This window comes from Salarias fasciatus, chromosome 14 (genome assembly GCF_902148845.1).
Source record: "Salarias fasciatus chromosome 14, fSalaFa1.1, whole genome shotgun sequence".
Classification (NCBI taxonomy): Eukaryota; Metazoa; Chordata; class Actinopteri; order Blenniiformes; family Blenniidae; genus Salarias; species Salarias fasciatus.
The window spans coordinates 14,075,362-14,138,176 of NC_043758.1; the positions used below are offsets into that span (position 1 = coordinate 14,075,362).

General features: G+C 40.7%; 3 protein-coding genes across 3 annotated transcripts in view; 2 read left to right on the top strand and 1 right to left on the bottom strand.

Moving 5' to 3' along the window:
• Positions 1-15,576: 15,576 nt before the first annotated feature.
• aadac (arylacetamide deacetylase) lies at positions 15,577-23,048 on the top strand. The gene is made up of 5 exons (XM_030109304.1): positions 15,577-15,965; positions 17,137-17,365; positions 17,925-17,994; positions 19,254-19,425; positions 21,343-23,048. Exons 1-5 carry the CDS (start codon positions 15,825-15,827, stop codon positions 21,967-21,969), a joined length of 1,239 nt encoding a protein of 412 aa, XP_029965164.1. The 5' UTR covers positions 15,577-15,824; the 3' UTR covers positions 21,970-23,048.
• A 3,282-nt stretch (positions 23,049-26,330) lies between these two features.
• Positions 26,331-29,294, bottom strand: LOC115401127 (succinate receptor 1-like). Its single transcript, XM_030109315.1, has 2 exons — positions 29,205-29,294; positions 26,331-28,965 (listed from the first exon to the last, which is right to left on the bottom strand). Exons 1-2 carry the CDS (start codon positions 29,205-29,207, stop codon positions 28,012-28,014), a joined length of 957 nt encoding a protein of 318 aa, XP_029965175.1. The 5' UTR covers positions 29,208-29,294; the 3' UTR covers positions 26,331-28,011.
• A 19,718-nt stretch (positions 29,295-49,012) lies between these two features.
• The window catches only part of LOC115401126 (muscleblind-like protein 1), an 85,636-nt gene continuing 71,833 nt past the window's right edge, over positions 49,013-62,815 (top strand). The window contains exon 1 of the mRNA XM_030109309.1: positions 49,013-49,033. The gene's annotated coding sequence lies outside the window, so the exon portion shown is untranslated. The remainder of the gene's footprint in view (positions 49,034-62,815) is intronic.

Genomic DNA, 62,815 nt, shown 5'->3' on the forward strand with positions numbered 1-62,815 from the left:
AATAAATTATAGCTAATGTAATGAAGACAAGTTCAAATCTAAAAGATCAGCAGAAGTTGATTGATGTCACATCCTGTGTTTTTCTGAGAAGGTTATCTCGTGTACAGTCTGCGGTTAACGCGCCTTACAGATCGCAAGGAGTAGAGAGTACAGATAAATATCTCTGTATACAGGAAATAGATGTGATTAAAATACTCAAGTAAATCATAGACTATTCAGGGATTGTAACAACGACTTTAACATTTTACAACGTTGACTAAACACAACGGAATTGATAACCGATTATATTGACGGTTGACAAGAGTTAGATCTTGCTGCAAAAACTAAAGCACAAGTTTCCACCTGTCTGAAATAAAGGAACTCTGTCCGCTTTAATGAAAAAGAAAAAAAAGGAAGATTTACTCATCACCTCCGTGCTTGTCATGGAAAAATTGGCTCACATGAGAGATAATATCAGCAGCTGCTGGTGATCTGGCAGGTGAGGCAGGTTCTAATGCAGTGTGTCACCTGCCTCTTTTTAAAGCTGAGTCATTCTGATGTCCAGGCAGAGAAATCCCACCGCGGCGCTGCAGGCGTCGGCGGCCCGTCGCGTTCAGCTCCTGTGACTTTCAGTCAGTCCAGGCGTTTCGGCCGTGGGTTTCAGTGACTGAACATGAAAGAGCCATGATAACGTGTTTCCAATCTGATACCAAGGAGCATGTGCTGGGTGACCTAAGACTGAAAACGAGTGTTTTCTGCTACTTTTTCCTTTCCATCCGTCTATATTTCCATCCCTCACGGTCCTTCGGGCTCCAGTGGCCCCAATAAAAACAGTGAATTCCATTATAGCTGTTAAAAGTCATCAACTTCCTGCTGTTTGTCCTGCATAACCCCCTCCTCTTTATTTAGCATGGCTCTCTTTGATCTACACATGCAGGGAAAAAAAAAAAAAACATCATTCATAACACATGCGAGTTAATTCAGTGAAAGAGATTATCATTAATGAAAAACAGTCGCTGCTCAATCTGCTGCGTATAAACAAAACCATGACCGAAACGTCAAAGCATAAATGAGGAAACTAACAGTACAGAGCTCTCAGAAGTGCAGCCGTCTGCACACTGGCTTGAAAAGATGTGCACGATGTTGCTTGATATTTCCACAGGATTTTACTGCAAGGTGAATCACATGATTGATGCTCACTTCAGGAACTGCATAAATCACAGGTTTTAGCGGCGGAGGTTCAGCCCCTGATCTCTGCTCTGACTCAACGCTCCAAACACAGGAAGGAATCAGCCTTCTGCACAGATGGTGGACAGGGGTATGGTTTCATTATGTGGGATGTTACTCTTTAATATTTCGACTTCATAAAATCTGACTGTTGCATTATTGCTTTGGTTTGTGCATTTCTCTGCTCTTTTAGTTTCATTTACCACATTGCAACACCTGCAGAAAAGTCGCAACTGATATACTTTATTGATTATGAAATGTACTTTTGTAGGCTCTGTGTCACGAATATTAATTACTTATGTTAATATTTTGTACTGGTAGACGTCTGTCAATACTTTTCAGTCAAATAAATGAGTATTTTTCCCTTTTCTCCTTGAAAGCAGATTGAACTTGAAATCAATGAAATTAAAAGCAACAGTTTTCCAATTGCATCAGATGTGATAAATGCTTAGGGAACGATCAGGGGTGGTAACAAAGCTGAAAAGTTAAATAGAAAAATGACTTGAAGGAGATCAAAAATGAGCGTGAAGACACACTGTAAAAAACGAAATTACAACTCTCTTCAGAATGAATGGAAAAGTGCACTAAAACAGACCATGGAGAAGAAAATGACTCAAAATGAAGGATAAATACAATCATTTGAGCAAAAGATTGACGAAAGCCTGCCAAGTCCAGCACACTTCCAATCAAGAGCACAACATGTCATTTTTATTGAGCTACTTTTCCTGAGTGACACCTAATCAGTCGAAGACACTCTGTAGCTTATTTCTGAAGTGTGTCCACAATAAATCTCTTGACTTCATGCTCCCTTTTTATTGGGGCTCAGTGAATTCACAATGAGCCATTTGCAAAATAAATTAAGTAAAAAAACAAGCAAATAACAAACCAAAAACATTCAGCTTCAAGTCAAATAATCAACACTGTTCCTCCGCGCTCTATAATTACGTTCCCAACCCACCTTCATCAAACAACAACCCACCAACATCCCAGACCATTCATTAGCAAACCATGAAATACTGGTTTTCCACAAAAAATTATATCCACAAAAAGATTGAATCCATTAATCTGGAGGCTCGAGAGGCTTTGGAGTCAGTTCAGTCACAGACACACCTTGATAGTATCTCCAAGTAATTTATGGTCACCAGGTGAGCTCCGATCATTTCATAATGCCAGAGGAAACTTGAAGACTTACTTTGAACCCACTCATGCACAGGGAGAAGAGAGAAACCCTGCAGATCCCGAAGCTGAAGACGCCTTTGTGACCCTCCGCACCTCTTGTGTTCTGAAATGACAATTTGCAGCCTCCACACTAAAAATATTGACTGTTACCAGCAGACCAGAGTTTTTCAGCACTATTCGCTGAAGTCAGGAAGAAAGCAGGGACTGAACCCTTCTAAACATCTTCAACTCTCTTCATGACTTTTTACCATTTTTGTTAAGTTACACTTTAAATTTTTACACTTGAGACTTTAGCAAACATAAAAACATTAAAACTATAAACCAACGCCACACCTGGGTGTGTTCTATCAGCATCAAGATGGATCAGTCCTCCCTTCCAGAGATATTCACCTGATCAGTTTGTGTGACAAGGCAGTTAGAATATTTTCCCATCAGGTGATTCATGATTTGTGTATTTTCAGTGGCTGAAGTCTTCAATGACCTACATAGAAGCTCCATCCTTTAAAACCATTAGCTGTGATGTTATTGTCAAATCCAGCCATAAAACACAGCTGCATTGATGTGGCAACCCGATGAACCCTGAACCACGGACTAGCGTGATTAATGAACATGAAATAAAAATAAGAAACATGTGTATAATGATTGGTTCCTGCTTAATCAGAGTTTTAACACAGTTTATACTATAAAACAATGCCGTGATGATAATTTATTGCTCAGGTCTTGCAAAACGCCCAAAACACAGAGCTGAGATACTTTCTCTGTACGTGGGACTTGTGAATTAAATCATCCCTCCACAGTTACTGATCTTATGACGTCTCAGGAGATGCCAGAAGGCCATCAAACATGTGGCTTTGCGATCGCATTCAGTCCAAGTATGTCTTCCAGTTTCTCTCTCTCTCCTCTGCACCGGCCAAGTTTCTCTGTCGCAGGAGCAAATCTGAGTGCTTCACATGTCCAGAAATCTTTTAACCTTCGACCAAAGTCTGAAGTGGGAGGAGATGAGTCAGTCATTTGGCCTCACATTTCACCCAACAGAACAGTGTCTGTTCAGATTTTCACTTTACGCGTTGGCTCACAGTAAATCACAGGGCCGACCTGTTAAAGCCAGGAAGCAATGAAATGACAGGGTTGAACATGAATGGAAAACATTTATGCTTTTCTCGTGGATAAGAAAATAACAAAACCTCCACCTTGCAGATTTATTGTCAGTTTGAGAGTCATTTAAAATAACAGAAGCTGCTGGTGATGTGATATAAGAAGAACAAGAAAACAAAAGCCTGCACAGATTTCTTGAGAGATAAAGGCACACGTTCAATTGTGAGAAATCTGAAGGTCCATGCTTCTTTAAAATTAAGACGCATATCTTATATTGCAGCCAGACTGCCGTCCAGGACCAGGAAGAGAAAAGACATTTCACCTTTTTTTTTAAGTTCCTATTAGCCACTAGTCAGTTTTGGATCACTGGATCACTTAATGATTGACGAAATGTTAAGAGAATTGGAGATAAGAACACCTGCACATGCGGTATACTGTATATGTACGAGTGTACATGCACACACGCACACCAAACACTCACATACACACACAAATATTGAATTGAATCCACAGTGGCGAACCAAACCGGTTAGATCTAACAGGCCAGTGAAAAATAAGGAAAATGTCATATATGACAGTTTCTCATGTCAAATCAATTAAAGGGATAGAAAAAATGTAAACTAAATTGAAAAGTAAAACATACAGATGTGTATACATATTAACTTGTGAAAATCCAATTCGAAAGCATGAAATACAATAAAACTGTTGATTGAAATGTGTGATTTAAATAGACTTAAAAGTCGATGAAAAAGAAATGAATGAATAGACGTAAAACATTTATTAAATGAGAACTAAAATATAAACAGAGAACATTTTCAAGGCAGACGATAGGTTAATGTGAGCTGCAGTATTATCAACCTTATGTAAGGTTGTTCAAAGTCATTCCTTCAGTTTTTTGATTGGTTTTGCTTTTTTAAATTAGTATTTCATTATTTTATCTGCTCTTGTCCTCTTGAATTTTCCTTTTTTTTTATTCACATCACTTGTACGATATCTCCTGGATGCTTTTTGTTCATTTTCTCCATGTATGTATTTTCTGTGTGCTCGTCCTGCCTCCTCATTACTCTGTCACTCTGTGAGACATTCTGTCGAGTGCCAATTACAATGAAGAATATAAAAATTATTTGATTGATTTACAAAAGATTCCTCATAGAGATCTCCCACATAAAAATGTTTCTTCTTGATTGCTGATTCACTTTGAAAGAACACACTTTATTAATCCCAGAGGGAAAGGTTTATAGTGCTGCTCCTCACAGAATGATGAATAAATGTCTGTATTCAGTTAAGAGTGGAGAGAACGTCCCGAGACTGAATGTACAGCTCTGTTTTTCCATCATACCTTAAAAAAGGAAGGATAGTAACTTATCCCAGAGGGACGATCAATCAGGCTGCTCTGAATCACTTTGTTAGAAAGCCCTGCTATTGTATCCCTTAAATGACAAAAACAGTCATCAGCCTGTTTATTCTTCACAGTAATACAATCATTTCTCTTCAGTGTTTTATTGAAGTCATGAAGCGCTCAAGAGGTGATGCTGCCAGCTGCCATCATGTTTACGCATGCAGTCTGATCCGATCATTTCCAGCCTTCCAGAGTCATGACTCTGGTTTTTCCATCTGCTCTCAGAGAGTCAGACTGTGGGTGTCGAGCCACTGAAAGTGAAGATTCAAAGGTGAACATGTCAAGTAGGGAAAGTATTGTACAGCTTTTACACAGTTCCACATGTTATCGCCATTAACAGTGGACGAGCTGTTTCGCAATGTCTAACTCCTTTTTTCTTTGAGAGGATGAATGCGTCACAGACGGTGAGGAAAGGTCTGGTGGGAGAAGCAGAGCAGGAAAAGAGAAACTGGCTTTAATTTATTGGTTAGTGTTTTGGTAATTGTGGCTGTTTCACATCCCTGGACTTTCACCTCTAGGGGTCAGTAGAGCAGCATGGTGACCAAAGCTTAACACAGAGGATGTACAGTACATCCATCCATCCATCCATCCATCCAGTTATTTTCTAAGTACACAGGGCTTTAAGATAGATTCATTTAACAAGCAGAACTGTGGTGCAGTGGCGAACACTCTTGGCTCAGTGAAAACATTCCAGATTTAAGTTCATTTCCAAGTGTTTTCTCTTTGTGTACATGTAGGTTTTCGGTAGATGCTCCACTTTCATCCAGTCCATATGGGCTATTTGTATTTGAGTTTCATTGGTGACTCCAATATTTGCCCTCAATGTGAAAAAGCGTGTGAGTCATGGTGTTTGCTGCTCTTTGACCTGTCCAGGGTGTCTTCACCTATAGTCCAGCAGTGCCCTTCATCCTTAAGCTGGATGAACAAGAGGATGGATAGTACAACTTCTAGTTGTGGGAAAGAAGACTGAAGTTTTGTTATAATTTACTTAGGAGAGAACTCCATCTGCTGGACAGGAAGGTTCAGTTACTGGAGTTACACTGATACGTGATGAGAAATCCTCAAGTTCACTTCTGCATGTATTTTTATCTACAAGCACAATACTGCACCAGAAGCATCCATCCATCCACGCATCCATCCATCCATCCATCCATCCATCCATCCATCCATCCATCCATCCATCCCCTGCACCAGGGTTGCAGGAGTTGTGGTGATTAGGATCTCAGCACAGTCTACATGGGCAGAAGACACCAGCAAGTTAACCTCACGTGTTTTAGGACTGTGGGAGGAACCAGGAGTCCCCAGAGGTTACACACACACACACACACACACACACACACACACACACACACACACACACACACACACATTGAGAACATGCAAACTCCATTTAGAAAGGCTCCATCTGGTATTTTAACCTTCACTCTGTTATAATATAGGTTTTACTGTTTTGCAGGTACAAGTGCAGGGAACGCTGTGAAATCTGAGACTTCGTGCATGACTTAGTCATTTAGTCACAAGCACAGACGTGCGCAATACACTTAAACTTATCCGTGTTGTTGTTGGACATGCTTTTTCGTCATCACCACAGCTCTAAAGTTTCATAACTGACCAAACCTCTTCTGACAGCACAAACTGCAATTAAAGCGCCTCCAGCTGTGGATCAGGCATGCACAATGTTCAGGAGGAATTTGTGAGTCTTCTACATTCAGATCTGAGGCTCAGTTCTAACATTTCAGGGTATGCTGTGTTCTTCTTAGTATTGAATTGGTTGCCCCCACAAAAACAATTTTTTTTCTAACATATGATGCTGTCCAACTAGACTATCCAGCTTATTTTGATTCTCGCTTCGCTGTTATTTGTATCATCATGAGGCTCACATTCATGAAATCTTAAACATTAAAAAAAAGTACTATATCAGCATTAGACAAGAATACAAAAGATCTCCAGCTTACACAAAAAGAACAAAGTAAGGAAAAGTGAGAGAACCAAAAATGCTGCTGCTGTGGCGAGGCGCTCCTGGGAAGAGGGTGTCAGATCTCCACACCTCTCCGTTTCACCTCCTGAGTGTTAAACGTTTGTGTAGAACAGGAAGAGGGAGGAGGGGAAAGTAAAGACAGGAAAAAAAAACCCAGGAGCCAACACAAAGCAAGAAGGAATAAGCACGTATAAAAGCCCAGCCCCACCCGAGGATTTGAATTACAGGCCAACAAATTGTTCACAGCTCATTGATCAAAGTGGCAGCAGTTTGATCAAAACATTGTCGTTTTCTTCACCATATCTAACAGCGATATCAGATGTCTACAGGAGAAGGACAAAGTGCATCAGCCTTTGGTGTTTTTCATTGGATTAAAAAAACACGAGAGGATTTTGATGGGCATATAAAACTGTCAGGACCATAACAACAAGGCCAATTGTTCCTTTTCAGTGGTCGATTGCACATGTTGAGGGTGAAAACACCATCATCACTGACATGTAAAGGAACAGAACCTGTCCCCGCATTTACAGACAGCTTAAACAGACGATCGAATGCTGGTGCTTCAAGTATTGGGAAAATAATCAGAACCAGCAAAACTGGGAGGCTCGAAAGATCTATGAATGGAGCCACGACAACTAAAAGCTACAGAAGCTACAACAAATAGGCTTTTTTTTCACATTTTGCAAGTAAGAGTAGTAAGACTCAAAGTTTTAAAAAACACCAAGTTGTGTTCTTCCCAAGTTCTCAAATAAAAAAAACACAGTGTCATCCAAATAAGCTCCACAGACTGGTAACGGAAACAAAGCTGCGTAAAAGGCCGGAAAGTAGCAGGTTCATTGTGCATGTCAAATGGAATTACCGCATCATGTCAACACAGTCCTCAATCCAAGGAAGAGGATAATAATCAGGGTTTGTGACCCCATTAACTTTGTGGAAATCAGTGCAGAAGCAATCAGAATCATCAGACTTCCTGGCAAAGAGATGCAGAGCGCTTCCTCAAGTGAAGACACTCATCAGGATTCTCTCTATGTGTGTGGAGTTTATTAGTGGATAATCCACCAACAGATGATATTGAGTTGAAACAAGCGGTGCGAGTGTCTGAACAGAGAGACAGGTGAGAATTCATCAAACTGACCAGACCCTGCCATTGCGCGTCAATCAAATGTAAGAAACACCCGTTGAGTTTCCTTCAACATTTCGGAATTTGTAAGTTGGCCCTCTGCAACAGTTCTTGACGCCCAAGAGATTTCTTCATCAGAACATGCCGTGTTGAACGGAGGCTTCAGTGGGATCATGCCTCACCTTTCAAGAATCTGTTTTTGGGCAAGTGGTTGAGCCCTGACATATGTTGCATATATGGTGTTGCATGGTTCAAATGAGTCTACAACACCTGACGGAAATTGATTCCACAAGTCCAGGTTGCTTTATCATACAGGGTTTATTCAATAAATCTGAAAAACACAATCAATGTGTGTAGGAACATCAAGCCTACTGTACATACACATCCCCCAGATGAGTGTAATGTACATCCTCAATTTCCTCTAGTTTTACTTGTATGTCATAACCATAACTAATGCACTCACTCTTCCATATACTTCTTTATGAAAAAATATTTTTTGCCAATAATTTTTTTTAATCCAAATCTGAGTTTCTCAGATTAAATGCCTGAAGTTTTTCAAGAAATGTGATTTTTTTTCTGCCCTCTTCTTTCCCTCTTCTGTCAGCATCCTTAATGCCATGTGTTAGCAATAAGAAGATCATGTCCAATATTCTAATTAAAACAGGCCAGGCTCCAGTGAATAAACCAGAAGCATCAGTGAATTTGGTTAAAAGTGAAAGTTGAATGCACGCTTCTCGCTGGAATTCACTCTCTGGCGGGGTGATTTCGGCCCACGAGCCATATGTTTGACACCCCTGCTTTAGAGGATTTGCTTTTACGTTCTGTAATCTCTTGAGTGAAATCGAGGAAAATCATACCTTTTCATCTTTTTAGCATGTTGCCTAATGTTCAAACGTCCGCAAACCATAGCTTTTCGATCATCATGATCAGCGGTGTTTTTTGGATGATCGATTTTACCTGCAAACATGTCAAGACATGACGGTAAACATGGAAAACAAAAGCTGTTACACATCCACATGTTGATGTTGTCATGCTGACTTTAGCGGGACTTAAGCAGTACTTAAGTGCTTAAGTCCGACCTCCCAGGGCTCCTGTTGTGGCTGCAGGGTTGTGTTTAAGTGAATCACACTTAATGAAAATGTTTAAAAGAAAAAAAAAAGGAAATTTACTAATTAAAAACACAATTAAAGCTTTGTAGGCTGTCAGAGCTGGCAGAGGCTGAGATCAGTTAATTTAGCCTGTTTTTCTTGTCGGTTTTATGGCCGTTGTGTTTTTCGACATAAATACCCTTTGGGATTCTTGTGTCTGGTGACAACACACACGAAATTCACGTGGAAACGGGGTGAGAGGCCCACATTCCTTATGACAGAAATGTTACATAGGGAACAACTGATAAAGAGCTTATCCACTGCTGCTTCTTATACTCGGTCCCATGATCATGAGGCATGGAGTGGAAATAATAAACCTCAAGATTCTTACTGCTCCTTTAATCCTCGGGTCATAATAGGGAAGAGCTAATAGTGGAGGAATGTGATTTAAACTGCACAGGCAAAAAAAAAAACAAAAAACAAAAAAAAGAAACATTACATGTACATATTGACTTCACCCATCATAACAGAGGAATTTCATGTGATTTAGAAGTGAACAGGACAGAAAACTCATCATCTGCTCAGTGGAAAAAATAGCAAGACAGTTATTTTTCCATACAGGAAGAGTCAACATTTGGCAATCTTTAAAAAAACAAATACAATTCAGGTGACAATTTACAGAAAGCTGCTGTTTTTATTAAATGGTATTGCTCAGACATGTGCGTCTGTTTTGAAGATTTGAAGAACCGCTGGAGCATGGCATTTAATCTAAACTGTCGTTTGGATTAAATTAAAAACAATTAAAAAAAAGAAAAAGAAAAGAAAAAGAAAAGAAAACCGGTGAACCTTCACAGTTGATTTTGTTTGTTTTTACGTTTTTTTGGGTTTTTTTTTTTTTTTTTTTTGCTTTGTTTGTTTTTCCCTGGAGGGAAATATATCTGCAGTGAGGACATGGTAAGTATCATGTTATCAAGAAAACAAGAGGCATTTATTATCATGTAATTTTTTGACCAAAAAAAAAGTCTATTAGAATGTTCTTTGTCAAGTACCACAGTTCCTTTAAAAATGAATACGAGAATTTTATTGAAATACCAAATCAAGCATAGTGTATAAACACTAGACTCAGTTAACTAATAAAATTTATTAAAAGCATTTCACACTTAACCCAGACAACTGTTTGCAGTTTTAAAATGAATGTAACATTTTTTCCACTCTGGTGACAAGTTGTAAAGCTGTTGACATGAGTAGGTGTGTGTGAGTGTGTACAGAGTGTGTACAGTGTGTGGGACCGCCGGAGGGCCAGGGCCTGCTTCGAAAAGGGCTCACATGCGGTTTGCAGCTTTCAACCAAACATGCAATGAACTTGACTATTAAGGGAATTTACATTCAGTAGATGATCTGTTTTGCTGTTTGACTCAGAGGAGGACTCAAGGTGTTTGACTCTGCTGTAAGTTAAACAGGATTTAATCTTTATTCCAAAAACAAAAACACAAAAGTTAAAATAAAATAAAATTTCCAAAATAAAGTCCTTAAGATTGCAGGCGATAATTACTGAAGCGCTGCATAACAGGACCCAGGAACAAAGACCCATAAACGATCCATAAAGAAACAGAGAAGCCAACAGCCAGAACACACAGAAGACCTCCGATATATAACTCAGCCACCAGGTGAAGACAATCTCACACTCAGCCACAGGTGAAAGATATCAGGTAGCAGCAATCAGACATGAGGAAGGGAAGTCAAGGAGCCTGAAGCCAGACTCTCCAAAAAAAAAACAAAAAAAAAACAATACCTCCTGGCAATACACCTTTTACCATGACAGAATATGTTTATTTCACTTTTCAGTGGGCCATACTTGTAGGGTTGTGTGAGTTATGCCCGCAGGATTTTTTTCCAAATCTTCTCTGCCAATCTTATACAGTTTATATTTTCTTCTCTTGTATGATTGAAGTCTTGTCCATTGAACAAGCAGAAGCCTCAGTCGCCATGGCAGCAGGCCACTATCTTTCTCACTGAGCATCAACATGTGTTTCAGGTGATCAGACCACACGTGGCGAGCCCTGACGCAGATTGTTTACACTTGTCTGTATCATGTTTTGGGCTAACCGCTTGAGCTCAGATTGTAAGTCACTTCCACTAAAAGGTTAAAGGGCGCAACGTGTCAGATAAAGGGGAGGATGGTATCCTCAGCACCGGCCGCTATCGGCCACTGTATCCCTGCAGAACTCCAGGCAATTATGTTATTGTTATTGGGTGTGGCTGGACTCAGGTGCAGGGTGGAGAGATGGTGGAGATGGTGTGAGGAGGGATAATTGAAATCCCCTGTGGATGAGTGTTGATTGTCTCTCCCCCTCTCTGTCCAAGTGCCAGCGGAGGCTTTAAGGGGGAACCGCTCCAGGAGGAGGCGGCAGACCAGAGGGCGTCAGGTAGACTTCTGGAATGACGTTGAACAGATGATGACTGACGACGAACTGCGGGTTGTGTGCTGTCGGGCAGACTGCAAGTTTTTGTGCCGAGCAGAGGGGAGCCGGGGGGGGCGCTCTGGGTTGTGTTTTGTGCTTTTGTGCTGCTGGAGGTAAACCGGGAGGTTTGACATATTTTCCTGCTATTCCATTGTCCCGGAATACATTCGAAACGCATGACTGTTTACACTACCAAGCCTATGTGGTCAGATGTGTCCCAGACCTCCTCGAGAAGTGGTTTGAGTGACAGCGCTTTGATGGCTGTTTACACTTCTCTCTAGGGCTCTCCATATGTGTTCTGATCCCTGGAATCGTATGTTGTGCTGGGGCCCTTAGTTGTCTCCACATGTAAATACAACAAAAATGGTCTGAACCCCGGAGTAGAACTGTGTTTTAGTCTATCAGTGAAACTTCAGTGTTCACACACCCCTGCACAGCCTCCAACATGGATCAAAGGAACCTTTTTTTCTCAAAACAGTAGAAGAAATTTTATTTGATATTGAAGTTGCAGTAATTTGTTGCCAATCTGATTTGAAACAGCACCAAACATTTAACTCTTCACAGATTTTAAAAGGGCTGAATCATTCCCGTAGGCTGTCCTCTGCCCTACCAAGATGCCTTCACAGACTTATCTTTGGAATGCCAGCTTATCTGTTGGCCTCAGACACAATGAAACCAGTGGCTTGCCAAGGAAAACTATGTATCAGAGCTCCACTGATACGGACATCTGTCTGTCATTGAGACCTTTCTCTCTGGTTATGATATTTTGTATCACTCACTGTGGTGGAATTGTAGACAGAAAAACTACATTGGCATAGATTCCGCTCAAAGACCCTGTTCGTTTTCTGCTTTTCATAACTGGTGCTAACATAACAAGCCCTGCCTGTAGGACTGTAGAAGAGTCCACTGGTCACAAACAGGCACGGCAACGTGAGGTAACCTGATATGCACCGTTGTAAATTATTTATGTGGGACAAATGACACAGTGATAACCCACATAAAGCAATCCTTTTAATTACTGATGAACAGAGTGTGGCTCTCTTCCCGGACTACAGTTTGAAATCAAAGCCAGTTGGTGTAACTTGTTCTGCCACCCGGGAATACTGTGAAAAACACAATATGTGAGAAGTTCACAGGTATTCTGTGATTTCTTAAGATACAGAGATAATATGACAAAGAGCCTGTCTCAGATTCATCAATTTTTTGTAGCTTTTATAATGTCAGGACAGTGTAAGAGATATTCAGTGAATTTAGCCTGGCCTGCTGAACCTCAATCCACAGGATTTTTTTGTTGGATACAGACTCCGCTAATGTAGCTGAATAAGCCCTTCAGATACAGTAAATTAGGGCTGCCAGACATCTGCCATCTGCCTTTCCTTCACTAAACCACTAGTTCCTATTGCTACCATACTGTAAACCTACTTCTGTTTCACCTTTCTGGGGTTTTTGTAAAACTTATTTCATTTAAATGTCAAAACCTGTGAGCCTGCTGCAGGGCTTTATTTTTTTTTACCTGATTTTTAAGTTAATTCCATTTACAATTTATGTACTGAAATAAAACATGAAAAATGGTTCTGTCCCATATCCACTGTCTCCAAAGAAACCTCCTGAAAGAAGCTGAAGTTGTTTTTGTACAACTTTTGAATATCTACAGTGTTGTACAATTGGGAGTATCATGACCTTGTGGAGAGATATGTATGCTGAAGTAAGCAAAAATAACTTTTTCATTTTTTTTGCTGAAGATGGGATAATCTCATCATTTTAATTACATTTGACATTAGCCAGCGGGGGTTTGCAATGCCCTCAAACTTATGGTGCTTACATTAAAAAAAAAAAAAAAAAACTTTATTCCAGTCATCTCAGCCTATATTGGAAGCTGAGTGGTTTCAGATGTTTCTCATCGTGCAGCTCAACTGCTTTGTCCCAGCAGGGGCTCAGCAAATTAAAAAGTTAGTGTGGCGCTCGTATTCATCATTGATAGGGGAGTTCAGGACGAAGCTCTTTAGTTTTAAGAATTTTAATGTTCCCTTGTAGATGTGCTGATGTCAAGAACGTGCATGCATAAACAAATGGTATGTTGTCACTCCGTATGTACACGCACACACACACACACACATGCACACACTTATGCATGTATGCATAAGTGTGGGATTACTTGGGGATTAGACTGGTAAGCACACACCTTACAGTATGAACGCATACACACTTCAGCGCCCAGACTGCTTATTTGAATCTTTAGACACTTTCAAATCTGCCTTCAGCCCGTCCCTCCAAACACACCCACACACACAAACACAGCAGGACGTTGTGCATCCACGTGGCTTAGCGCTGCACAGCATGGCTCTATGTAGATGAAGACAACATCCCCACCCACGCATCCTCCGACACCCGTCTTCCCCACTGACAAGATGCAAAGAGTGGGGAGGACTCCATGAAAGATTTACTAGCAAACTGAGGTGGTCTCTCTTAGAAGCTGAGTGGAGGCCAGTGGTTGGAGAGGGAACGGAGGAAGGGGAACTCCAGGGGGAATCCCTGAGTGTCTGAAGTGTGATTTTGTATTCAGAGAAGAGATTTGGTATTCTGCGGCTCAGCACTGAGCGGTCTCGCTGAGGTTTTCACCCTCTGTCACGCCCTGGATCCTGCAGATTGCGTCTCAATTACAGTTTGATGGCTAATGGAAGCAGACACTTGCCGGCTCCCCAACAGCAACCAATTACAAATTCCAGCTTGACTGAGAGAAAGATTTAAAAGACCGTAACACGAACGTTAAGTCAAAGTCACATGGAGGCATGTGGGTCGGGTTTCTGAAATGAAGCTTGCAGTGGAATATGACTACTGTACAACACACAATTTAAACTCACCAGCGTACAAACTTTTGAATTGAAATAACTCCTTTACCTCCTTGAGATTCAGCTAACTTGAATTTCAACTTTCTTCTTTTTGTCGAATCAATTATTCATGAGTTTGAGCAATTTGCACCAAAGAAGTAAATCACTTTGGATACACTGATGTCAACTTGTCTGAGACAACATTTATCTATTTCACTAAGGAAATGTTTCTCGTAATATTCTTAGACTAAGACGTGTACAAGATAAAGGACAAGCTTTTTTTAGCATTAAAATTTCAGTCACAAGTTTAGCATTAAATGCACTTGTCCTCTGTAATCGAGTAGTATTTCGAGAGGTAAATTTGTATTACTTTGCTACTATTGAAATGTCTTCTTTGAGAATGTCAACAACTTCACTTAATATTGCCACATTCTGATTTGCATTTTGCAGTCAAAAATTAGTTCCTGAAATGTATTTATTTATTTAACCAATCTTTTTCTATATGCATCTTCAAGTTTTCCAAAGAACCACGTTTTCAACATATTTCATATCCACCAAACAAATGCATGTAAGAAATACAAAGAATACTTTATAGAAAACGTAATTTTAGTCGTAGTAGTGCTGGAGCACATGCAGTTCATCTCCCTATCATTAACAGAACAAGAACAGAATAATATCCTGTCAGCAGATGAAACAGAACACTCTGCCTCTGTAAACCAATGCATCAGAGACTGGTGTTGCTCAGTTGTACCAGGAACCCAGAAATCTGATCTGACTCTGTCCCCAATCTCAAAATTAGCCTGTGCTGCATTGCACCCATAGCTGTTCAGATACACATTTTGCTGTGAGCCACGGGAGCATTGCGTTACCTGCTGCATAGGTCAGGCTGAGCAGCGACAGTCTGCGGGGACCCAACGCCCCTCTTCGCTGCGAGACCACGCGCTCCCTCACGTTGTAAATAAGAACGCACGAGCGAGTGTTGGTGCATCAGCTGTTGCATCGTGCGGCAAAGTTTGCGTCCCGTGTAAGCCCACGATTAGGAGGCACCTGAGGAATTTGCGTCGCGGGCCAAGGTGGGAAGGTTGTGCCTCGTGAGCTCCCAACGTGTGTGTGTGTGTGTGTGTGTGTGTGTGTGTGTGTGTGTGTGTGTGTGTGTGTGTGTGTGTGTGTGGTTTGTGTGTGTGCGCGCGCGCGTTCCTTTCCCGTATCACTGACACTCCAATTAATTCTCCACGAGACTGACATGCATCACGGAGGGCGCACGAGCGGCCGCGAATCCCTGCCAACATGCACGCAGATAACCATCAAATGACAGCAGCCGGGCGCTGCGGGGTTTAAGCTCGTCCGGATCTCTCTGTCCGCTCGAGGCTCTTCAGCTCGGACGCGCACCGGAGCGACTCGCTCAGCAACTTGGGACTCTCGTGTTCGCAGCGCGCAGCCAGCCGGCGGCCGGGGACGCTCTTTGGAAAATGAGGCTGGGAAGCATCGTTGTGTTTGTGGCTCTTTGCTCTTTGACGGCTTATTATATTTACGAGCCCATCCCGGAGGAGATAGAGGAGAGATGGAAACTCATGCTGACCAACTCTTTCTTCAGGAGTCTCAGCCACCTGGTAAGTTTCTCTGAAAATAAAACCTAAGTTGTTTTTTTTTTGTTTTTTTTTTAAATACATCGGTCATGGTTTATATCTTGAAAAAAATATATATATACAGAATTGCCTTTATTTCACTTCTTCAAGTGTGGCTTTAGTGGCAGGCTGGTTTTTGCTGATGTGGTTATACTGGTTACACCAGATTATGTCAGATGCTAATCCATGTGTTGTATAGTCCTGCTCACCTGGTCTAATAATAGACCATATTAAGGAAACGGGCCTCTGTTTATTCACCTGCGGTTTACTGCAGCGTTTGTACATCAGTGTTTTCATGCTTTTTCAAGCTTATTAGCTCTCTCCTTTTGATTGATGCTTTCTGCCTCTTTCATATTCTTCTAATAAATCATCAGAGATGTATTTATAACATGTCTTTATCATGTTACTTACTGCTTAAAAAACTTTTCACATCCGTCAACAACTCATACCATCTCAAAAAAGTGCAAGTGCAGTCTCCTGCCTCATACATGATCAATCATATTTGTGATGCAGGAATGATGGTGGTATACCTGAAGCCTTTTTGTTTTCCCAAAATAATCTTACTGTAGGGCGAAGAACACGTGAGAGGTCTTTAGTAGATGAAGGACTCTAACACTGGTATTTGACCTTGCTTTGTTTAGTTATCTGTAAGAATCTCTGTCCAGGCTGAACACATCAGAGTGTATTAGTGAATGTTTGTAGATTATATCAGCACCTCTTCATCTTTTTTTTTTTTTTTTTTTTTTTGTCGTTTTAATCCACATTTTCAAACTGACTTTCCCTGCTGTCTCTCCGTGATCTTGATGGCAGTGGAGTGTTCTGAGCAGTTTGATGGGGTCACCATGAAGAAGCATCAGCTGATCAGCCTCATGCTCGCCACCGACTGCCTGCCTCAGCACACAGAGTGGATTACCAGTCTCGCCGCAATAAGTTATTTAGTTTGAACACTTCAGAGGAAGAAGTAGAAAATTACAAGGCAACATTTGAGTCCGTTGCAGACCGCAAAGTTGTACATCTAAAAGCCTCTCATATCTGATCAGTCGGTTATTGTTCAGTTTGGGAGACGTGGTTTGCAGTAGATCCATTGTATGTGGAGTGATACTCCTCGGTGTAGCTATTTGTTCACCTCATGACATCTGTCTGTTTCCATTTCCAGGCAGACTTCAGCGAGCGCCTGGGCCTGAAGGACTACATGGGGGTTATGTACCTCATCACGCTGCTGGAAAACATAGTTCCCGTGTCTGATGAGCACGTCAAGGTGACGATAGAGAAGTTTGATGGAGTGGAGGTGGTGTTGTACCAGCCTAAGCACTCGGGTAACAGCGTGAATCTGAGGAGAGCCGTCATATACCTGCACGGTGGAGGATGGTGTCTGGGGAGTTCCCGTAAGTCGATGGGTCGGCTTGTCTTTTTCTTTTCCCCTCGGAATTACGACTAATGAAGAGTCACTATTCTGTCAAGGCTACATTGTCATAGCAATCAGGAAATCACTGTAAATTCATTACATTATTAATGTGACTCATCGCATTACAACTTCTTATCGACTACCGTTGACCGTTATTGCGATGGGATTATATATTTAAAAAAATGATAAGGTCATAAAATAGTGGTTAAACTGTAAAACACAACAAGCAAAGCTTCCGCAATTTCCGGAGTAAATAATGCGCCGTCTGCTGGAGCGGCGGGATTCTCAGAGGGTGGTAACCCTCTCTAATCCAAAACGTAAAAACATGACATGGAGTTTGACATGTCTCACGCTGTTCTTACAATCTGTTGAACGGCTGCAACAATTACGGTACAACAGATCTCTCCAGGAAGTCCCGCCGTGTTGCTACCTTCATGGAAGGTGACGAGCCATCATCAGGAATGGTTTTATGCATCGCTGTGATCATAATGCTTCTAAAAAGTATTTTCTGAAGTGTTTGTGTCCTTTCCTCTGTGCAGGGATGAGTCCTTATGATCTCCTGGCCAGGAAAATTGTGACGGAGCTGGATGCAGTGGTTCTCTCTGTGGAGTAAGTGTTTTGCATGCAGCCGCTGCAGGAACTGCTGTGTAAATGTTTTCACACACATGCATAAAAAGGAGAGTAAAATAATTTTAGGAACATGATATATTAAAAACAACTGTGTGGCAACATGTTTCCTACCGATATTTAAATTCGACCCCCTCCCCCCCTTCTCTACCCCTCAGTCTCCGTTTCCTCCTCTCTCACATGTGCCTGTCTTCTCTCATTAGTCGCAGGCTGGACTGAAGAGATGATGCAGTAGAGTGAAGCTAACAGGTTTTCATTTGGGACTCGCCGGGCCTTTCCCTGTTGTTCTTTAGCACATCCGGCTCCTGACTCTGTCTCTGAGCGCTGTAGTTTGTGTCTACATTCTTTAATCCACAATTCTCTGCACTTATTTTCCCCATTTTGCAACCGCACTGCGAGTTTCTAAAATCATGATATTATGCTTGTTCTTTGTGGCTCTTGACTTACTGTGGGGTTTGAGGAGTTCTCTTTATCTTAATTTCTAGCAATACTTTGCTAATGATGTTTTTACTAATTAAATCAAACTGCAGGCCCAGGATGTGCCATGTTTAACATTTGGGGTGTAAAATAAAACATTGTAGGTGACACCTGCAGGTCAGGGGTGAGTGTAAGATAAATATGAACTATCTAATGAACTCACACAGCAACTATTTTTTTTGGGTGGAACCAAGTTAAAAAAAAAGAAAAGAAAAACCCTTTAAACACTACAAATGATCTAATCTGATTAGATAGATTAATTATGGAATTAAATGTCCTGAAAGATGTCATAACTTTATCAGTGGTTTAATATGATTTGAAATGATGATTCCATTTGCAGTAGATCATTTTAAGTAATTTCTCATCCTTTTCATGAGTTTACTCCTCTGATAGACTAGTTTTTATTCTCAAACAAGACAAAAAAAATACATCAGTTACTGTAAAGGGTTTATGTCATTTTTTTACATGGATTTTGTGAACTTTCATAGTAACTTTTGATATATAATTTGTACATTTTCCTGTTAGTTTATGTGCAAGTATTAATCAAAAATAGATCCTGTAAAATAATGCTGAGGCCCTTTTCTCTGAGCAGAAACTATAGTTGGTACTGACCGTCCTCGAACTGTGTCTTCTGTGGTTGCTCATCATCTGTCGGGAAAATGCCGTCATCTTATTTACTTTCCCGAGCTTAAAAATTTTGGATGTGCACGTGACATTCAGAGCTCATGTTTATTGATGTTTTTGGCGTTAATCTGTTTTATCAGGTACCGTCTCGCCCCTGCCCACCACTTCCCCGTCCCGTATGAGGACGTGTACCGTGTGGTCAAACACTTCCTCCAGAAGGGGGTGCTGGCCCAGTTCTCTGTGGACCCTGAACGCATCGCCGTGTCTGGAGACAGTGCAGGGGGGAACCTGGCAGCTGCCGTCTCCCAGCAGGTAGTGGAGCTAATTGCTTCCCTGTTCCTTTTTTCTGGTGATTAATCGTGACTTTGTGAAGACTTTGCACGAGCTGAACTTTATGAGCCTGCTTATAACGAAGAGCTGTATATTAGACTGCACTGCAGGAACTGCTTTCATTAGGTCTCGTGTGACTAATCGAGTGCCTATGTTTCATTGTCTATTATATACCTGGTCATAGTCATGTCATTCAATCATTTCAAACACACTATAAACAGAGCATCTAAAGCAAAAAATACAAGGTGTAATGATTTTCACTGTTGCAGAAGACTTTTCGTCACACGTCAAGTGTTTATTGAGAAGCACACTCTATTGCTTAGGGAATGACAGCATAACTAGTTTTTGTGCAATACAACTTTACTGGAATTTTAATATCATTGGGTGTCCTAATTAATTGATGTGAAACAGTTAGATGAAGTCTCATCATCAGTTGGTAGATTTGTCTGTATTGCATTAATATTTATGCTGTTGTCATGTCATGTATTCTCAAGTTGCAATCTGAAGTCAAATCCAGTGTGTAACAGCGGACTGGCTCTGTACTGTGTTGGAATGAACTGAGTGTTGGAAATATAATCATGGAACCAGCCCTGGCACAGCAATGCTTTTCCAGTAATGTCAATGGACTGGTTTCTGAAAGCATAATTAGAAAAGAATCATACAGTAAAGCTTTAATACCCGAAAGTTTAACGTTTTAATCACTTTAACAGAGAGTTGGACCAACATGATCAATTACATTGGTGGGAAATTTTACAAGAGACGAGAAAAGGAGATTTACAAAAGGAAAACCTATAAACATATGTCATAAATATTTACTGACTATACAGGAACATTCAGGTTTTTTAATATAAATAGAAAAAGAACTGGCTGTTTTGAAGAGAAATGAAAAAACGAACAAAGATGATGACAGGATTTCTTTATTTTCCCTGCAGATTACTTGAGAGGAACAACTACGAATGTCATTTTATTGCATAAAAGTAATCCTGAGACTGCAGGAGGGAATAAAAACATCTTACCAGTGCAATGAGCAGCGAGAACAAAACAAATACAGAGGGAATAAACCGGAGCAATATGAGGAGTTCTTATGATGATCTTGTTGGAATTTAGTTTTGTAATCGTGACTTTGGTGAATTCTCTCAGGATAGTGCTCGGCTTTGTTGTTTTCCAACACTGGATGCAAACCCTGTTTAAAGTACACACATAATGAAGGAATCACATGAATGAAGTGGCAGAAAAGACAGAAAGGGACGCATCTAATACCCCCAAAACACCCCAAGTGTGATAAAGTCATCCCGTGCCAATGTATGTAGTGTGAGAGCAGCCTTCTTGACCCCCATGAAAAATAAAGGTGATCAAGCTGAGCTGCTTGTTTTGCAACATCGAAGTGCATCGAGGCTTCAGAGTACAGGTACTTTCAAACAGTTGAACTCCAAATCCAAAGGCATGTAGCTCAAGGGAATGGAGTACTGCAGAGTTTTCAGCAGGTTAGTGAGGAGAGCCAGAGAGTTATGAAACATTCATGTTTTTAATCTTGTAAGCAAGCATGACTGGTACATTTGATCAAAATTCACAGATGGGGGGGTCAAGACCCTGCCAGCAAAGGCGAGGTCTGTCCAAGTTTGTTATAAACAAAGAAAAATTCATGTGATAATATTTACTTAAATCTAGTGTACTCAAAATATTTTGGGATTTAAACAAGTTGTGTCATTTAAACTTGAATAGATAAAGACACAGTGCACTATATTTTAACTGATGGTTGGATTTTGCGGTCTACTCTGCAGTTGATTGAGGAGCAGAGAAAAAGTTGCAGTGTTGGAAATGCTTTTCCCTGTTCATTTTTCTTTTTTTTTTCAGCTGACCAAATGACAGACAATCATCTTTTTGTGTTTGTCTTCACAGCTACAGAAGGAGCCTGGACGGGAAGTCCACTTAAAGGCCCAAGCCCTCATTTACCCGGTACTTCAGGCCCTGGACCTGAACACGCCCTCCTATCAGCAGAATCAACACATGCCCATCCTGCCGCGCACGCTCATGGTGCGTTTCTGGAGTGAATACTTCACGAGTGACAAGGCCCTCTTCAGAGCGATGATGGCCAACGCCCACAACAACCCAGAGTCCTCCGGCCTGCTGAAGTTTGTCAACTGGAGCGCCTTCCTGCCTGAGACGTACCACAGAAAGTACAACTACAGCGCTCCGGCCGTGGTGCAGGGAGGAGGAGGGGAGGCCGGAGCCGGAGACGGGCCGTCCCAGGCTTTCGCCGACCCGAGGGCGTCGCCCCTGCTGGTCCCGGACTCGGCCTTGCGCTCTCTGCCCAAGGCCTACGTGCTGACGTGTGAGTATGATGTGCTGCGAGACGACGGGCTCATGTACGTGACGCGCCTCCGTGCGGCCGGCGTCGAGGTGTTCCACGAACACTACGACACGGGATACCACGGAGTGTTGATGTTCACCGTGTGGCCAACTGACTTTCTCATTGGACGACGGGTGACGTACAACTACATCAAATGGCTCAAGGAGAATTTGTAAAAGAAACTCTTTTCCCTGGTGACCAGTGTTTTATTCCAGTTTTTCCATCCAAGGCACCCATGTTTGTTTGGGTGTGACTTCTTCCCACCTGGTGTTTAACAGTTTGTGATGTGTTTCCTTCCCTGCAACTATGCTAATGTATGTAAATACTTATTGATGAATGAATTTTTTTGGTTTTTGTTTTTGCACACATGCATTTAGATGAAAGTATGAAACTGGACGTTACTTCTTCTCCTTTTTTTAATGGCATAAGCACGCGGCAGTGACAATGTGTTTTATATCAACAAGCACACGACCAGAGCAACAATCAGACTCCAAATCTCACAACCCGGCCTGGCATGGTGCTTCTTATTTTTGTTTTGCACCATAGAAACTGCTATCTGATCTTATGTCCATCTTCTCAGGACTATTACTTAGTGAGACATGCAATGGAAAAATTTGAACTATCTCATTAGGGGTTTTAAGGATCCAGGAACAGTCTTGGCCAAGTGGGAAAGGATTTTGACATTGGTGTGTTTGGCCAAAGTTAACACTGATCACTGAGCGCAGCTCACACTGAAACCCAAGACTGTTTTGATGTGCTTATTAAACTACAACTCGGGTATTATAACATCGAAGATTGGAAAAGGGGTGTGTTTCGTTTAGCAGAGTGATTTTTTTTAATCGAGGAGAGAGCAACTCCTTAATTGTATAATTTTTTTTTACAAAAGTGGCTCATAGATGCTTTCAAGTACAGCAAGTAGTCATCATCTGATTCTTTTTTTTTTTTTTTGCTATGAAAATCCACATTCCAGGTAGAATATTACACCTTATTTAAATGCAATTCTGTAACAAGCACAGTTCATACCACTTATAGACACACAGTAGTTTACCTTCACTGACATTCATCACTGTGCACACGTTTCAGGAAGGTTTTATATATCGCTAGATCTCTGTCACCAGCTTAAAGGCACAACAACTCCAAAGATACATCCTTCCATCCATCCATCCATTCATCCGTCCATCTTCTAAACAGCTTTATGTCTATGCATGCTTTCATTTGTCAAGATGGGAAACGTCTCAGAGTAATAGAATCAGATGGACTGGACTTGTTTAAATGTGGAGTGTATTCAGTACAGCTACTTGTCAGGGTTAACAGCTTGAACTGATGAAGCCATTTGAACAAGAGGAAAAACATCTTTCAAGACAAATAACCGAGTCTCGCTGACCTGACTCGACCGTTTTGAGATAACGCTTTGTTCTGATCCGATAAGGAAGTAAACACCATGAACAAGTCTCTAGTCCACCGCCGGGCAAACAGAGACGGACAAGCACATATTTACACTTGAAGACAATTCAGAGTCCAACAAGTCACCTCAAGCACATATTATTTGACTCTTTGGAAAAAAAATCTCAGTTGCTGAATAAAACATATATACATGCACAAGAACACCATACACACTCTGCCCTGAAGTATATAGCCACTAGCCAGTGTTTATTAAGACCGAGCCCCTGACCTTGAGTCTTTGTGAATTAGCACGAAGAGACAGAAACACTTGAAAAAGACCTCGAGATGTCAAGTAACCTTTGTGCAAGTTCAATAAAAGACTCTACAAGCTTGCTGGTAAATAATTGATGCTGCCTTGATGGCAAAGGGTAATCATCACATTAAGTACCAATTTCTCTCATAATAATTAGAGCCCTTTTTGAAATGGCTCCACCAGATAGTTTATCCTCACATCAACCTAAAATATTTGTACAAAACTGTATAAATATGACTGAAATAAGGAGAATAGTGACTTTCACAAGGGACTAAAGGGGTTTTGTTATATTGGACTGTAATCTCTACTAGCCTCCGTAACGTTCAGGGTCCAAGCAATAAATAAAGTTATATTAGACTGTGTGCATGCTGCTCCTTTTCTTTCTTCAAATAACACAACTTCACAGGAAAATGTTTCCAATCTGAAACAATAATGACCATTAATGTCATTAATATGACCCACATTCTGGATTATAAAAATAAATAAACTGGCACAGACAGATGTACAATAGGTGAGAGCTCAAACTCTGGACCTGTTTAAGAATGCTGTTGAACAAAGTCATTTTTTTTGTGCTTTTCTGCTCAAGCGTTCGGCTCCAACAATGTCCCGCAGTGTTTCATTGCGTTTGTCTCCCCCGAAGCTCAACAGTCATGTGAGATGACGTGTGAAACGGTTTGTTTGTCACTCCGGGCCGGTAACTTTGCCCTCTGACTGCTCTGCTCATAGGATGATTACTTTATGGAAAGCAATCAATGAACTGTTGATATGAAGCAGTTAAAAGTCTATAAATAATGTCATTCAGTGCACTTTGCACTATTTCTTTCTTTATTTTTTTTAAGCAGCCTCTTCATTTTCCAAAGAACATATATCAGCATTACAACGTGTAACTTTTAATTTTTTTTTTTTTTTTTTGAGCAAGCTTTACAGAGCTGCTTGGCTCCTTTGCTTGAATACTTACACATTCTCAACTGTTTATAGAATTTTTTTTAAATTGAATTTTAATTAAAACAAAATTCAAATTCAATTGTTTTTACTTTTGTCATGATTTTCCTTCTTGAACAGTGTATGATTTGCATAATGTTTAATTTCAATAACATCTGACATTAAAATGGCTTGTTCTTTCGCCTCTCCTTCATTGCAGTTTCCACTCCCTTAACTGTGTACAAATACATATCGGTGCAGATGAGGAACACACTAGAAGGAAATAGCTGCTCTAGTGTAGTGAAGACATGTGGATAATTATCGTCTTGAACAAGACGTTGGTGGTGTATCGAGCGAAGGGACCTGGCTTTAAACGTCTGGCTTAAAAAGGAACTAAATCCGTGGGGCAATGGAAGAGATGTCAATTTCTACAATCATATTTCAAGAAAATTATCCTGAATACAAACAGTTTGAAAGGATTTGTGATGATTGGATTATTTATTCGCAAAACATTCGCACCATATATGAAGTGTTATAAAAAAACGCTTTTTATTGGTTGAAACAAATTATTGGCTCATTTTGAATTTGATGTCCTAAAAAAATATTGGCCTTGTTCGTCATTCTTTCACATGTGATACTAATGCAGCTCTGGAGCTGTTAGAAGTTTTCATTGTGTTAGATTTGGATTATTTCCTTGAGCAGCGTGGACTGCAGCAGGACAGGCTGAAGCCGAGGCTGCTCTAGTGCTGTTGTAATGAATGCAGCCTGTGGTCGAAGCATCACTGGTTTCCATCCATAATTTAGACATCCATACATCTGTCCCTTCACTTTCAGATTGAGTGAGACGTATTTTTTCGGTGCCCAGCCTTGTCTGGGGTTTTTTCCTCCTGGAGAACGGCCGTCAGCCCAGTGTCCCAGTCAGAGAAACTGTGCAGTTGGACTGACAGTAGATTCTCAGATACAAAAGGACCAGAAGGGATTCTGTCCTGGACGTGGAGGAATGAACCTGCTCTTCGACCTCTTGCAGATTATCAACCAGGCATGAGAGGTTGCCTGTCCAATCTACATGTGAGCTATTTTATCAGCCAAGATGACAGCCTCCTGCCAAAGCATTCTACTTTCACAGTGGCAAGAGAGAAAGTAAGAAAACACCTGTTTTGTAGAAATATAGTATAATTTTACCACATATATTCTTCCATGGGATTTCTGACAAGAAATATTGAAAAGTAAGTTTTAAGAAGTGTCTGAAACCTTCATTTCTGATAAACATATTGATTTGCTACTGAGCTTTTTGAGTGAAGGTAATATAGCGCATGAAACAATGATGAATAAAGAACTACATGATTATGAAACAAAGCTCTTTTATTGTAATGACATACGTCACATAGTACGCAGAACCTCACGGACACTGAAGAAATAACTGTAAAAAAAACAACAACAAAAAAAACACTTTGTAGAGATCCTGTGGCCTAACATGACCTTTTTACTCTGTGACCTCGGTTGAAATACAATAACCCCAGAGTACCTTTAAAACAACGTATCACGTTTAAAGTGGTACTTTGGATTTGTCCTTACATTCCTCCTGGCCTGGTCTGCTGGCTCTGCTTCAGTTTCACTCCTGCGGTTTTATATTAGGAAACATAAGACTTGAAATGCACACAGACCATGAACCAGTCCTGTTTCATTACTGCTTCCTTTCTTAACTCATTCCATGGACGAGTCTCAACTGAATGAAATAAAAGCAGCTTTGAAATAAAAACAGAAATGGTGTAACACATTGGAGACATCTGAAGAAAATGATTGAATTATTAGATGATCATATATGACTTTCAAACAATACATAAAAAAAAAAATTAACGGACTTAACATAACGGGAAATGAGCTTCATGGAAAGATGCATTGTGATCAAAAGAATCTGAGGCAGCAAGACAAGACGAACTGATGAAGTCTTTTTTTTTTTAAATTCCATGTCTTGTTTCCACATGTGAAAAACCAAAGGATTAAACAGAAATTTAGTTAATGCTGCGTAAAACATTTTGGATAGGTACTCTCACGCTGACATTTTTAAAGCCGACATGTATTTGCCAGAAGTACACATTTACACAAAGCAGATGACATGCACAATATACCGCACTGACAGTGATGAATTGCTGAACCGCTGAGCTAATCCAGACCCTTTATTCCTCTTTTCTCTGTAATTCATTCACTCATGTAACAGTCTTGGCTGAAGTCCGGATACTATACTTGGGAAATAAAACAAACCTTTTTGGAAAAACTCTTCTCAAAATGAACATTAAGAAAAAAAAAAAAAAAAAAAAAAAAACCTGCTGATGACTCAGTTGAAAAGGTCAAAACGTATGGTGCTCCGCAACTCAGCACGCTGGGAACACTTAAGTCCACGAAAAACAAAGACAACAGAGAGCAAATCATGACACTGTTTGCCTTGACCGATTTTCAACAGAGATAAAGGCTCCTCTTGTTGTACGTGTGAAGAATAATAAACATTCCTCTTTTCTGTGTTTGTCGAGGACATTCTATTTCAAAATGTGCAGATAGGAGAGATTTTTAGCTGCTGACTACAGAGAGGCAAATAAGGTGCAGATATTCAAAGAAATATCCAGAAATTCCACATCTCAGATTACATGGGGTGAAAGCGGAGTGAATTGTTTTGTCGATACAGGAGACGCACACGCAGAGTTGATGTTGGATATTCAGCATCTCACTTTATCACTTTATGCAGCCAAACTTCCAGCTCACCTCAGCAAAGATCTAAGCCAAACAGATTGAATAATCATTCAGAAATGTAACTATTGCGGCTGAGCAGTTCCTGCAGGCAACTTAAAGATCTTTCCTTTTGCCCTTTGTCACAAGACCGAAAAGTTAAAAAGGTGAAATATCATTGCGGTAAATAAACATTCCTGTTGTAGTAACAATGTGAAACAATGCATTTCTAGTTTCAATCATTGTCATTGTAAGTAAGTTTTCAACAGTATGTGGTATTTCTCTTTTCCTGAATATAACCTTACTCAACTCTCTTCTATATCTGTATCTTTAAAAATGTAACAACATGATTTTATCTCCTCATCTGGGCACTTAATAAATGAAGCAAATGCTCTATCATGACAAATAGAAAATTATTATTAATGTGCCAAAGTACTATAAATTGCATTGGACTTTCTTGTACCTTTAGCTTGTTTATTACTTTACTCTTACAAAAAGTTTCAAATTAAAAAATATTAACAACAATGAGTAGATCATCCAAACCAGTCCTCTTTTTGAATTATGAATGATCGTACAGATCATAAATAAAATAGTCCCACTGTCATTTCACTAACTCTCACTATCAGTCCTAAATATCAGCCTTCTGTTCCTTGTTCCTTTCTGTTGAACATTTCCCTGGGCTGCAGTTCTCTGGCGTCTCCCAGCTTTGTCCCCCACACACACTTTGGAAACCTCTTTGGTCGAGAATGAGAGACATATTAAATAAGGAAATTAATAACAAACCACAAAATACAGACCAAAAACCCCACATTTTTCTGTAAAAGCAGATTCACATGTGCTTTTAGTACAGCACTGATAAAAGTCTCGTGGCAATTTCTTGTCAAGCTGGTTCTTGTTGGAGTTCTTTTTTTCTGAATAATTTTCGGAGACGAGAGAGCAGGAGATCTCTGAACTTGTCTCCTATGAGAAAGTAGAAGAGCGGGTTCAAGACGCTGTGCAGGAACGCCAGTGGTCGAGTAAATATGTAGAGGATTTCTATGTACGTCTTCGTGCACAGCTGCAGTCCTGCCCAGGGCTGCTGAGACGCGATTCTCACGTTCCTCATCACATGGTAAGGGGTGTAGAGAATCAGAAACATGGCCGCAGCTGACACCGCCACCCGGAGAGGTCGCTTGTACGACGACGTCCTGCGCTGCAGAGCTCGCTCCTGAACGTTGAGCAGGTGTGCAATTCGATGGGAAAACACGCAAAGCCCAAGCAGAGGGAGCAGGTAACCAGTCAAGGTCAGGCAAAAGCTGTAGCCTAATACATCGACGATATCGCCTTTTAAGCTCGCAAAGTCTTTGCAGCGAGTAAAATTCCCGCTCTGTAGGTCCTGAATCATCAGTCCTATCATTGGGGTGATCTCCAGATTGACGGCGACCCAGCTCAGGATCGTTATGGTCAGGGCCGCCCGTCGCTTCAGCAGGCGGTGGTTTTTCGTGGGATGCTTTATGAGCAGGTAGCGATCCATGCTGAGCCAGACCATGAAGAGGATTGAGGAGTAAAGATTGACGTGCAGGATGTAGCGGTTGGCAATGCAAGCCATGGGATTGGTTTCTGATTGGTCGTTTGCATACAGGTACGAGAGGCGGGGAAGTGTGCAGAGGAAAACAAGGTCCGACACTGCCAGGTTGAAGAGGTAAATATTGCAACTCTGCCACTCTGGCAAAAAAAATATATAACCAAGAATGACCAAAAGGTTGCCTGGAAAGCCAACGCAGAACTGAAATGCATAGGTGGGTGAGAGGTAGTATTTCTCCAAAACGTCATCTATGTCTGTACAGTTGAGTGCCTAAAAAACAGAGAAACGGGAGTGGAAAGAAGAGCATCAGAAAACAAAAGTGGCGTGATTGAAAGAGAAACAGAAAATTAAGGAGGGAGCCGGAGAGGGGAACCAATCAGCTGCCTTGAAATGAGGTTTTGCAGCACTTTTCAACAATAGTTTCCAGGATCAGGTTTACAACACTTTAAATCCAGAGTTATTGACCTTTTTACACAATGCAAAATGCAGCATTAGAGGACAGGACTTACCATGGTGCAGTTGTTCCAGTAGATGCAGGTGGCGTGAATAAAGAGTCCAACCGGGAGCAGGTGCAGCCACTATCTGCTCTCTGGGAACAGTAAACACAGAGCACTGAGGGTACTGGCGCCTTTTGTATGAGATGGCTAGTACATCTGAGCACTGTGGCGCATGCTATTAATTTCAAATGCAACTAATATTTACAACATGTACGATATCACAAACCAAACAGAAGCTGGGTTCTACGGTAGTTCCCTTCACTGGGCTTGATTTAAATGTGTGCTCTTTCTACGTTATCTTTCTACATCCGTCTGATTGAGTCCATTCAAGCTGAATGGCTGTAATTTATTACAATTTATTGTAATAATCATCGTACTGTTCAAACATAACCCAAATATCTCTAACATGCTTTATTGTACTGTAATTGCAGCTTTGAACATCAATATTCTTATAACGACAAAACAAAAGCATCAAGTGACTTTGTGAAAAAAAAACAAAAAAAAAAAACGTTTTTTTTAAAAGAGATCTGTTACAGCCAGAGAAAATCATGCTTTTAGTTTTGAATACTGTCCCTGAATATCCTAACCACTAATATAGTGGATGGGTGTGAGAGGGCTTCAGGAAGGTCGGGGGGATGCCTTATCCCAGCATTATTAAACATGTGTTAAACACACATGCTGTTGCGCACATAGTGTCGTCCTTATGGCAGGAAAAGTAATTAGATCTGCCAATTAAAACCACAAGAAGAGTTCTGCTTTTTATTAACTAACAGTGCCAACAGCACGTCATAATATCTTACAATGTGCAAAACATTAAGAAGTTGAGTTTTCTCAGAAAAGCATGTGTAAGGGGAGTTTCTCCTAAAACGTGAAAACCTCTTGTATGTTTGCAAATTCTCTTTCTCAAAACCTTCCCAGTGTCGAAACTCTGTCTCCAGCAGCTCTGTCCTGAATGTTTTTGTTAATCCAAAGAAAGTTAACTTCAGGTCTTGTTTGGCTTTGAGGTAAAATGTTGATGTTTGGCAAATCCTCATCCACGCAGTTGGCTTCAACACCGTATCATGGGCATATACTAACAGTAAGAGGAACTTAGTTCAAGTCAGTTCAATTTATTCACGGTGCAGAACTCTTTTGCAACGCTTTAACAAACCATGCAAAGCTGATGTGTGCTTTCGTGAACAAACAGCAGAAACATGTTAAAATGTGAACTTGGACTCATAAGAGACGCATTGTTCCTATTTTCCATCAACACACAAAGTTGTTTTCGTGTTACCCTGTAAGGTGAAAAACACCTCTGATCTCAGCATAGATGCTAAAAGCAAAAGTCACTAATATCTCAAAACTTATTTTCGAAAGTCTTGCATGCAATTGTTTTTTGCTTTCCCTTTATTTTCATGAGTAAATATTTTTCAATCAGATCAATGATTTGGTCAATCAGAGCAACGTGGCATGCTTTGGCAACTGGTTTTCTGGTTTCAAGCCTGAGTACTTCTCTAAAGGTTAGTTTTGAACATCTCTCTCCCTCCCTCTGTTCTCTCTCTCTCTCTCTCTCTCTCTCTCTCTCTCTCTCTCTCTCTCTCATGGTGGCATCTGTTTGTCTCACGCTGAATGGCAACTTGTGAAATACGGAACATAAACGAGGCACCTACTGAGGAAATTCATTTCTAAAGGGGGGCACATAAAAAAACTATCTACAAAAAAACTACCAAGCTATGACTCCCACTCAATTCTACTCTTAAAAAAAAGCTCTTATTACGGTAAAGTAGAATGAAAAGATAGTCATGCTGCTTTGCGTTATTCATTGGACCGGCATGTGATACTCAGAGATTATGCCGCACTGTGCTCTTTTAATAAAATGAAAATGTTTTAGGAACAGGTTAGATTTGTCAAATGTGCTTAAGATTCAGTACTTTTGCTTTCGTTGGGCCTGAGGCATGTGTGCATTTGACATGAATTTCAATTCGAAAATACTCATCACTCATGAAGAAACACCTCTTTAAAAACATTTTGGATCATTTTTTTGTCTGTATATTTTATCTGATTCCTCCATTCAAATGTAAAGTTTTCAACAGCTTCTACTTCCCCCAAAAATCATTTTATCAACACCCCAACTTTATAATAAACTTTAATGGCATTTTAAGTAAATGGACAAAAATAAAATAAAATGTAAATGTACCCAATTCTAGCTACCAAGCTAATTTCCATTGGTAGTCCCCCAGCTAAAATATAAAAACAAACAGGTTAAAGGAAGAAAATACAAGTATTATATTTAAAAAGTTCTGTTCTTCTTGTTTTGCTTTTAAAAAAGAACAGAGAAACATTATCATAATAAAACATTTTACAGTACATTACAATCTTAGTTGTTATTGTACACAGGTGGTCAGTACCAGATGTTAAAGTGCTGGAGTCGAGTATAAAGAGCTAGAATTAATAATTAATGTGCTAAAGTTGATATTCAAAGTACCAGGTCTATTGAAAAAAAAAAAGGTAAATGCCAGTTATAAAGTAATCAGACTGTAGGGATGGGGCCAAAAAAGGAGAGGAGAAGTTCCCAAAATCAGCTCGACATCGACTGCAAATTGCATCCATACTGAATTACAAGAGCCGCTTCTGTGACAAGTGGAACCGAGCCTCAGTCAACAGCCGCTCGAATCTGGAACAACTCGAAGACACAGAGGTGCCTGGAAAACATAAACTGGGATCGACTCGCTGGGAGAGATTTTTGGAATTGGTATCAAAAAGAGTGGAAACAGCCTCCGAAGACCCTTTGATGTCTCATGAAGGAATATTTGATATAAAGACCCACAATGCAACTGCACTCTCCAGAACAATCGGTGTGAGGAATCGCTGTGTTTGCCATTCTCTCTGTGACCTTCACCCTCTGGCTCCTTTAGTAGCCCCTCCCACAAAATCACTTCCATCTGCTTGACGATGGATCAGTGTGGTACTTGAAGTATTGGCAAACGTTCCCTTTTGTGATAGACATAATCCATCCATCCATTTCCTGTGTCTGTTCTCTCCAGACCGTCATCGCAGGGAACTGAAGTCTCCTGGAGCTGGCACTGGATGAAAGTTGAAAGTCACATGTAAATCCCTCCAGTGCACGCTTCATCGATGAATGCTCAGAATAATGCCTAATGCAGTCCCCCGGGGTTCTGCTGGACCCTCACTAGCCCTCAATTTTAAATTCCACCAGCGCATCCACCTCTTCTCACACACACACACACACACAGACTCTCGCCCTCCCACCGCCATTTTTATGAGGTGTAAGGAAGAAGCCGCCCAGTGGTGGACTGTTGACAGATGCCTAAACTGTTTCAATGTGTCAATATGGAGGAAAAGGAACGCCACTCCCTCATGAACCTGAAGCACACAACAGAAAGCATCCTAACAATCCAGTGTAATAACACAAACCTGCTGCTGCTTGTCTGAATCTACAGCAAATCTCATGACCCCTCCAAAGAGTGAAGAGCAACGTTCTGAAGTGACGTGCTTTGACCCCTCCACCCAGGGTGGATGCCCCAGCCTTCCTCCCTGAAGACTGCATACCTTTTTTGGAAAAATCCATGCAATCAGACTTTGCTTGCTAAAAGGACATCATCATCATCACAAAGCAGATATAGCGAAAAACGCCATCCCCATCGCATGACCTAATCTGCGACTCACCGTAGACAAAGAATAGAAAACAGTTACGTTAAATGCATCCTTACTTTGCTATCCCATAAGTTAACTTGATGCACAACTTTTATTTTGAAAATAATCATCCTACTTGAGGTTGGAATGACTAATTCCAATTAAAGATTGAAGGCCTTTGCTGGCATTGACGATTAAATATGTAGCTCTCGTTACTAATGACATGTATGCTTGCATGTTGCCCTCAAATACCGGTACACACAAGCTATCTCTATGAAGCCGTTCTCTTCCCTGGAGGAATTCTGGATGTACAGTATGTATATTTGATTTAATCTAATTCTAATCTGAAAAAACTGATGCGTTGGTGGAACCCTGCAGGAAATGTTGAAATACTCTCTGCACAGGTGAAATCACTGACTCGACGGAAAAGGCTAACAAGGGATAATCCGCAATATATGATTTAGAAGGTTTTAATATTATAACAGTGAGGACGATGTGTTCCACTTTCAATTCACAAAGTCAGACTGCAGTGTTGACCTGTTGATTTTCAATCTGTGATGTCGAGAGGCTTTCCTGTAGTTCTATAACACACCCTCATCTTGATTGTGTTCACTCTGACGGGGAGCCTACAGTATATTTTGGCAACAAAGCTTACAATGTTTGTCTCTCTCTGGAAAGCACATGATCTACTGCTGAGGGACATGTGAGGGAATTCTTTTTTTTCACCTTGCCCTGTGGAGAGACTATAATCTAAGTACAATGAAGTGGGCTTGTCCTCAAAAAACCCAGACTGACAGGTTTGTTTGGTTATATTACAACAGGATCAAGTGTAATCTTTGGAAATCTTGAGCTTTAGCAGTACTCTGATTTGTTCAGGTGGAGGCCTGCAGAGGGCCAGTGGCATAAGTCTATTTCAATACTGACTCAGAATATTTCATGATACAATATCCTTTAGTGTAGGAGATTTACGAAGGGAGTGTGATCATCTTTGGCCCCTGTAATGGCCTTTCTCCTCATTACACAAAACAAATGGTCATTCAGTACCAAACCTTACAGTTGGTTTCTGAGTTCATCAGGCTGTGATCTGCTGATCATGGTATGACTCATATTGACACAAGACTGCAGATCAGCTGTGACTCAGTCAGTTTGTTCACCTCGATTTCAATAAATGGGTTTTCCAGCATTATCATTCATCGACTTTTAATAAACAGTCCATCCAATTGCCATTGAATGTACTTACAGAATCTGTCTGTCTTTCCTTTTTCTTAATAATTTAAATCATCATGAAGGGCATGATGCACAATATTACGTGCAATTTCGCCAAAGGTCACGTTTCCTGTACCGCTTTTCTATTTCACTCACAGCAGAGTCCATCACTGTCTGATGTCAAAGGAGTTCAAACTGATAATGATTTTAGAACAAAATAATCACACAGGACAATCCAGGACATCCCACTGAGATTGCTCAAGAGGTACAGTTCTGAAGATGTAAACTGTCTTCTTTATACAGAATAAGAGCGTCCCCTGGTGGCACATTTTAGTAAAGAGCATCTCCTGCATGCAACATTATTTAGCACCTTGTACAAGACCATCCTGTCTTTAGTGTGTGGTTAAACATGTACCTACGAGTGGTTAAACTATCTGAAGTCAGTTAAAATAAAGACCATTAATGACATTAATGACATTGCTTTATTGTATTTAGACAGCTGGATGAAAATAAACTTCCACATTGTGCAGTTAATGTATTTATCAGTAAATGTACATTTTTCTTTATTGTGCTTCTTTCAGTCAGTCAAGGTTGTAAAGGTACATGAATTACTTAATTAGCTCTTGTCAATGGTATTGTGAGTTATTTCTATGAGTTATTGCTGCAGTCACTACAGTGGAACGGTTGTGAGCTGTTCTGATGACTGAGCCAACTGGTATTTATATGAAGACGCTGTCTCCAGTGAAATCCAGCATGATGAACTATGGCACTGCACTCCTTTGTATAGGAGGAAGAGGAGGAGGAGGAGTGCAACATTAATTTTGAATCACCTCACTCCTTCTTACAATAACATGACAAATGTCTAATAGAGTTAAGATTATCTTTTATTCATACAACGGCCTAAGATGTTGGAAACGTGACCCTGGGGTAGGAGGTTCACAGGTTTGAATCCTACAGCTGACAGCACACCACAGAGGATCACTGAGCGAGGTTCTGGACCCCCAGCAGGAATAATTTCCCCAATAGGTATCAATCACATTCACAAACTCCAAAAACCTGTGAAGAATTAGGATCATTACATGTACACCAATACCTTCAGCTTATTGGGATAACTTCAGAGCGGCTGTGGCTCAGTTAGTACAGCAATCTTCTAATCTCCATGTGGACGTGTGTTTGTGTGAGGCACAGAATCCCAAGATGCTCCAAACAACACATGTTGCAGTGGAGACAGATGGCTTCATGACACCTTTGCTTTTATTTTTATTTTCTTTTTGCTACAGATATCTGCATGTTTTCTGAAACTCATACTCATAATGTGGCTTTGATTATTTGTTATTAAGCTTATAAAAAGGCAGATACATTTCTCTGCTGCTCATCGATCACACCATCTGATGGTCAGTTGTCGGTGTCCCTGGTGTGTTGTGGTTTTACTCTGAAAATATTGTCTTAAGTTCAAAAACAAGGAACAGCACTTTACTTTTATCATAAAGTTATCTTCTTTGTGATCTTCACTCTGGAAACTCATCCTGCAGGCCAGATTTAGCTACTTTTGTGAACTGGTTTTGGCCCACACTCTTCATGTTTGACCCCTGTGATTTAACTGAACTTAATGAGAGTCATTACAGGACAGAGCTGAAAGCTAAAATGCCACAGCTATACCACCATGAGATGCCAATGTGCACATTAATAAGGGAATATTAACTTTCTCAAGTTACATTTATTTGGTGTGAATAGTAAAATGCCTGCCGGGCTTTAATTATTCGGGCTCACATACAAACTTATTTTACTGGTCACTGAATAATTACAGAGCCCTTTTTAAACTAGAAATGCAACTGACTGCGCATGTTTAGTAAAGACCAAAGTGAATGCCCTTCATGTTGTCCAAACCTTTATAGATACTGTCAGATTAAATTAACAATAAATGTTTAAAAATGTTTTGAAGTAAGAGATATGAGTGGAACGCAACCAAATGCTGCCGGCAGGTTGCTTTAGGACATTGTGCATGAATCATGATAGAACTTTCTTCATACAGAGCAGATAAACTTTGCAGTCCTGCAGACACCATGTAAGGCCAACTTTCCCCAGCAGAGGGCAGTATATCCTCCTGTGGAGGCAGACGCCACAAGTTTCCGGGCTTATATTGATAATAAACAATCACTTTGATGATATTATGTAGCGTCAAATAAAACACGGCGAAGTGGGACCGATCATGGAATTATTGTGATTAGAAGATACTGGGCAAGTGGAAATGGAAATGGAAATGATGATTCAGAAGGAGGCGATGGAGGAAGAGAGCAGGTAACACAGGAAGTGATGGACTGTTTAGTGTAGAGTGGTTTGTGTAGCTTATTATGTTGTGCTGTCATAAAAACACACACTGAATCTGTTAATTTTCACTTGTGCTCAATCTTCCCTCTCCTCTTGAGCTGAGCAATTAGTCACCACACACACACACACTCACACACACACACACACACACACACACACACACACACACACACACACACACACACAGGAAAACCAATGACGATAAAATCACATTGTGGGGTTTTGCCTGACGACAACATATAAAGGTTATTTTAAGCTCATGGCTTCGGTGCGACTGAGTGTTCAGCTGCCCAATTGTGAGAGAGACTGCTTCCAATCGGCCCTGTAGCTTCCTCTGCTGTCCTACTTCTGGAAGGTGACACACTTAGAGCGTTATCGCCATCACTCTGCACTAATTATCAGCATGATTCACATTCGACAGTGAGCTAATTGGATCATGATTGGATGTGGTGTGGCCTTGTCTTTAAGTGAGTATTAAATGACACATAAAGCTGCAGACAGCAGGAGATTGCATCGTTTTGCTTCATGGTGCCACCTCTCTGCTTTTTTTTTTTTTTTTCCAAAAGCACCCCCCATATTTTCTTCCTTAAGTGGAGTTCAGACATGTTTTTTCGAGTGGCAGTCATAGTGGCGTTTAAAAAACGAGAACTGAAATTGAGAACTGGTAGATTAAGAAACATTTTGGTCCCCAGAAAGAGGTTTACTCAGTGTTCTCTAGATTCAGAAGCAAATAAGGTGAAGTGGCTTTTTGTTCCTTCCCTCCACCTGTGGAGCAAACATCCCGGTCACCTGAGGACTGCTGACACACTGGCTTCTGTAAAATCAGCACTTAAAACATCATTTGCATAGACTTTCAAATGAACAGTAGACTTTACCTTCATCTTCATTAAACTTTTACTGTATTTCTTCTCCTTTTTGATGCTGGTTCTAATCCCTGTAATTCACATTTTGATCATGACTGAGTTGTCTGGGCTCAGAGCGTGGACCCTGGTGGCACTGTCATTGAGGGGTTCTGTTTTTGAAGTGACCTGGTTTTCCTTTAGATTTTATTCGAGGGAGATACATCACAGTTATTTGGAATAACTTAGCCATCATATCTGGAATGGTGCCTGTAACAGCAAGATTGGGATTTTTTTTTTAGCTTGTGTTCTGAGTTTTTGGATTGCATTCGAGTGGATCAACTTATCTCAGTTGTGTGTGGTGGAACAGAGTTTCAAAACGTGAGAGAAGGATACTTCTCTCTCTCTCTATATATATATATATCTATATAGATATATAGATATAAATATATATATGAAAAGGAACAGAAAGTGCACAAACAAGGCTGAATAGAGGAAGTGTTGCAAAAAGGTGTAAAGAATGTGAAGAAGTACAGATTCAGATTCCTAGAATGGGTTAGACAGAAGCAGAGGGTGGTTGATGTGAGTCGAGGTGAAAGAGTGGGAAGAATGTGTCATTATAATGCATTTCATAATCTTAATTGCTTAAGATTGTTAAGATTCTTAATCACTTTGCTCTAATGTATTCCTTTCTTTTAGTTCTTTGTGTCGCACTGTTTTTTGCCTTGTGTCTGAATGGTGCAAATAATCAGGATCAGTTATACAAATGAACTTCTACTGTCCTCAAACACCCCCAGCCTGTTTTCGTTTCTATGTTTCTAGTGTGTTTCCTCATCCTGTCCCAGTGAAACATGACTCTGAGCTGTGAAGACACAAGTCAACTTGCAGTTTTACTTCAGCGAGAGCTCCAGTTTCATCTGTGTCAGGAAAACTGTCAAATTAGGTTCCTCCTCCTCATTATTCTAACTTTTGCAAAAAGAAAATACTCTTAAAGTGAAGAATTAAAAAAAACAGATCATAGTTTTAAATATAAATACTATTATGTCACAGTTTAATTATACATTTCATTTAATTCATTTATGCTCTGTAAAATAGCTTTTAGCTCCTATTTTTTATGAGCTGTTCTCAAAGATCCAAGACTTTTTCTAGTTAGACAAATGTCCTTTTTCTCTCAAATATTGTTCACAAACTTGTCTCAATCTGAGCACTTCTCCTTTGCTGAGATAATCTACAACCCTCACAGGTGTGGCAGATCAAGATGCTGATTAGTAGCAGGATTTTTGCACAGTTGTGCCTGAGGTTACCCTCAATAAAAGGACTCTAAAACGTTCACTTTTACTGCATCGGGGGAGTCAGGAAGCCAGTCAGTATCTTCAGCGTCCACTATTTGTTGATTAGATTGTTGATTTTGGCGAGTGGAATGTTGGTCCACTCCTCTTCAGTGACCGTGCGAAGTTGCTGTATATGGACAAGAACTGCACCGCACTGTGATGTACGCCAATCATGTCTGGTGAGTATGCCGGCCGCGCGCGAACTGGCATGTTTTCAGCTTCCAGGAATTGCTTTGCGTACCCATCACAGCAAAAACGAAAGTGTTTCATTTATTTCTTTATTCAGTGTATAATGTCTCCTACTGTAAGACCGAGGTTTTACACTGAAGCTTATTTCAATAATTCACTTTGTCTTCATTGAATTTACTGTGTGTCACATTCACTTTCTAAGCTGCATTTCCATGAAATATGTCAGTTTAAAATCTTCCTAATTTAATGTTAATCAAAATTGCTTTTCTAAAAAGTCGAATCATGATGCTGAGAATAATTCTATAGCCGCTATGATCATCTGTTCCATTTGGTTTTGTCACATTTAGCACTGGGCCTGTACTATATATGTACATATATGCAGTGTATTACAGGCCCCTCGCCTCATGTGGCCCATAGTAAGTGTGATTTCCTGTTTTACACAGGAGAAGCAGAGAGATGAGTGGGTAGGTGCTGCTTACCAGCTGAAAAACACATTTAACTAGTGGCTTTAGCACTTGAATTGGCCTACTGCACAATTTACTGGAACACATACTTAAAACATACACAGCACAGGAACTATAAAAACAGGTTTAACTAAACAAATGTACAAAGCAGAAAACATTTCAACAACTTTAACCCATTCATTTCACTCAAACGTTATGTACATGTGTGGAAATATATACGAATAGATGTCAAGGAGCAATTTTAACACAGGAACACAGCATTTTCATGGCGGTTGCCATCTTGTTACATTACACTACGGCCGCCATGATGATCGGCAAAAACTTTAAAACACAACCAAAACTAAGATTTTCTACCTCCAATTTTGCTAAACCGAGACTAGAAATGTTTTAAAAAGTCCTTTTAAATGTTTTATGATGAATTATTGCACCGTACTAACCTGTTTTACACAGGAGAAGCAGAGAGATGAGTCGGTAGGCGTTCACCTTCAGCAGGCCGTTCTCTGTCTGAGGAACAGAAGCGTCATGGCTCTACAATAAACTCACGCTCAACTGGGTTGACGCCCCTCCGTGTGGCACCATTTCGAAACTGCCCCTTTCATGTATACCCAAAAAGCACATTACAAAAATACCTAAATGTGACCTTTTTCACATATAAAAAACAGAAGAAAACTTACAATTGTGATCATACACTTGTAGGCATCACAAGTGCATGAATACCCATAAAACTATGTCAATGAAAAGACCTATTAGTATACAAACACACGCACAGCACTTAATTATAGCTTTTCTCCCAGACATACGTAAGTGTCTCAGTGTTATATCTTAGGTGCACATGTATTTAGTGTTTATCTGGCTGCTTCATTTTACAGGGTTGTAAATCAGTGCAACTTACACCATAGGATTGGCCGGTTTTTACCCCGGATGTCCTTCCTGCTAACTGTGATTTGCACCCCTACACTGAAGGTCAGAAAGAGATTGGATGTTGCATCATGTTGTTTGCGTGCAGTTTTTCCTGTCCACACACGTCCTAACTTGCAGGCTATTGCATCCCCGGATGTTTGAAACCGTTATTAAATCAGTCCAATTGTCGCATGTTTATTTTGATGCAAACAGTAACTTTAAAGACAAAACCAATCTGCCTTTTTTTTACTGTTAAGTCTCATGGGTGGTCTGGCTTGTGCAGCCCCTCAATCTCAAGCGTGAACCCATCGCCTGCATATCTTTTTGTATTCTTTTTCCCTGCTGCGGATCTATTTCATTTTCAGTCACGGCAGCTCCGGAGGCTTGTTTTACACACGCTGGTGGTGTATGCTGTGTCAGGCTTTCTCAGCGTTACTGATATGATTGCCTCTGCCGTCTTCTGGGACATATAAATTCAAAACCACCGTCAGGTCAGCTAACCGTCAGCTAATCGCTACGCTAGTCACTGGACACGTTGCGGAGCTAAGGCTTCGCAGCCTCAGTGGGGGGAGGGCTAATATCTAACCCTGCCATGTTTTCACTTCAGCCTCTGAAAGGCGGCTCTCAGGGTCAGTCAAGCACAACTAATGTCAAGCTGTGGCGATATCCTTACGCTTTACAGCCGTGTGTTGAGCCCGCGCACTTCACCGCTGCCCTGCTGCGTTTGTGGCCCCAAGCAGGCTTGCAGATAATGCTTGGTTAGTGTCCGCATGCATTTCCATTGAGCAAGAAGCTGCCTGCTTTTAATTTCCCTGAACGGTAGCTTGGGTGAGCCTTCGCGGATCATTCACAAGCTACGAGGCTTGTTTTCCACCGTTTAACTGGCAGTTGTGTGACACACAGGAGCGCACCCGGCAGCAACATCTGTGTCTGATTTGCCCGCTCATGTTCGGAGTTCACATGTCATCGTTCATTTGGCAGGTGATGGCTGTAATTTGTCTTTGCTTGAGTTGATCTCTAGGCACGCACGCACACACACACACACACATACGCATACTCCACCACACCCCAGGGTCTTTTTCAAAGTCTTCTCTTGTTTCATTACTGGCATCACCAGTTTTTCACGTATGTGAACATTACAACACCGCCGAAAGAGAATAACGGCCCTCCTGTTCCGCGTCTTGACTCGGTGACATCATGCAGCTGCTGATGAGGAACCGGGGAGCAGTGAAACCAGTTAGATTATTATGTAAAGCACATTGTAATGGTTTAGCGGAGTTAGTGGAGACAGTGAGCGTCTTGTAAGCCGGCTCTCGTGAAACGTTGCGCGTCGATCAGAACGCCAAGCGGCGGAGCGCCCATCATATCGCTGAAGCGCCCGAACAGCACGTCAAGCGCTCTTGTTGCTAATTTTGCTGGAGGTCTGAGTTGGCAGCTCTGTCAGCTGACACTCAAGTGTGGGCTGACGACAGAAGACTTCCCTTCACTGCACTGACACCAGCCTTTCTATCTCTCTCTCTCTCTCTCTCCGCTTCAAATCTTTATTTCCCCCCCCCATTTTGTCAATGTTCCTCTTCCTTCCCCGTCCTTACTTCTCTGAATTTCTTTTCTGCTCCCTCACAACTCGCTCTAATATCAGTCACAAAGAAACAAAGCTGCAGAGCTGTTTTTGTCACTTGCAGGGCTTGGACCAGTGGCTTGTCATATCAACAGCCTCCTAATTGGTGTCACACAGTGTCAGGGGATGGGAGTATCTCAGCACACCACAGAGGATGTCAGTGAAATATGTTGCTACTGTGAAGAAAAACCTCTTCGCAATAGGCACCAAGAGGGAAAACAAGGAGCGAGGATGTAGTTTGGATGTATTTCTGTTTCATTGCTGAGAGCAGGGGTGTCAAGCTTAAGGCCCACAGGCAGAGAGCGGCCAGTGGGATGACATGGAAAAGAGTAAAAATTGCTAAATAAAATTCACTGCTTTTTTTCAGGAAAAGTCAGATTAGAAACACCACATTTGGGGGGGGGGGGGGGGGGGGGGGGGGCACTGTAGTGTACAGTCAACTGCAGCAAAATGCCACCATGAAAGTCGGATACCTTTTTGCGAACATAATTCCAGGAGTATCAAAGCCAGACTGAGAGTGCCTTGGTGAAAACATGCTCAATTAAGGCAGCAGAACTCTTGCAGCTTGAGAAGCTTTTGCCAGCCCTAGTGCAAAGAGAATTACTGAATCCAAGAAGAAGTTTGGCTGCTCTCTTTTCAAAGGAATTTCAAGTTTTGCGAAAAGATAATCACACTAGAACATTCTCAGGATTTACTTTGTCTTCTTTGCACTGGAACAAAAGGTACAAAAGGAAATTGTCAATATGGTATTATGCAGTCGTTTTAGTGGTCCAGCCTGATCAAAATCAAATGAGGCTGCTCTGAGCTAAAACGGGTTTGTTACCGGAGACTTAGAGAGATATAAAACACCACAATAAATATTTGAATCAAACTTTAACCTCTCAGTCCAAATAGCTTTCTAAAACAGCCCGCTGTGTCAGAGGTGGGGAATGACGGATTGCCGCTGTGGGGTCTTTGACTTCCTGGTTTGCATGTGTTGGCACCAAATAACGGGGCTCTCTCTGCCAGCCATTGTTGAAGTGGTCAACAGTTCTAAATAGCACACCCACAGGAATCTGTCTCAGTCTGCTTAGTTTAAAGAAAATAAAGAGAGGAAATAAGTCCAGATCAGGTTTGGAGGTGCTCACAGGGCAGGACTACACCACTGCCAGAAGCTTGTGCTGTGTTTAATAAAGGTTTTATTATTTGTTTTCTAATGCAAATAGATCTTTATGTATTTATTACATAAATAGGGCTATGTAATGATTGTCATATGCTTTTCAGGATCAGTGAGACAGCCCCTGAAATGCCCGAATCTCCTAGCTCAGTGCAGTTCTCAACCATTTTTACTTTAAAGAACATGTCAACACGGTTTTCTTTGAGAATGCAAGTCTAAGTTTGACAGCCTTACTGCACAGCAGGCTGAGCGTTGCCAAGTGGTCCTGGATCTCTCGCGCTTGGCTAAGTGGTCCTGGACTCCAGGCCGATCAGGACTGCAGGCCTCCCATTTTTCTTTTTCCTGACTCTGCTTCCTCCCCTCTCCTTTATTGGTCAGTCAAGCCGACCTCCTCTCTGTTCACTCCCCAGGTGGTGATAATGAATGGCATGATACTAATGTCTCCACTTCAAGCTCCGCTGCACAGAGACAATGAAAAAAATATCAGTGTAGCCGTGTCTCCCATCTCCCCCTTTCACTCCTTTTTTCCTTTTTCATCGCCTGTCTCAGCAGGTAGATGGAGCAAAAGTCTCGCCCTGTGACATGGCAGATTGTCTCACGGCAGCTCGGGTTTCAGCGCAGCAGATTAGATTAGGCTCATATTGGCTGGCTGACTCACTGTCCTTGAGTCATGTTGCACTGTGAAGGGGAGTCGGTATGGATATGTGGTCAAAGAGGGATCTAAATTAGATTTTTACCCAGATGGAGATAAGTCTCAAATGAACCTGTAGATTCTTTCTATCTCGGTGCTGTAGTTTCTCTTTTGTTTTGTAATTCTTCTTCTACTTCATCTTTCGTTTTATCAATGCCCTTCTAATAATGTCTGAGCTTCAAATTGCACACAGATTTTTTTTTTGTTTTCACTATCACTGTAGCTGTCGGGTTTGAAACTGTCAAAGCTGTCGCCACCACTTTGGTTTGGATTGCAAATTGCAGTGGTCTTTGCATGAACTGTCACCAACAGATAGTGTCAGTACTCAAAAGGGTGAGCGTTAATTACTGTGATGTTCGCTGCTTTTCTTCCTCTGTGGTGACACTATGGAATTGATTTGTGATTGAGATCAAAAGTTGCAGGCACCAGGAAAAAAAAAAAAAAGCTTGAATAGCTATCCGTTCAGCAAATAGCTGCACAGTGTTGAAAAAACCCCTAAAAGTATCACACATCTCCGAGCTCATAGATATTTTCCGTTTTACCCTTTGAGCAGTCGGGTCTCACTGGAGCGCTCGTGGTTCGGAGAAGAAGCACAGGAACGACAGACATGCTAAATGGTTCTCAGTAGCTGCAAACAATTCATTTTGTTATCCTGTGGATGCACTTTCACCTGTTTGATAAATAAATGTTCCAGACCGTGAGAAGAAGTTATTAGGTTTCAGTATGAGAACCTAAACAATTTAATGCCTCCTGCATCTTTTACAGTGCTTCTCCCTCACCGCCTGTGGATGTAGTTCATATTGTTTCAGCCTCCACTGGGACACTCATTTCAACACAGATAGGTAATTCTCCAATGTAGGTCAGTGGAGGTCTACAGTCCTGTAGATATATATTTTCACTTTTATGTGCTTGTTTTCACTTTTCACCAGTAACTTCTAGCATGATTTTTTTTTTAGATGCTTATAAAGGAGATAGGCGCCGCCTAACGCACTCGTGCATAGGGAGACTTTGACTTTGATAAAGGATTATTATTTAGAGACCGATCTGTCATCACTGAGTCTGTTTTTTGATTGGTGGACACCACATATAAATACGGGTCTGGATTTATATCAGAGAGCACAGTTTGAGCATCCGGCTGGGAAATGCAGTAACTTGAAATGTGGACTATAAATATTTTGTGGCTTGATCATAAATTATGCAGACAAATCTCTAATGACAGATCTCTTTGGCGTCATCGCAAGAACAGCTTTGCAATTAGGCGTGAGGTGTCTGTTTTTCTTGAAATGATCAAGTATGCATAGAAACCACTGACAATCTACATATACATCCTACTTGAGGAGTTCATATTTGTTTTCTGTTTAGTGTTTTTTCTTCAAGCAGGTCCAGTTAGAGGTCTTTCTGTGTGGAGTTACACGTTTACCTCCATGTGCCTGCGGGTTTTATAGGTACCCTGGTTTCTCCCACAGTCCTGAAACATGCAATTTTGGCTAAAAGATCACTCTAAATTACCCATAGGTGTGAATTTGAGTGTGGGTTGTATTCTGCCTTTGCCCATTTTCATCTGGGATTTGCTCCAGCAACCCTGTCTCCCTGTATAAGATAGAGTGTGATGAAAGCTGGATGGATAGATAGTTAATCTGTCTTTTGATCGAGATGGATATAATTACAGCTCAGCTGATATTAAGTCAAAGAAAATTACCTCAAGTTTGATTTTAATTTTACACAATATTCATATAATTCATTTGTTGATGTATAAATATAAGAATATGAAATATAAATGTGATGATGTATGGAGCTTTAGCTCGTGTAGGCATGATGGGATTGTTTTTGCTGTTTATTTCCTCATATTGTCATTAAGTTGTTATTAACTTATTTCTTTTATGGGCATTTTTATTTATTTATCTATGCACATATATTTGAAGTTCTGTGTTTGTAATACAAACTGCTCATCTAACTGCTTTATTAAAAAAAAAAAAAAAACGTCGCTCGTCTAATTGGATTCCTCTGTTGGATCTAAATGTTTCATGAAATTGTTTACATGCACATGATGAATATCTGCTTAATGCTGGCATGTTAAAATTGTCCTTGTGGCAGTGCTAACATTGCAGTATTGACATTTATTTCAAAGTTTACTGGCAGCTCCACTGCGTCACTACTTGAGGCCGTGTTCATTTTAGGTAAAATATTTATCATAATCTGTGTTGCCTCTTTATGCAGCCCTCCCCTCCACCTGCACTCTGTCCTTCACTCTGGATATTTCATTTTATGACCTCTTGAAATTATGCTCTATCAACACCCTGATGCCACCGGTGTGGCAATATTAAGATGAGTTTCTGATTCGTGAAATAACCTTTCTGACCTTTAGTCCATGTATTCCTCAGTAGGAAACAACCCGCATTTCCTGAGGCTTGGTTCTCTTCGACCTTCAACCTTCCAAATGAAATGATCAGTATTTTCCTCTCACACAGAAGAAAATATGAGGAATTATTCATATTAGTTCCTTTTCCCGTTATGTTATATTTATGATACAGATATTACAGAGTTATTGGCCTTAATTGTCTGAAAAAAAACAACAACTTTTTTCATTTGAGTGCATTTGTTCTTTTGTGGTGCTTTGCGCACACACACATACACACAGAAATGTGCTTTGCAGCCACAGTGACGTGTGATCAGACGTGCTGCTGATAGGCATCATAAAACAAAGAGGAGGGTAGAAATGTTGGAGTGGGGCAGGACTGGGTTTTGATCTCATTCGAAGGAGAGCCTCCCAGATTTCATTAATCCGAGCCCGGATTCTCTCGGAGAATATAAACCTTTCTTCGACTGACAACACCACTGAGATTTGGCTTTATGGATCCTATTCTTTCTTTTTATTCCCACTCCCCATTTTCTTTCTTTTCTCTCTCTTTCTTTTTTATTTTTAATAATTTATTTTTGGGTTATCTTGGCTTGGGCAGAGCTCCGCACACCTGAGGTGTTTTATTGGCCTGCTGACTCTACAAACAGCTTTACAGCATTCCTGAGAAGGACCCGTGCCTCCTCCTCACCTCTGTGTACACACAGCACCTTGCCCTTCGAAAACGCTGATACCCCTAACACCTTAACAGAGACCTCCCTGGGACATCGTCACCTTTGTGTTGCTCCACCGTGGCCCTGTTTTTTACAGCAAACCTCAGAATGCAGCCTCGCCCCTCCGCCGTGGTTATATTTCTTTATCTCCTCCGTGTAAACACTGCGTACACGAGCAAGCGTGCACGTGGTCAGCCACATTCTGTGTTTACACGAATGGGATAGAGGCATGCCGGCGGTTTAAATACTGTAAACATGTTTAAAACGGATGTCTGCTGCGCAGTGTGTGTGTGTGTGTCTGCATGTGTGATGTCACCCTGCGTGCTGTCTGAGCCAAGTTCAACAGTCTACACATGCAAGCGGCACAGAGGGGTCGTCTCGTCGCACACAGGAAAACACATGACCAAAAAAAGGCATTCCAGCACCGGCCCTCTGCATCAGTAGTCTGGAGCAAACATCATTACACCGAGAGCTGTGACCAGCCGAGCAAAGAATTGAGTTAGCTCAGACAGTCAGCTTTCATCTAGACTCATTAGGTTACAACTTATTCTTAGGCTTGACACACAACTGCCTGTGTGTTTGTTTCACCTTCATTTTCGGTTCACTCCTGCACTGCTTTCTTCTCTCTCGCTCTCTGTCTTTCATGCACTCATAGGAAAAAAACCCCACAATATTGACTCTACATAGTAGAATGATTACATATGAGCCTATACTGTGGCAGCCTGCTTTAAGTCAATGACTCACTGTGAGCAATAGGCAGTCAGGTTGTGGAGAGCTTGGCGAGCTGGCTTACAGGGACTCGGACAAAGGAGGACAGCTGGTTGGCTCAATGCGGTTCTGCCTTAGAAGGCTGTGTTTTGGGATAAGACTTGTTTAAATTGTGATGCTAATGGCCCATTCACAGGTTCCTGCACATATACTCTCCTGTTCTGTTCTTGTCGGTACTTTTTTTTTAACCCCCCCTTCCTTGGATACACGTAAGCACATGTGCAAATTAAAATATGGACACCCTTAAACACATGTACATACATCGATTTTGCATAAGCAAGCAAATGCTTGTCTCTGCTGTGTGTGTGTGTGTGTGTAAATGAATTATTCAGCAACAATGCAGCAAACTCCCAGCACCCCAGGACGCTGCTGTGAATTCCAATTGCCGATATTATGTTAAAATTATTTCACATTGTTTACACATTCAAAACAAAGACATGCTCCGCTTGTTTTCGAGCATGTTTTTGTTGTTGTTTTTAATCACTTGTTCCATCATGCAATCATATATTATGTATACAAAACAGCAGTGCACGGCGAGTGACGGAAATTCATCATGTTTGTTGTAATACTCGTGACGAGTTACTGACAAAATGAGCCAGCAGCAGACGACACGTTAGCAAACACTTTCTAATTATTCACAAGCACAAACTACATAAATAGCATTATTGTTGCAAGAGAGTCGGAGCAGCTGCTTTAGGACATTAAAAGAATTGTATAGAGTGATTTTTTTTTTTGACCTACGTATGTTGGCTTCCAGTTGTGACATATTTCAGGGATGAGCAAATCTGTGTCCCGACAAGAAAATCTTAACAGCTACATTTGTCTTGTGATTAAAGTATAAAAACGGGAAACTATCGCCTCCTCAGAGAACGATTTCCTCCTCTTTCTCTTTTCCTTTCATCACCAGTTTTCCGGATATTTCATATTCTCTTCGAATCTGTCCCTGCTGCACACTAAAACACATGGCTAACTGATAAAGGAGGTTTAGTAGTGTTTTGGGTATCCCTTGTTCTAGCTCTCCTTGTGTTTTCACTCCCTGTCTTTTTCTCGGCGCTCTCACCAAGAAGCGCTTTACTGTTAGCGCCGTCTCTGTGAAAATATTGATAGACATGCAGACATGAGATGTAATAATGCACTGGTGCATTTTCAGAGTGAATGTATTCAACATAACTGGGGTATGAAAGTCTGAAGGAGACATCTGAATATATCTTTCAGGAAAAAGGGAGAATCGCCGACACAACCATTTGTCATTTGTTGATTAAATTCAGCTGTGAATAAATGATTTGCCCAACAATACCATGTCAGCAGCTATTCTCATAGTGTGGCTAAAAGCATCAAATCTGAATATTTTTGTAACAAACCTATTACATCCTCAGAGACGGGTTTCCCCTCTTATTTCCCAGGTTTCTGAATCCTTCACATTCTTCACAAATATTTTCCTGTTGGACACTAAAACTTATGTTGGACTAACTTTAGCATAGACCCTATTGTGCAGTTATGCTATTTTCAAATTGGTGTTCATGTTTTCACAATCAGAATTTCTCACTTCGAATTATGTCATTTTCCCAGAAAATCCAAGTCACATCATTACAAGTCAGGCAGCAGTATGGACACGTCCAGTAGAAGTCTGCAAATCCTTTCCAAGTAATGTAAGTATTATGTCTCAGTTCCTTCAGAACACTGTAAATTAGCACAAATAAGCAACACTGCAGCTGAACTGTAGTTGCAAGTAATTGGAGATGGTGAAAATTATTGCCTGCAGTAAAATCGACACTGAAACACTGCTTATGTTAACAGCAGACACCTTACTCAAAATTTGAAACTCTCACTCATTGAACAACAGATTTTATTGTACTGTTGAGCTAACGTTGGAGGTTCTTTCATTTTTTCTGGACCTCATCTTCACTAAATACTTGGAATTGACAGAGCTTTAGCAACAGGAAAACAGAATTTGTCAACAGTCAACAATCAGTCAGCTTTACCACTTTGCTCAATCAAACACCAGCCGTGACCAGGCAAGGTGCTTGTGCACCATTGGGTGCAACTTGGGATTCGGTGTTTTTGCCCAAGGGCACCAACACACGGACAGCCCAAGGTAACAGATTTGAATATCTACCTTGAGATTAAAGGACGATGCACTCTACCAGCTGAGCCAAAACCACACCGAACATTTCCTATTCCTCTCTGTTCTCATTACACTTGCATGAAACCAAATAATTTCTCATATTGTTTATGTGACGGTGTTTGCTTTTATTAAAAATGGCCTGAGGAACATGCATGGCTTTTAAAAGGCAGTATGGGTAATAAAGTCTCCCTAGAAATGTCTGTCTCAGGGTAGGTCTGAGCTCTGCACTCCCTGCTGTAGTACTAAAGGGATTGGATATGCTTTAGTAATGCTATTAGTGCAGCAGCTGGGGATTACTGTCTCCAAAGGCGAAGAGAAAAAGGGTGTGAAAAGTGAAAAATCACTGTGTCAGGGAATATGTGCGTAACAGAGATTTATGTTTGTAAAAAGAGATTAAAAAAGGATATTCATCCAAACTGTTGCACATCAACAAAATACTAAGTCACTGGCTCCATTGCAGAGTGTTTGTGAGCTGTATTTTTTAATTTCATTTGGCTGTTATCATCCTCTAGAGATTTTAGTTAATTAGTCTATTAAACTGGCCAGCACTGCTTAGAAACAGACTTATTTTTAGCCAGAGGAGAGATAGATGTTACGATTATAGAATAAAGCAGAATAGAAGAAAATAGAATAGAATAGAAATACTTCATTAAACCCAGAGGGATTCTTGAAGCATAGCTTCACAATAAACTGCATTGAAGTTAAAATATTATTCTAGAATAAAGTTAAATAAGTAATCATAAATATATAGATGGCTGCATGGTGCAGCAGCAATTAGTCCTCTCACCTCACAGCGAGAAGGTCTTGGGTTCAAATACCAACCAGGGCCTTTCTCTGTGGAGTTTGCATGTTCTCACTGTGTGTGTGAGGATTTGCTCCAGGTACTCAGACTTCCTCCCGCAGTCCAAAAACATGGGGTTTTTGCTTCTTTTGCCCTAAATTGCCTCTAGGTGTGAATGTCAGTCTGTGTGGTTGTGCGTCTCTGTGTGTTTGTCCTGCGATGGACAGGCGACCTGTTGAAAGAGCACCCTGCCCCCACCCATAGGTTAGCTGGAATTGGCTCCATCACCCCGTGACCTTGAACAGGATAAGAAAGAAGATGAATGAATGAATGAATGAAACATAGGGATGGGACCAATCCAATATCATCCAACGGTTTGAGTTAGACCATGAATACACAGCAGTCAAACACAAGCAATGTTACTGGATTGGACGAGTTTCTGTTAAATTGGTCTTTTGGGAAGCCTGTTTGTACTCTTTTTTTTTTTTTTTTTTTTTTTTTTTTTTTATTCAGTGCATTTTTGTGCTTAAGTTGTGGTTCTTTACTAAGCTTATAATATTTTATGGTTTCGATATGGGTTTCAGAGGGTGAGATTTGGGCTGCTTGTCCTTGAGGTGGGTGGGTTTTACACTGTGCATGAGCTGGAAACATTGAGTCAGATCTGGCAACCCCTGGTCAGGAGACGGTCTGTGTGTAACTGAGTTAGTATTAGTGACGTTAGCAGTTGGTAAGCTCAACCTGCTATTTCTCTAGAGACATTTTGCTCTTGTAACACCGAAAATTAAGACACTGATTTGCAGTGTGTGTAAAGGCAGTGTTCCGACAGGTGGAATCATTGTCGTGTTGTACAACACCAGCTCAAAGCGGCAGAAACTCACTGAGGTCTTCCAGAGGAACGCTAAACTTACTGCAGATAGCACCAAGTCTAAAGGGATTACACAGCAATTGCTCAATTTTATTATACTCCGTCATGGAAAAAATGGCATTGTGCAGCCTCATGGTGCACTTAGAGCCGAGATACAGTGTGCCATCCAGAAAGTGTATGTCAGAGACTGGTTTACCAGAGAACTATGCAGCTGAGCGTCATCACAGATGGAGGCGCCATTGAAAGCTGTTGATGCCATGTGCTTTACATTTGATATTTGGACCTCAGATGAAGCCCGGTGTCTTTATGAAATTTCACTGTACACTGGCTGAATCTGAAGATGAGCCCTACAGACTGCTGTGCGTCAGAAGTACACAGAATCACATACTAGCAGTTCAGTTACTGTCTACAATAAAGGTGCAAGAAGTAATATTACATCAAATAATGGGAATGATTTTAATCATTTTTATTGTAAATTTCTTGATTATTGGACCTTTAAAGGGATGCTGAATGACTGGAAGATCCCACTGACTGAAGTACATGTGATTCTCATACATGTGAGAATGACAATGACAATGCAAGCAACATGAGAAAGGCAGTGGAGGTGATAGGAGTACCTGGCTTGGACTGTTTTGCGTATACGTTGCAGCTTGTCATGTAAGAGGGCTTCTGCCACAATGCAGATGCTTTGCCAAATGTTAGAAAGATTGTTGGGACACTTTAAACATTCACAACTCGCAATCTCACTTCAAAGACCCTACGAATCGTCTACAGCAAGAAGTCCAGAAGAGAGATGGACCAGCTCCTCCTACGATCAAAAGCCTTCTTCAGCAGAAGCGAGCACTCTACACCTGTGCTGCTGACCACAACTTTAATGCCGTTGGCTCTTGAGTGGGTACTGTTACAAAAAAAAACAGTGACAGTGTCGAGGAGCATAGAAGCAGCTGGTTCAAGCTCAAGCACAAGCAAAAGCCAGAGTGGCATTTTGATGAGTTTGTATGACAACATTCTCGAAGCGCCCAACAAACCTGGAGCAGGGAGTACCGAAAGTGCTGTTGTCCAAATGCAAACCTATTTGAAAGAACACGTCATTCTTTGTAGTGGCAGCCCTATCAAGTGTTGGGCAGACTGCTTTGCCACTTTCCTATTCTTGCTGCCATTGCAGTGAAGTTCCTCAGTCCCCTTTCAACCGGTGTTGAAAGTGAAAGGCTGCACTGCATCCAACACTGGATGAGAAGCGAAATCGGCTGACAGCAGAGAGAGCAGAAATGCTGATATATCTCAAAAAGAACCTGCCAAGGTTTATTGGACGAGACTATTTGAAGTCCCAAATCACTCATTCTTGAGTTTTCCTGCTACTTTACCCAGGTCCCTTTTCACCACAGTCTCTTGGACTTTAATAATACTGAATATTAAAGCCTTTATTTTATCCTCCTCAGATGATGCATTGCTGTTTATTTAAAAGTTTTTTTTGATAACATATCTAATCTTTTCTACATATTTATTTTTCCCACAGGTCTTGCATTTTAATCTTCAATATTTAATTTGAAAACCTTAAAGTTCTTGCTGCTGCAGTAGCCCTACTACTTAGGTTATCCTGTTCAGATAAAACTCTGTTAACTTATTTGAAGAGTTTTTGATGCTGTTGATGTTTATTGTTTCTCTAGTTTTTTGCACTTTATTTTGAATATTCAGTTAAAGTAAAAAAAAAACAAAACAAAAAAAAAACCCTAAAGTTGCTTCTGCAACAGCACAACTTGAGTCCTGCTATTTAAAGTAAGCTGCTTATAATTTATACTCAGTTTTTTTTTTTTTGATAATGTTATATTTTTTTCTACAGTTGTTGCACTTTAAATAATTTGAAAACTTTACAGTTGCTGCTTCTTCCAGTTTTTATTGTGACAACACCATAGTTTATATACATTTGTTTGAAACAGAATTAGATTAAATTCATTTTCACAATGTTTAATTTTTTTTTTTTCAGTAAGATGAGCTGGGTGGTGTATTACAGCCTCATGTAACCTCCCACAGTACCAACAATAATAATTATATAATATCGTCAGTGTCGGCACATTTATCAGAATTGGATCAAAACTGAAAAAAAGTGGATTGGGCGCATCCCTAATTACTTATTAACATATACAGGACTATGCAGTGATTGGCTGTAGAAGAATGAAATTAACAGATAAACACAGCAAACATTTACATGAAGTTATGGAGTCTTATTGTTACAAGGAATGAAGCATCCATTGTGGCGCTCGGTACTCCACTTTGGCAGTAGTCTGCTGCTGAAGGTGCTCCTGATGTTCACCGGGACATCATGGAGGCATGAGAGACATCGCCTCATAATAAACCGGATCATCGTCTTTGAGACCACCTGTACAGAGTCCATCTACACCCCCACCACTCCGTCAGTGTAAGCTGGTGTAACCCAGCAGAGTTGGCCTGATAGTGTTGAAGGCAGTAGAGAAGTCAAAGAGCATGACTCTCACAATGCTGGCCGGTCTTTCCAGGTGGCCGTAGATGTGATTGAGCGGGAAGATGATGGCTTCAGCTATCCTGAGGGACTGGAGCTACTCCAGGAAGAATCTCCGGGGTCTTCATGATGTGGGACATCAGTGCCAAAAGTCTAGTTTTTAGATCAGGGGTGTCCAAACTCGGCCCTAAAGGGCCGACGTCCGGCATGTTTTAAGTTTCTCCCAGCTGCAGCACATCTGATTGCAGTGAGGGACTCGTTTGTGGGATTTTCTGCAAGTTTGAGAATGACATAAGCATGAGATTCAGGGGGCCCTCCTATCAGGGCCAGCAGCCTTTTTGGATTGAAGTCCCAAGAGTTGTCTTCAAACATCTCCCTCTGTGATGGTCAGAAGGGGAGCAGTCTGCTAAGAAATGGGAGCAGAGAACATCAGTACAATCATTGGGGGGTCTGAGGTTGGAGGTGACAATTTCAAGGAAGGTTGGGGGGGTCATGAAGAGGGAGAGGGTGTGAGAGAGGGCAGGGTGATCTCTGCAGGCAGGCAGCAGGGGACTCAGTGGGGGGTGAATCAGGCCTTTAGTGGCAAATCTATTAGAAACCAGATTGAGTTCATCAACTCTGTCCAGAGATTCATCCATTCACCCATCCATCTGTCTGTCTGTGTGTAGCGCGTGATTGTTCTCATTCCAGTCGAGACTTCTCCCGTTATATACTATGATATATTTTTCTTACCTGTCAGAAGTGGGTTGCACAAGAAAATCCTGTTAATGTCTGGAACGCCAACGACAGGTATTAATGAAGAGTGCAAGTTATCCCATGTCAACATATGAACTTCTATCCAACCCTCTGTTGTGAAGGGCCCAAGGTGCAAACACTGTTAAAAAGAAAATAAAGACAATCTTTGATATAATAAAAAACAGAAGACCTCTCAAGAAGGCAAACAAAACCAAGGTACAAATCAATAAAACAAGTAATCAAAAAGCAGACATGCCACAGGGACTGACCTGGAAGAGAGGAAAAAAAAAAAGAAAGACAGACAGCATTCACTGAATGATTCAAACGATCCAGAATACAGAGAAACTGACAAACCTGGGAGTGGCAACATAAACACAGAGTAACGAAACACTACTGGCAACAATCAGGGGTAATCAGAAGGGATAATACAGCACAGAGGAGGAAATGATGCACAAGCAATAAGACACTGAACTAAACACAAGCAGCGACCATTGGGATGTCTGTGGTTTGGTTGGTAGAGCAGGTTCCATTCCTTATATCCATATGTCAAAATGTCCTTGAGCAAGAACACTGAATCTAAAATTGCTCCTAATGATGGACTAAGCACCTTGCATGGGAGCCACCTTCATTGGTGTGTGAACATGCATGTGTGAATGGGTGAATATGATTAACATTTTAAAGCACTTCAGGAACTGCTCAAGTGGTGAAAATCCACTAAATAAATAAAACCCCATTTACCAGAGATGGACTATAATGAAAAAAAAAAAAAAACTAGAAACATCATAGAACCAAGAACATTGAGGGAATAAAAAATGAAAACAAATTAAGTGTCAAACCAAAAATACCAGACACAATGCACATTCCATCCATCCATCCATCCATCCATCCATCCATCCATCCATCCATGACTTCCAGTTGCCCATTACAGGATACAGCTTTTTATTACTCAGCTTATTTATTTATTAACAAAGCTACTCTATTAATCCACTTCCAACTGTGATCCAATCATTGATCTTTTCATCTTGTATCATCTTATGTTTTGCTTCGTCCCACCGACAAATACTGAGCTGACTTTGTGAAGGCAAGAGTCTGTCCGTTGCAGACAGCCAGTCACTGGTCAGTCCATTCTGCTAATGTAGGAAGCAACATAGAAACAAATCACTTATTAGCTTTATTCGCTGACGACATATTCATATTTCTGACGGATCCCACCCAGTCGCTTCCCAAGTTAATGAAAATACTGGACGAATATGGCTCTTTTTCAGGCTATAAAATTAATATCACTAAAATACAGGTTTTAAAGTTTAATTACAATCCACCTACAAAAATTAAAAGTGCACACAAATGGAAATGGGATGCCAATAGTATTAAATATTTGGGTACTGTACTGACAAAGGATCCATCTGAAATGTTTCAGGTCAATTACGGGCCTCTAATTTCAAAAATAAGACCAGATTTACAAAGATGGAACAGTGTCCCTTTTTTGGGTCTTCATTCTCGGGTAGATTAAATTAGAATGAGTATCCTCCCTCATTTCCTTTACCTCTTCCAATGCCTCCCAATTCAGATAGTCCAAAAACATTTTGATGAGTGGGACAGACTTCTGGCAAAATATATTTGGCAAAATAAAAGAGCAAGGGTAAAATATCAGACTATGCAATTAACAAAAGAGTAAGGCGGAATTGGCCTTCCTTGCCTTCGGGAATATTATTACGCTGCACAAAGTAGACCTTTAATCGGACTGTGTTCACCCACTTTTGTGGCAGGATGGAAAGATGTTGAAGGGACTGTTATAAAGAACATACCAATTGTGGCATTATTAGTTGACAAGAAACTGCAAACTTATGCCAGCTTTACTGATGACCCTATGTATGAACCTCTCTTAAATTCGTGGAATAGAGTTATGCAGATTTGTAACTTGGAAAATCTGTCCCGAATCCTAAGGTGGTGCGCATACGATTCTGACTTGAAACCAAATACTCTTGACAAAAGATTTCAGAAGTTGGGTCTCATAAGGACTTACTAGCTATTATTATTTTGTCCATAAGGGGGCGTTTATGAGTTTTGAATATCTACAAAACAAATTTGGATTGGGCCAGGAGGATTTCTATAGATATTTACAAGTTAGACACTATTTTGATCAGAATATAAAAACACCATGGGATGAAAGTAATTTGGGGTTCTTGCAGACTTTTCTAACATTAATTAAAACATTTCCTCAAAAGAAAATGATATCTAAAGTATGCAAAGCTATTCAACAGGGTAAACAGGCCAATACGGACTACATTAAGAGAAGATGGGAAAAGGAAGGAAACATAGAAATTTCAAGGGAAAGTTGGGCAAATTTATGCAGATTGCAGTGGGTCACCACAAGTTCTAACACGTGGCGAGAGTTTTGTTGGAAGAACCTAACCTGGGTTTTTACTACACCTATTCAAAAGAGACATCACGGTAGTAGTGATGCCTGTTGGAGATCCTGTGGGTCCTCAGGGGCTAGTCATTTTCACATTTTTTGGGATTGTCCGGTGATAACACTTTATTGGACACAGGTTTTGTATTTGGCAGTAAAATACCCTGTAACTTTGAAAATGTGTATTTGGGCAATGTGAATGTCATAGAGTGGTGAAAGAAAGAAGAAATGTTGCTCTGGATACTTTTGGTAGCAAGTAAGAAAGCTGTAACAAGGAAATGGTTGAAACCAGACCCGCCAACAACTGAAGACTGGATTGTCATAATTCAAGAAATCTATACCATGGAGAAGCTTTCTTTTACCCTCAGGACTCAAAAGGACAGATTTTACACTATCTGGTCAAAGTGGACTGAGTATGTGAAGCCCATAAGGTCGGACTTTCAGTAAAGTGATATGTAAAGGTGTGGAAATACTATGTAAATGTGTGATAACCATACTTTTGTAAAGGTAATACTCCCATTCTTATTCCATTCATGTTCAAAAAAATATTAAAAATAAAAATTACAAAAAAAAAAAAAAGAAAAAGAAACAAATCACTTAAACACACCCGTGTAAGTGTGACTGAGTCACAAGGGTTGAATTGAACGACAATATTCTTGTTTTGAGGAAAAGTAAGACAAGCCTTCATCCCATCAAAATAAATACATTTCTTTTATGCTTTTCTCCAAAAAGCATAAAAGAAACTGTCCAGCGTGTGTCCTGCCCATAGTTAGCTGGGATCAGCTCAGTAACCCATGACAGAATAGAACAAAACAGTATAGAAAATGGATGGATGGACAGATGGACGGAAAGACAGATATTTTTGCTCCTGTCTGTTTGCAGGAGGATCATCTTGTATGAGGTAGCAGACATGATGTTCATTGCATGAATATTGTCAACCCTGACAGCAGAACAGAGTCAGAAGGTCATCCTCCTGTTGAGGACTGAGCACAGCACAAGATTACATTCGTGCTGAAAATGAAGGTATGGAAGACAAGCAGAGGCTTACAGTTCATATATTGCACCAAGCAGACATGGTCTGCACTGCCCACCAGGGTTTTCCCCGAAGCTACGACCCTGCTGCAAAGAAATGGTGAGTGCCTTCAGGGAAAGATGAGCTGACTCTGAATTATAATCAAAAGAAATCAAGGGGTTCTGAATCGTACATGCCATCACCGTGTTTGGTGAATAACAGCCTGATAAATTTATACAGTGTGTTCTGCGTCTCACGTTCATCTGTGAAAATATCATTTTAAGACGTAGCTGTTTATTTGTCCAGTCAAACAGAAAATGCTCCATACTGCCCTGAGGCAGTCATCGGTGAGTATTTTTTTTTCCAAACTGCTAAAAAAAGAAAAAGAAACCTGGAGGAATACAGAATGTAGAAATGGCCACGTACCCCTCGGAATCTACTTACGAATATTATAATAATGTGGGCTAGGAATCCAACATTATTTGGATATAAAGTCAGTGATCCAGCTATGTTGCATAATGTTCTCTGATAACTTTACTCATGCATCCTTAATCGGATATTAATCTCTGCATAAACAAAGGGAAGTTCAGTTTTGTATATGCATTTGTAAGCCAAAGTAATTGCCAATTAGTTTGGAAAAGTATGTGTATCTCTTGGACCAAAGCATTTCACTTCTGACTTAAGTATTTCTTAGCTACCACAAAACCAGTGGTTATGTTTTTCCTCTGTTAGCTCTCACCCTTCTGTCTGACTATCTTAGCATCTGTTCCCTTTCTTCAACATTGCTCTTCAATATTCATTATCCCTTTCTTACCCCTCACTGCCTCACACATCTTTCTGCTTGTTGCAATGAGTCTAGAAATTGCCTTTATGAATATTTACCGACAGCCGGTTACTCAGGGCAATCTGCTGAGACTTGTTTGCTACCAACATGTTTCATGCATGTATGCTTCTGTAGGGTTCAGGTGGCACGTGTGTTGTATCTTTGGTATTTGCATTGAACCTCTGACAGATATACAATATGTTATTGAAGATATCAATACCTCAGTAGGATAAAAAGCTTTTCATTCTGTTCTTTTTTTTTTTTTTTTTTTTTTTTTTTTTTTTTTATTCGAGCATTTTCAGTATGGTTTAATCTGCAGCGACAGTATGTTAAGTCAGATGCAGTATACAAGCTCTTTTCACTGCATTATTAAGTAACTGATATTCCTTAGTTGGTGCAGTGCACTCCGGTTTGCCTGGAAGTGTACAGTAATCTATGTGTTACTGGAAGACACTGCTTCAAACAAGCTTGCAGTAACTCAAGCACTATTCTACTTGAGGAGAACAGGCAGGAACACATCTCTGTAAATCAGTTTCTTGTATCTGTTTTAGCCAGGTTGGGTTTGCTGGAAGCTGGAGCCTGTCCCAATTAATGGGCAAAAAACCAAGAATAACTGTAGACTGATTGCCGGTCATACACAGAGCTCATAAAGATTAAATCACCCACAAACACGCCCTCACGCTTAGGGTCTACGGTTTACCTAACAAGCTTTTCTTTGGGTTGGTGGGAAGCAAGAAAAAGTCAATCCATGCTCAGGGCCATTGAATAGAATAGGTTATTTAATCTGTGAGGTGGAAGCGCTAACCACTACACCAGTCAAGGACAAATTTGCTGAAGTGATGGGAGGTGAGAAACGATCAAATTTGCTTCGTAGATTTGACTGAAAAGATTTTAATTGGCGTTTATGAAAGATTTCTGCCGAAATAATTATCTTTTCAACTGCAGAGTGAGCGCGCTTACTGCATACTTTTAATTGGCTGCAGCTCCCCGTGGTGTGAATGAATGGAAGTACAGTTGATAGTGTTCTGTGGGTTAGTCAATCAAACATCTTTTAATGTTGTTTTTTGTTGCACTTTTTGCACAGTAAATGTTTATACATATTCAGTGTATGTACAGTATTTCTACACAGAGTTCATGCATCAATTATTTTGGATAAGCTGAAACGGCTTGGGGTGGTAAGGTGATGTAGTGGTTTGCACACTTGTCTCACTGTGGGAAATGCTGATTTGCTTCCAGGCATGGTTCTTTCTGCTTGGAGTTTGCATGCTCTCGATCTGACTTTGTAATTTTCTCCCAGTATTTCAGCTTCTTTACACAATCCAAAACCCATCACATTTTGTTCAGCTAGTGGTTCTAAATTCAACTGTCCAGGGCGAACAGGGTCTTTTGTCCAAGTCTGAGAATAGATTAATGAATAAAATGTTGTGACGCGGAGATAATTATCAACAAAGAGCCTTTTTATGAGCTGCTGAGGGTGGCAGAAAGTTGTCAGTGGGATTTAGTTGGTGATGTTTGCACTCTTTGCTCTTGGGGGAGAAATAAAAGGTGAATTATGCTTTATAGATTGATCAATATTATAAGAAGTGGATTACATACTAAATAGATGTATCTAAAGATAGAATAAATGCATAAACCAATGCAAGACGTCATCATCTTGTGGCTGTAGTTTCTTTTACACATGTCTAGAGTATAATAAAATGTTTTTGCTTGCTGGCCTTGACATCCGGGGCTCTTTTCTATGTGTACTTTGTTGGCGGGATTACTGGTTGGAAAATTCAATGTTTTTTGATCTGCACTCTGACTCTTGATCCCTCGAGAGTGGCTACTTTTTGCTTCAGTAACTCCCCCTCGTCACTCCAGGCTCTGTACTTTACAAATCACAGCCGTTATTGTGTGTTGAAAGTTCCCGGCTTTGAAAACTGACGACCAGCCTTTGGCATTCTCCCCAAGTTCCTGGCATTAGCAGGAAACAAATTAGTGTATTATGTTAGTGCAAGCTGTTCTTTAAATGGTTGCTGCATTTATTTGGTAGGCTTTTGCAAACATCTATGCTTAATTAATGTTGTATCACCAGCAACAAGCAATGAAGGCATGCACTTTGGTTTACAGCACTGGTTTTGGCAGACTGGGGAACGTACAGCAGCAGGAATAATCTGGGAGTCAGAGGGATTATTCAGCCTTTCATTTTTGGAGAAAAATGTTAACGGTATTGGATATCTGCTGAAATTTTGAAGAACTGATGTCAATATAATCCACCTGCTCCTGACGCATTAATACAGACAACATCTAATCACAATTAATTGCAGCTTCTATACCGAGAAAAGAAAAGTAATGCAACGTACATGTGAACTTCAGTTATTTTTTGTAACGTTTTTAAAGACAAAAGCCTCTTTAACGTATTAGCAATAAATGAGTCATGAAGTGCTTTGTAATTGTTAACCATTTCTGGTTGCAGGAAGTATGTGTCACAGTGTCACATCACTCGGTGACCGACTCAAAAGGAGGCATCTGGGCTGAGCGGAAACTTATTCATTGAACAAACATGAAGAATCGGGCTCATGCAGGTGAGAGCACTGACCTACACACACGTACTACAAAACAACAATCACACATGTAGAAGGCAGGGCTTAAATAGGGAGACACACACTGGTGTAACACATGAGGTTGATCAATCACAACGGGCCACAAGACGATTAGACAACAAACACACACTGACAGGAATGCAGGGAGGAACACAGGGAGGACAGGCAGATCAAGGGGTTCACGGGAACCACAGGCGTGGGAAATGTGAATTGAATCAGAGTAGGCAAAGGATTCTGGGAGACTCTGGGCAAGGCCAGGATGGGAGACAGGGACACAGAGAGACAGACACACAGAGACAGGCCTGACAGAAAGTGCAACTTTACAGCTTCACAATACATAAAATAGTGTCCATACTGAAATGAATAAATCTGAATTAATGGGCTGCTGGTGCACTTTAGTATTGAGTTAATGAAAGCATTCTTAAAAAAAAAACCCCAAAAAACATGAGCCTTGTTTTAACAATGTTTTAAATTATAAACGTGAACTGAAAACTAAGCTCAGACTATTATATACATACTCATGTGAGCTTGAACCAACGACAGTCATGATGGTGATGAGCAAACAAACTAAACAAAAGTGCTAAATTGCGTTCAAGTCCCAGGGAAAAACATTTACAATCCTACATCCTATAAGGCTGATTTTTCTTAATTAACATAAACATCTCTTGCTTTTCACAAAATATACCAGTGGTACCAAATACATTTTAGCTCAGGTGCCACATACAGCCCAGTTTCATCTTGAACTGCACCACTAAAATAGTGCCCTTTAAATTAAAGCTATTATGGCACAGAGTAGTATAGTACAGCATTTTTTACAGTTTGCTTGCTGGTTTGGCCGGCCGGATTCGACCCCCATGTGTTTTGAGTGATGGACAACACTGTAAAAACCCCTTGGTTGAGATGGTTGTCTAATCCTTAATTTGATTTTCCTGTGACTGTTATCAGTATCCAATTACCTTCAAGTCTACTGCTATCCCCAAACCCCGAGCAAGAAACCAGCAGCGCTGACTCTCTAGCAGACGTTTCTTCCTGTCAGCTGTCACCTTTGCCTGCTCGTTGTTATGTTTCCCTTTGTAAAAGTGCCACGACACAGCAATGCTGTACTTGGATCTATGTTAATAAAGCTGAAATGAATTGAATTCAGATGAGGCTTACAGGATCCCCTGTATTATAATGGTGATAGTGAGGAGACTGCTGATGCTGATGCAAATCAATGAATAGTAAAAAGACTTCAGCACCATGATTCGATACTTGCTCATTCTCTTTGGTGTCTCTCTGCGGGAACAGACTGGTTATAACAGAAGAAGCTAAAATCCCTCACTCACCCCCCGACATACAGTAAGCAAGATGTATTTAAAAATGAATGGATAAATGTTATTTTACTCTCAGACGCAACATTTGAAAAGCCATCTGCAGCTGGAAGTCAAGCCTTTAATACTGTAGTTATGTTGTTCACATAACACAAACAGGGTCTTGCTCTTTAAGCAAACAGGAGCTGTTTAAATGCACATTGTAAAATATTTGTGAACTAGTTCTCTGCTTGCATCAATGAGCAGCACCTTCAAACCTGGCTTTGCCTCCTGCAATTGAGGATAATAGGCAATAGTTCTGAGTCATGTAGA

Bases quoted from the DNA above. Each gene is read 5' to 3' on its own strand.
- aadac (XM_030109304.1), top strand. From the start codon at position 15,825: ATGAGGCTGGGAAGCATCGTTGTGTTTGTGGCTCTTTGCTCTTTGACG. The intron at 15,966-17,136 runs GTAAGTTTCTCT...TTCCATTTCCAG, and splicing joins TCAGGAGTCTCAGCCACCTG to GCAGACTTCAGCGAGCGCCT. The intron at 19,426-21,342 runs GTAGTGGAGCTA...TTGTCTTCACAG, and splicing joins CAGCTGCCGTCTCCCAGCAG to CTACAGAAGGAGCCTGGACG.